The following is a 72,089-nucleotide window of genomic DNA, read 5'->3' on the forward strand; positions in this document are numbered from 1 at the left end:
AGAAGGTGAAGGCTTCGCAGAGTAGAAAGAAGAGTTATTATGATAAGAAAAGGAAGGCACTTGAGTTCCAAGAGAGAGATCATGTGTTCTTGAGATTCACTCTGGTGACTAGTGTTAGTCGTGTGTTGATGTCTCGAAAGCTCATACCTCGTTTTATTGGTCCATATTAGATCCTCCAGAGAGCAGGAGAGGTTGCCTACAAAGTTGCCTTACCACAATCTCTTTCAAATCTTCACGATGTTTTTCATGTGTCGCTACTTCGGAAGTATATACCTAAACCATCTCATGTGTTTCAACTAGATGATGTGCAAGTGAGAGATAACTTGACTGTTGAGGCATCACCCTTGCGGATTGAGGATCGAGAAGTGAAGTACTTAAAAGGTAAAGAAATTTCTTTGGTGAAGATGGTGTAAGGAGGATCTGCAAGAGGAAGCGTTATGTGGGAGCTAGAAAGTCGGATGCGAGAGTCATATTCAGAGCTATTTCATTCAGGTAATTTTTTAGCGTGAAAATTCTTTAAGTGAGGGAGAGTTGTAATGCTCCCTTTTTTAAATTAATTTATTTTATTGAGTTTTACATGCTTAAATAATTTATTGGAATGCTATATGGGGTTGTATAAGGTTGGGGTATAATTTATATCATTTATCATTATTTTTGGATTGATTAAAATATTAGAAAATTGGATAAAATAATGAAATAGTGAGTTATGGGGGAAATATAATAATAAAATAAGTCGTGGGACAAAGAGAGATAGACCAAAAGTGGAGGTGGGGAATTAGAAATAATAAAATATTAAATTAGTTTTTTCATTTAAAAGAAAAAGGCAGAAAAATAGGTTGGTGCAGTACGTGAGAAGTGGGAGAAAATAAGAGTTTGAGAGGCAAGAGAAAATCCTAGGATTCCAAGCAAAAGCTTCAATTTTTTGCAGAATTCAGGTAAGAGGGAATTATTCACTATTAGGTGTATATTTCATAAGGGATAGTGAGGGATTTTCACCCTCTTTCTTGTTGTGTTTGTATTTTTCTCCATTGATGAGTTTACGGATGTGAAGAAGGTTTGTGCACAACCTTTCTCATAATTTTTGTGATTAATGTTAATTTGTGCACTAATTTGTTGTTGAAATTCGTGCAAAATTATATGTGAAAATCTGGATGTTTATGTTCATGTTGCTATGCCTAATATGATAAACATGTGAATTGATTTGGTGAAGATATGTGGAATAAATGATGAATCTGTGTGCAAATGATGTAATAAACTTGTAATAAATATGTATGATGTTTTTCTGTTCGGTTTGAGTGGTTGGGATTGAAATCAAAGTTTTTAAAGTGATTTCATGGCGGAAAATGTAGTTTTGCATTCTGCACAGCGGTGACGAGTGACCTGTCACTGCAAACTGGGAAGCTGGTGGTCGTCAGCGTGACGACGGGGAGACAATCACGGTCTCCAAGACATGCTTCTTGCCCGGGTGTCAGCAGGATGACGGATTGGGTGAGGAAGGGTGATGGGTTGTCATGAAGACCGTCATGACGAGTTGTTGACCGTCAACCCTTCGGTTGACCGCTTTTGGATCGCTGATTCTATTTTTTGAGTTGTTTCTAATTCCAGTGACTATTTGTTTCTATTTTGTTGAGTTTTGTGAGTTGGTGAGTAAAGTTGATAAATTTTAAGAATTGTTTGATTTTGCTCTATTGATATATGAGTAAATTGTTGTTGAAATGCTTGTATAAATATGTATTGGTGATTCATAATTAGGGATGACAAACGGGCATGTCCGCCCCATTTAGACTCGTCCTGCAAAAGTCCGTCAAAAAAGGGGTGGGGCGGGACATACATAGTTGAGGATGCGAGCCTAAAACTGAGGTCCACCCGCAAAAAAAGTGAGGGTGGAGCAGGGAAAGACCACAGACGTTGTACCTTTTAAGTCTAAAAATGAAAAAAAATAATGTAAATGCTCGTGCCCGCAAAAGCCCGCGAAGAAAACGGGGTGAGGCGGGACGGACTCATTAGTGGATGATGGCCTAAATCCTTAGCCCGCCCCGCACTAAAGTACAGGAAAAATGGGCATGCTCAACGAGTTGGGCCCTCTTTTCCACCTCTATTCATAATTACAAAACATATTTATTATGTTGAGGTGGTGGCCTTATTGGCAATGTAGGTGATTCGAAGGGGAATCGGTAATGATTATTACATATGTATGTGTTGTTGCATTTCATGCATCATGGTGTACGGACTTTTGTCCATTATTGTGTCGCTGGTTCAGAAGGGGGGACCAATGACGAATCCTGATTCAAAAGGGGGTAGGTGACGCTTATGGTTTGAAGGGGGGTCATCGATGAGTGAACTAAATCAGTAACATAACTATGATGTCTAAATTAGTACCACATGCATATGAAGTCAAGGAGTTGATGCATTGGATCCGTACATGCTTTGCGATCGAGTTATTATTGTAATTAGTGCATTGTGAATCATATTCATGTGATTAGTGATTGCTTGAATTATACTATCCTTTACTGTTTATGCATCGCTAACTCTATTGAATATATTCTCACCCTCTGATTATTTTGTTTGTGGTGTTCTATACTCTCATGGTATAGATACTCGGGTATAGGAACATTAGTTGTTGTTGAGTTGGAGGATGGTATTGATGTCTCTTTATCTGTTTACAGTTTTTTTGAGTTGTTTAGTTTTGGCGTAGTTCTCATATGTAACAATGGGGAGTTTTGTTACATGTTATGTTTCTTGAGATGTTTGAGTTATTTTAGTTAGTAATTTCTGTTGAGACTAGTAAATATTTTCTTGGAAGATTTGATTTTTATTCCATTGCATGTTTCATGTTATAATTTGCGAGAAATATATTTGTTGTGAGTGTGTTTCATTGATGTTGGAAAAAAAATTTAATGTGCTATTTTTATAAACCAAAGGTGTCAGGTTTTAGAGTGTTACAAGTGTCATTGTACTTGCTAAAAAAAATACAGATGCGTGACACCCCTATGCTAGTAAGAGTGACTAAAGAGTTTAGTATTTTTGGATGTAAATGCAAGCTTACGAGCTCTCTGCATTTAGGAGGTATTTCGTGGCGAATTCAGAACCTCCTCAATCTTAGAGTGTGGGTATTTATAGAGGCTTATGGGCATGTACTAGGGGACCTTGTTGAATATTTACTTTTTAGGGAATCGTGGTCGCAACTTCTTCTACACATGGTTATGAACTATCTACATATTATCATCCACGTTTCCTCTCAGAGCAGAGCAAACCACCTACTGAGCTGAGATCATGCCTAAGCGACATACCCTTAAGCGGGCAGGTCCTTGTATCGTCCATGTAAAATCTTTTACAAATATTACAACTTGCATAACACACTTGATAAATTACTAAAAATAAATTAATTAAATCTCATTCTAAATAATCAAATAACAAAGTTATAATAGCTTTTAAAAAATATACATTTTGATATAAATGTGTGTAAAAAAGAAACCATTTTTATATGGATTGGTTTAGAGTGGAAAACTTGATTACGTATGGAAACTAGAATTTTTTAAGCCAAAAATATCCCACTTTAAAATAGTGGGATAAGTCAAAAGTATGTCATTAGCTCTTATAATGCGTTGCATAATTCATTCAAGTATAATTTTTTCCACTGCTTTGTCACAGTGGGAGAAGCAGTTCATTATAGTTTCCCAAAAAGCTTATTTTGTATTTGGTTATGGCAGCACTAAATTGCAATGTTGGAATTCATGAATGTTTCTTATTTTTTTATTATTGAAATAGCATTCGAAAAAGCGTTGACATTCTCTCAATTCATTTATTGTGGGCCAACTACATGTTCATTACTCAAATGAGATTTTTGTGTTCTAAGAATGCTTGATAACTTGCATTTCTATAGTCACGTACTTATCGTGTTCAATCAAAAATATGAGATGTTGCATATTCGACTTTTTTTTTTCTAATGAAGGAACGATAATCTTCATGTACAGAATCAATTCAAACTCCTTTAAGCACTTTTAACCGTTGCTAATACACTAACTTCGTCAAAATAATATACTATACATGCCTCCATGACCAGATATCATTTCTAATTTTGAGACACAGTGATATTGCATTTGGAAACCTAAATTCATGTAAACTGCATGAAGTGAGTTCACGTAACACACATGCATTTAATTGACTTATCTAAATTAAACTTTTATAATCAAAATTAGATAAAACTTATTTGATTCTAAATAAAAATATCAATTAAGTTCAATTATTTGATTAGGTAAATAAAATTTTCATTTTAATGGATTAGGTACAGAAGGTGAAAATTATAGAGGAATTTACATGTCAGATAAAACTAAAAGGATGTGGATTTGCATATAGTTAATTGTGTATTTGAACCGTATTGACCTTGTATTAAAGGATGTGGACAATGCATTCGGTATTTGTGTCAAAATAACATCTTTGTTAACTAAACTTTATAAAATGTAGATATAAAAAAACATTACTCATCTATGTGGTTAAATTAAATATTTATAATAAGATTTAGATAAAATTCCAATCATGGGGTACAATACTACTACTCCATACTACTTAAGAATTTATCTTTGATCTCATTTCAAACAGTTTATTTCCTGGACATCTCTATTTCTGGTGCTAGGACCTCTTTCATAATAAAATGGCAGCAACTTGCAGGCTCCCTCAAACCAGAAGAAGCTCAACAGAAAGTGAACCAACTATCTACGGTAGCGGTGGCGTTTGAAATTGAAGTACACATGCAAAATTCCACGTTCAAATGTGCACTTAAAACCTTTCTTGTGAGAATATTCCCATTCTTTGTTTACAATGCGGAAAGCCTGTAATGGAAGACAAGGAAATAAGATTTTTTTTATCGGCAAATGTTACAGAAGTTAGTATGATCTCCTTATCACTCCACAAGGAAACTGTTAAATGTCACAAATTGTCTAGTGATCAAAAAGATTAGACTTACTATATCTTCATATGGTGGCCCTGCGTGGAATCGTATAATGCAAGTCTCTCCATTGCTGCCATCCTTCTCAATAGTGTAGTTTGGGGCTTTTATCTTGTCTACAAGATCGGGATAGAAAATATTAAATTTGTACCCTTGAACAATCTTTGGAGGTGGGTTGTCATGATCATAGTGAGTCTGGTTATATTTGTTCCATTCATATCCCGTATGAACACGGTTGAAATACTTTGGCTTCCTTGGTCTGTACTTGTCATGCCACCAATAAACCTGCTCCAACATTAAGCAGTAGTGTCAATAACTTCAAAAGTGAAAAAGATGACAAGAATTTAGATAATTTTTTTTCCTCCTTGGAATACCAAAATACATTATTGAGAGTGCATTTGCTTCCTCTAGTGTCGGCTTTTATGTCGGAAAGAAGCAATTGAAGGATGTGGCAGGATGATTTTTTAACAGTTGGCACAAGACTCCTCTATGATACCCATCCACATTTATAACTTATTATATCCAAACTACTCTATCCTGTATAACGATATATTTCTATCCAAGAAAAATTCCAAATTCTAAGAATCATGGAGTGAAATGATGGTTTGATTCCCCAAAGAGTGAAAATCATATATGTGGTCTAGAAACAATACCTGGGAATCAAGGCTCACTTCAGCACCAGATCCAAACACTGCATCTCCATCCTCCATAGCTCCCATAGCTTTTATGGCTTTCATCTCTAAATTATCTTCCGATGGAGCAGGCCTTGATGCCATTGCTTCCTGAATTCGTCTTTGTTGCTCTTCTATTACAGCCATACGTTTCCGCTCCTATATATACCAACATAATAAAATTATAATTTCTATACTCATAATATAAGTATGGGATCATCATTAAAAATTAATAATAATGTTTAAAAATATTACCAGTATAGCTCTGTCCTCTTCAGGATCAATAGCTTCTTCATTTTCATCATCATGCAACAGTTGTGGTGAAAATGATCCAGCCTCGTCTTCAGCTTCTTGATTCTCTCTAATGGGCTCTGGTGAAAATGACTCATCTGCAGAACGGACTTCCACAATATAGAAATACATATCAACAAGGATGAAGATATAGATGGAGCCAATACAAAAAATCTTGAACAACAAAGAGCATATATACCTTTAGCATCATCCTCAATATATGCCTCATCAGGTATCATGTCATGAGCACTCTCCGGTTCATCTTCATCCTCCAATGGTTGCTCAAGACGTTGCAAATGCTTACGTAACATTTTAGCATGGATTTCCTTTAAACAGGCCTATATTTGAAGCAAATTAATAATGCATTAGATAAAACAAATATTTAAGGCATCTGAGAGAATAATAGGAAAGTAATGTGATGAAGAAAACCTTGGCCTTGTATATGTGGAGGTGTTTTAAAATGGCTTCCCAGTACTCAACCACCTTTGCTGTACCAGTACGCATCTCTGACTCAATGTGAACCTGTAAGGCTTCCAACTCTGTACGTGTCTTTCCATGTAAAAGGTCCTTTACATCTGGCTCAACACTGGAATGCAAACCCCTTTGTTCAGCAAGCAGCTCAGCAGGAGGTTCTTCTCCACGCACCCTAGCTCGATCAATTGCATCCTTTTTCCGAGATTCAGCTAGTTCCCAATCGCATACCACAAGGAGAGCCTACATGAAGTTGTTGAACAATAAGTCTTAAGCTTAGAAGAAGGTGCCAATCATAATGGCCAAATGTGTTGCATAAAACAAGAAAAGGAAGAGATCATGAAAGTAATTTAGTTCTTTTGGTCTCCAGTCTAACTCAAATCTTTACATTGAAATTATCTTCAATGCATTGTGCCAGATATGGTAAAACTTATTAATTACATAACCCGTGCAGAATTCAAACCAGAAATCAAACCATGGAAACAGGGTGATACCTCCCAATATTCCACATGCGTTGGTGTTGCCCTGTCAAGATCCAGATGCATTTTGATGTCATCACGAAGTTCACTCATTTCTTTAACAGTCAAACCCTGTAACATATATCAAATCCTTACTTAACTTGTTCAATAATATTAACATTCGAAGTTGCATAATTAGAACAGTGAATGGAATAAAAGAATTAAATGAAAAGGAATTGAAAGCTAGATACTAACCTTGAAGACCATGTATGGTTCATTTATTTCTATATCCAAATCATCAGAGCCATTGAGGTGCTTGGTTAGGACATCGATTGGCCTGGCACGCCCTTCACGCAATCTAATTTCTGACCTAACTTTGCTTTGATCAAAATGAAACTGCATATTAAATAGTCTAAGTCAATAAAAAGACAATATTATATTAAACAAAAACAAATGTAAACGAACTCAAAGCACAGTACCTCCTCTTCCTTTTTTTCCCAGTCCTGGAACTCAGCTCGAGCACGTTCTCTAGCTAACAATGCCTGGAAGAAATAATTTGTCAAATGACAATAAGATAACATAGTTTGTGACACCATTAATCTAACATTTATGTCAAGCCTTGACCCGACTCTAACATACTGCCACCATTAAACTAACAAGAATGAAAAATTGTGATACTAAACACTGATCTAAGACTCTTGTTTAAACTACTAATATGTCAGGTTAGGTATAGAACATAGTAATACACTACCATAAGTACAGCTAAACAAGCTCAGACTTAGAATAGTTAACACAACATGAATAAATTCCCATAATACCTATTAACTAACAACAAATAATGAGAGGGCTTACCATTTCTTCTTCATGTTGTGCTTTCTCAAGTGCCCTTTCCTCTCTCCTCTTTTTCACCTTTTCGATTTCTGCCTGTATTGTAATTGTGAATATAGCAACTGTAAGCAGCAAGAACATTTAGTTGTTTGGCCAGTAGTAACAGATCACAAGAACCAACCAAATTGGGATAACATAGAAGAAACATGCAAAGCCTTATTTCAAACACACAAGTTATACCTAAATAAGGCTACTGAATAGCTGAATTATTATTAATCTATTCCTAGTTGTGGTTTAACAAAACCAGATCCCCGACCCAACCATCCCCAATAAATATTAATAAATAATTTAGAATAAGATCTCTAAGAAAACACAATTTACTGATTCAGAATAGTATATCATTGTTTTGTGCACGGCAAATTTCATTCAATTTAAAATAATAAGGATGGATATTGAAGAAAATGGAAATTTTCAATAGTAATAAAAATAGAATTTTCAGAAAGTGAAAAGATTGAATGAGTGCCAAAAAATAATCTATTGTGTACACCGGTCAACCCAGAGGCAACAATAATAGGCACCGAGTTTTTGTAAAAATTATTTCCTAACCAGCATCTATTGTCATGTTCTAATGTAAAATCAAAGCAGAGATGTATCTATCAAGCCCTTCCCCATGAAATTTACATGGAACATTAAAGAAGTGAAGCATGTTATAAATGATAGATTATATGATGAGGTTAACATTCCTACTATTGGAAATAGGTAGGGAAAAGGTCAGCCTCTTAAATTTGGTGCAACACTTCATCCACCAGAGTTGTGTAAGTAAGATCCCGCTGAGGACTGCTAACCAGAGTTTACCATTGAATTTTCTAACTCGTGGCATCTTATTATTACCCAAATTTAAACACCTAGATGGTCCAGGTGTTTAAATTGGTACCAAGATGCCTTAGCGCTATTATTATTTTGAAGATTCTATATTGGTCAAAGTTTTATGGGACATGTTGCTGAGGATAAAGAGACGAGTATTGTCTGGCAGGTATATCATTACTATAGTGGTCTGTGGTCTTAGTGCCGCTCTTTCTTTTATAGCAGGCCAAGTGTTATTGTTGCTATCTACTCATATCATGCTTACTTGAAATATCATCTATTAAGCTATAAAGCTTAAGGCAGGAAAAAAAAAAGCAACAAAAAATAGCTGCTTCAATTCAAAACTCTAAAATTCAGAACACTAACCAGATACCAAGACATAAACACATACAAATAAGTAAATTTCTGGGAAGGAAATGCATACCATCCTTTCTACTTGTCTTTTCTTCTCAGCCTTAACTGAAAAGGATTCAATAGATACACCTTGAGTAACATCGCGTTCAATTTTCTTGCGCCAAACAAACCTACAAATAACATTCTTGTAGGTTTATAAATCATATATATCTCCTTATCGGCGACCAGTATTTATCTGCAATATTTAAGTACACTTAAAATAAAGAATCTAACATAAGTTTAACACAATTATCAAACAAACAAACAACGAAAAAGGAAAAGAGAAGAGCATACTTTTCATTGAGATTAGAATCACCAAATGGATTAGAGTCATTGGAATAACCTGATACTGTATTAGTCTTCAATTTTTTAGCAACTTTCGTAGCCTGAATAACAACAACAAAAGAAAGAACTAAGCATAATATTCAACATATGAAATTAAATAATGAAATTAGTAATGAAGAATCTAGTTGAAACCTTTCTGTGTGCCTTTTTAGCCATATACTGTGAAATTTCCTCTTCTGTTATTGTTCTCGAAGACTTTTTCTTTCTTCCACTTCTATCATCATCGTCACTGGACTCATCTGACTCCCGCCGTGACCGCCGACTAGTTCGCCGGCGGTCGTCGGAATCCGACTCTGATGCAGATTCATCGGATCTTCTCCGTCTTCGATTTTTACTACTACTACCTCCCGCCATTTTCTATGAAGAAAAAGTGAATAACTTAATCACTATAGTTAGAAGAATCGCATTCATTGTTGAACCCTAAATAGTAGTTTGCGAGTTATGAAGCTAAAATTGGAAACTAGTTGTGCATAAAATCGATGACGGAGAAAGGGAGGAAGAACCTGTGGCGGTGGTAAATAGACGGTGACGACGGAAGAAGAGAAATATGGTGATGGACTATGGCGGCGCTGTTGATCTGAAACCTCTATAATTGCACCACACAAATTTCTTCGTTCACTCTTCTTTCGTAGTTACTGGAATTTTTCAAATAATTGTGTATTTTTCAAATATTTATAAAAGTTAAATATTTTAAATAAATCAGTGATTATAATTAATAAAATATCTTAACATCGTGTATATTAATTAAATTTTTATAATTAATAATTATTTTTTTACTAATTATAAAAAACTAGTGGAAGACGGTGCATGGGTATTCCATAGTGTTGGATTGTTATGGATGTATAACTGTTATTATAAAATCATAAAATCAGGAACATTTACAAATAAGATATCACCAACATGAAAAATCAAATACAACTAATTACTACAAATATTTACCAATATAACTAATAATTATAAATATTTTTTAAAATATATAATTTATAATATAAAAAAATTCAATATTGATAAAAATTTATTTTTATTCTTTTTTTTTAATCTTGTCACTTTATCATTTTGTATTTAAAATTTAATTTTTGAAACTAAAATATCATATTTTATTAAATAGTTTGCTTTTGTCTTCCACTTTTACTTATGATATCAAAGATTTATATTGATTGATTCAAAATAAACTATACATTTCTAAATTCTATAACTTTTTGTAATGTCAATTTTTTCTAATGTCAGGTCCAATTTAAAATAGATTTTGGTTTCTCCAAAAGATGCAAATTTACTCTTTTGCATTATTTTCTCTCTTCCTTTTACGCTGCAAAATTCCATCTCTCTTCCTCTTCTGCTTTCTTCTCTCTTTTGTTGCCTTTCTTTTCATGTGTTTTTTCTTCTCTCTTCAACCTCTCTTTTCCTCTTCTTCTTTCTCCTCTCTTCCTTTTCTTCAATAAAGACAACCGGGTCGTGGGACGATTTACAGAAATCTACAAATCGAAGTTTTTTAAGGTTTGTGCTTTTTATCTTTCTTTACTTAGATCTACAAAACTCTATTTAGAGATGACACAATGGCTAGAGATTTAAGGGTTTGTTTTTTTCTTATTCTGATTTTAGAATTTCAGTGTGAGAAAAATGAAATAAAAAACAAGTTAGGTTTTCTGTTACATCTTCTTCTTTCTCACTACTGTGACATGTTTGTATCGTGTATTGTGTTTTGTTATATTTGTTACACAGTCATGTTTTCTATTATTGACTGTGAATAAAATGGTTGGTACTTTAATAGTTTTTTATTTCAGTTATTTGTGGTTTACACATTTGTCTTTGAATCTTTTCAATCAGTTGGTTTTGATTATCCACCTGTGGGGTGATTTGTGTGTTTATTATGTCCCTGTGGTAGTTTTATTTTGACCTAAGATTGTTGGTGTTGCAAAAATGGAAAAGAATAATCAATATTGGCATGTCTATTACTGTTACGACAACTATTCATGTTATGGAAAAGATATGGACTTCCTACAGCTCATCATGAAGTATGCATTCATATACTTATTTGGTTGTTGAGTAATTCTTTAACTACCTACCCATTATTATTTAATGCCACCAATCAACCTAAATTATCCCTTAAACATTATTTATTCATGCCTACTAAAAGGACATAACAGTAAAATACATATTACCTAATCTTAGAATTGTTGAGAACAATTCATGGCATTTTTCAATTGGTCCGAATTTTATTATGTCCTTTATATCAATTTTCCCTCTCTTTTCACCCCATTTAATTTTTTTTTCTTTATCAAAAAAGTTTCTCTTTTTCCCTCACTCTCTCTTTTCTCGTCTCCCTGTTTCTCTTTCTTCTTCCTCATTCATTTTCTTCTCCTTTCATCACTTTCCATTTCTCTTTCTCCCCTTTCAACCAAGTTCTTCTTCCTTTTACAAAGCAACCATCTCCTTCTTTTCTTTTGTGTTCATATTTCAACACGAAAAATAAAGTAATGGGCATGGAAACAAGATGAAAAAGGTGTACTTTGATAATAAATTTTTGATTTTTTTTATCCAACAATGCCTTTCTTTTTCCCTTAAATTGATTAGCTGATTTGGTATTGTTTCTGGTTTTGATTCAAAGTATAGAACTTTATGTTATTGTTAAGTGTAAAATCTGATTTTACCTTATATGTATGAAAGTTGAATACTTTGGAACTTTTTTATGGTTGTTGGTTTTTGTAGGTGGTAAAGATGTCTAGAGACCGAAGGCGTCGTGTTTATTGATTTTGTTCTTGATGATGTTTGGAAAGAAGTTGAAAACAGTAATTGCTTGCAGGATATGGTTTTCAAACTTTTGCTAATAATTTTAGAGTTTTGTTGGTTTTTGAAATTGATGGGTATGCTAGTGCCCTTTTGAAATTTTGAAATGTGTTTTAAAAATAAAGTGAAATTATACTTGAAATTGTGTGTAATTTTGAAGTTGGATCTAGCCTTTAATGTCATGTTGTTTATTGGAAATTGATTTATTCGTGTCCTTTTGATGTGTTTTCATCAACAACAATTTGATGTAACCATTTCACTTGCTCTAACTGATCGCGACTTTATGAGTCTATCGGGGTATTAACTGCAAGTGCACAGTCTAATCGCGTAGTTTTAAAAGATATCGATCCCACAGGGACTTAATGAATCGATATACCGTTTTTCTAGGGTTACTGCGTAAAGCTAAGGCGGATGATACTTTGATGATTAGGGGGAATAGTAAAACTAAATTTAGATCTAGATTAAATATCAAATAACACGGATATCGGTATGTAGTTCGTCGTAATTAGGGAATCAAATCTTCGTTGGTCTTTTTCTTAGTTTTCAAATAAGTCTTTTCCTCAAACTCTCGCTCTGTTGAATCAGACTATGACTTTATATTAACGTACGCTCTCACTATTTCGTTAAATCTGAAATCACTTTTTGAAAACAATAGAATCTATAGAAACTCTTTTTGAGAAAATACTAACCGTTTAAACGCCCTCGTCTCAAACTCTCGCTCTGTTGACTTAGATTATATGATTAAACTTAAATGTTTAACTCTCGTCCTCACATTTAACCTTTAAAAATACTTTTTGAAAATGATTAGAATTTAATTAACTTTAAAAATTGCTTTCGCCCTGATTTAAAGTTAATGTTCAATTTACACTGTCCAGTTAAAAGCTCAAACCGTCGTTCTATTGATTTTAACTTCTTTATGTTTTTTACTCTCGTACAAAAACTTTGGTATTAACTCTGTAAATTGAGACCAGAAAAAGAGTGACTATATTTTCAAATAAATTTAAACCAACTCAGTTTTGATTCCTTTATTCCGCTTACTTTACATACCGATATCTAAATAATTAGACGGACATGCTAAACATGCCTAGATAATAATCATGCATAAATACGGCCATATCAAACAAACAATATATATAAACAGCAGCACAGAGCATATGTAAATTAAAACAATAACTCAATTAATTAATGAACCTGGAAAATTACTAGAAATCTTGGTTTTGTTCCTAGCTTCGATGCTCGAACACTCCACCACAAGTCGGTTGGATTTGTTCTTCACAATTTTTGATCAGACAGGAAAGTAAAAATAAGGAAATAAAATACTATGATCTGACGTAAGGCTAGATCCAGTAAAAATTACACAATAGTTTCCGGTGTAGAAACTATCGTGAGAAAATAAATTGAATGCTTAGTAAATTAAGCTAGCAAAGAAAAGAAAATAAAATGCTGGAAAATTATAAAGCAGGAAAAATATTGCACGGCGTAGAGATGTCCAATTGGATCCTTTGAGGTCTATTTATATTCATCCATAAAATAACTGTTTCCTCAAAAGTATCTTCAGTAGGGTTTCTAAAGCGTCAACGAGTCAAGAGGAAAAATAGGAGAGAACGTCCTTCTGTTACGCGCGTCAATGCCAAAAAATAGGAGTGGGGTGTGTGACGTCCGTCACACCATGTGTTACGGTCGTAACACTAGGTAAAGGGGCGTGACGCTCGTCACATGCCTGTGGCGGTCGTCACAGCCATTTTCCTTGTTCCAAGCGTGGGTTGGGCTTTAGTGAGATGCTTTTCCTAGAGAATCCTCTTTTTGCACCCCTTTTCTTTCTTTTTCACACATGCTTCAAATAATGTTACCTGAAATAAATAATAAGAGAATACCAAGTAATATCGAATAATATAAAATAAATTGAATCAAATAACAATATAATTTAATTAAACAAGTCTAAAAATGTGATATAGTTTCATGTTATCAAACTCCCCCACACTTAGACTTTTGCTTGTCCTCAAGCAAGATACAATGTAGAAATCGTTTTAAAATATTAGCCAGATGAAATTTCCAAACACACATCAATTCGTACTAGGTTGCAAGTAAATCTCGTTTAGAAATAACCTGAGCTTAGTCTTAACATCAACAACTACCGTCACAACATCAGATAACCCCGCCTTATGCAAACCAGTTCGAGTCATGCTATTATAGCTCAGCCTAGTTCTTTTACTCTTATTTCACCCGTTTTCATTCTAGCGAAATCACATTAAGCCATTTATCTTTTCGCGCACATAGTGGAGTAACCGGTTAGCGATTCTGATCCCCTTTTAGCTAGAAGTTCTGGTACATAAGTTGGATAACTTCGTTATTTAGTCCATTGCAAATTGCGGGGGATCAGACCGTAGTCCGTCCTACCAAGTTCAGCACCAGAAACCGCTGAACCAACTCACAATGGATCGTTCATACCATGTTTTTGTAGGGTCCGCAACCTTTGGATTAAATGATCGGGTAAGGATCACCTAACTTAATTAGTGCATTTCCTGATTTTTAATATGTTGCTTTGGGAATCATTCACTTATATTCATCGGCTCTCCACGTAGTTTGCTATTAAGATGGTGTCGACTTCTCGTATAAACTACTCGGGGTTACTATAAAACTAAAAGTGCAAGGAATTGGTATAATAGGTACTTAGCCTGATCTAACATGCCGAGGTTTTTAGAGTGTTGGGGCGGTAATAATTTTGTCTTAATTTCACTCAAGTTTTTATAAAATAGGCAACCTTTATACTTATTGAGTGTGTTGAATTTTTGTTATGGCTCAAGAAAATTGAGGGGAATAGATAATAAAAATTTTCACACTAGGGACTTGACTTAAAATAATTTTATATATATATATATATATATATATATATATATATATATATATATATATATATATATATATATATATATATATATATATATATATATATATATATATATATATATATATATATATATTATATATATGAAAGGGAAATATTGAACATAACTGAAACAAAGTTTTCCCCCCTACACTTAAATGAAACATTGTCCCCAATGTTTCAAAAAAAACGAAAGAAAAGGAAAAAAAAAAAAGGAACCCAAACTCAATTCTGCCTGCGTCCTCTTGTTCTCGGACCCGGTGATCGTTGACGTACTTCCAAGTCATCAAACCTGTTAAGCAAGTCAGTGAACCGCCGGTCGGTTATTGCATTCCTCTCTTCTTGTTGCTGTTGCATCTGGCGCATCAGTTGCATTACTTCGTTATTCTGCGCATGCATGGCATCAAGCCGTTGGGCTTGATGTTCAATAGCATCCATGATGTCATCATTTGTTGTGGGCCTTCTTCTTCGACGACGTCGGGAGGATGGACCAGCCACATTATCGGAAGGATTATGTGGGGTCGAATGTTGTTCAGGACCTTGATCACCTTGCTCCATTTCATCAAACTCGTTTGGGGGCGGGTTTGCTTGTGTAGGCTCGGTAGGTTCGGGAGCATTCAGATCGTAGATGAATCGGTTAGGGTTGGTGACATCGGTGAGGGCAATGTTGGGCAAAACAACGCTTGGGACTTCTTGGTTATTCACCATAAGATAATACTTCCCGCCTACCCTATTTTTGATTAAGCGGCTGGAGCGACAATAACTTATATCCATAAACAGGGGTGGCAAAGATTGCAAATTCTGAAGTCGGTCCCCTAGATTTAAGCCGAGTGCGATGGTGGTTATTAATCCTCCAATCACAAAAGGTTGACGGTCTCGAGCATAAAGGGTACGGATATGGTGAAGTAAGAAAGAGGCGGCGTTTACCTTTGTGTCGGCTGAAAAGATGCAGTGGAGGAAGAATAATTCTTTTGCGTTGACTTTGCTGTTGTTGGGTCTTCCAAAAATGGTGTTTTGAAAAATACGGATAAAATACCGGATAGTGGGGTTGTGTATGTGCGAAGCAAGTAGTGCATCCCAATTAGTGGTTTCCACACCAGATATTTTTCCAAAGAGGTCGAATGCGTTCGTGTTCCATTCTGAGTTTGGAGGGATTCTTGGGTGGACTTGGTCTCCTACAGGAAAGTGTAGCATGGAACTCAACTGTTCCTGAGATAGTGAGTACTCAGTGTTGAACATACGGAAATTTGCGGTACCAGTTAAGTATTCGTCCTCACCGGGTGGAGTGGTGTAGGAATAAGAACTTAAAAACTCCAAGGTGAGTGATGGGTATGTTGGGTGATTTTGTGTGCAAAGAAAAGTTAAATCAGAAAGCCTAAGCAGCCATTGCACACCTTGAAGTAATCCTAATTCTTGTAAGCAATTTAAATCTGGGTACCTGGTGGATATGACACCGCGTTGTTGGAACCGAACGAACTGCTCCCGTTGATAGTTGCTATCTTCAGATCGGAAAATAATATTTCCGAATTGCACTTCTTGATGTTGGTTCTCTGCCATATTGATAGGTAGGTAGAAAGAAGGAAAAGAGGATGAAATATATTTGTATAGAATGGTTTGTTGGAATGATGTGGTGTAGGAAGAAATGTATTGTAGGTATTTATAGGAAGATTTTTGAAATTGGGAAGAGGAGTGGGTGAGAGAAAAATAAATGTGGATGAATGTGAGTGGAATGGAGTAAAGAGGTGGGTTGAATGGGGAGATGAAGGGAGCAACGGTCATGACCATAATGGTCAACAACGTTTACGAGGAATCACGCTGTCACGCTCGTGACAGAGGGTGTTACGGGCGTCATGGGCTGCGTGGCGACCGTGACAGTATGTGTGACGCTCGTCACACTTTTGAGCATGCAACGGTCACTACGCTCGTGACAGCATGCGTGGGTGCTTTAATAAATTTTTTTATTATTATTTTTTTTTAGTTTTGTTTATTATATTTGCTATTGCCATGAATGCTACTTTACTACACACCATAGTGTATATATATTTTTCTCTAATAAGCCATGCAAGTAGTAGCATACAGTAAATATCATTATTGGTAATTTTAGATAGTGCATAAATCAAAATAAAATTTAATTTAACCAATAATGTCAGTAACTTCATAAAAATAAACATAATGTAATATTTGAAAATAAAATAAAACATGCGAAAAGTAAATACTAAGATAAAAATAATGTCAAACGAAACTATAAATTTCCTAAAACTAAAACTAGTTAACTGCAATTCTTCTAGCCACTTGTAGAATCTCTCGTCGGAGGAGCAAAGGAATTGACACGGTGTAGCAACTCGTGGAATTGATTTGTCATTCTACTCATGTATTCCAGAAATTCATGTCCCATTTTAGTTAACTCTTCTCTAATGGCATCTTGTTCTGACATCAAAGCTTGAATAGCGGTATTATAATCAGTTCCGGGCATATGATGTCTAAGATCAGGTATCGCCGATTCTGCAGACGGGATAGGATGAGGTGGAGAGGCAGCATCATGGTAACCAGTTGGTGTCTGCGGATCAGACTCAGCATAAGGAATCTAGTTGTCAAGAATCTCATAATCTTGGATGGTTTCAACAGATCTAACAGGAGAAGGTATTCCATCCAGGTTGTAGAGCCAATTATTTCGGTTATGAACATTAGTCATCGGGCTAGGCATGATGAATAGGTAAAAAGCTTGGTTGTTAATTAATAGTTCAAACTCTTCAGGTCCAAGGTTTCCTATAAACATAGTGTTGAAAAGGAAAAGTATATTCATAGGCTGAATACCACAAAAAGGGTTCAAATCAAGCATGGGTTGGCGCAATCCAATAGCATTAGCAATCATAGTTATCAATCCTCCTATTTGGATCGGTGCACGGTCATCTTGAATAAGGAGGTCAAAACTCGCCAACATATAAGTGGCACCATTCACTGGACGGTTCTGGGAAGCACAAAATATTATGAAGAGTTCATCGCGTGATACTGTGGTAATGTTTGATCTCTTCCCAAAAAGAGTGTGTGCTAGGATCTTGTGGAAATAACGAAAAGTTGGGTTATGTATGTTTCCAGAAAGAAACTCATGTTCCTCGGGGTCGTCATTTCCCATCAAACTTCCCCAAAAATGCTCAAGCTTTCGATATTCAAAGAGGTCTTCTTGACTCATGGTGAATGTGTCAAAAGAAGTAGGGAACCCTAAGAGGTTAGTAAATTCTTGAATGTTATACTGATACTCCATATTGAACATCCTGAATTGAATGAAACCTCGGTTTATTCCTTTTCCATGGTTTGGTAAATAAATCAGGGAGCTAAGGAATTCTAGAGTTAGCCTCTAGTAAGTAACAAATTGTCTCCGAATAGGAGTGGTTTCCCACCCTATTTGACTTAGCGGATATAGGACACTATCTCTTAGCTCAAGAACGGTCATTGCACAATCATCAGCATAAAAACTTGGGTGCATCTCTCTCTCAGCTAGTTCTTCAAATTTTTGTCTCTGAGCTCTCCCTCGGAATTTTATACCCATGCGATCAATATGTCCCATCAGGTTAGTGTTAACTAAAGAAAAGAAAAACAAGAATTTAGTCAGGATTTGGCCAGATGCCGAAAGAAGAAAAGAAGAAAAATTTAATTAAAATAAAGAATATGAAGAATGAAAACTGAATAAAATCAAAAAGAATAATCAAAGAAAAAATAAAAATTTGTGGGTTGTCTCCCACGAAGCGCTTTGTTTAATGTCGCAAGCTCGACATAAAACTATTAAATGTTAATCTATTAATTTTGGAGACAATACGTCTAAGTGCAGGACTTGCGAGTCTTCATTGTTTTCATCATAGTGATAATGTTTTAGACGCTGCCCGTTTACGATAAATGATTCAATATATTTTCCTTTAATTTCTACAGCCCCAATAGGAAAGACATTATTGACTTGGAAAGGGCCTGACCACCTAGAGCGTAGTTTTCCTGGGAATAACTTAAGTCTAGAGTTAAACAATAGGACTACATCGCCTTGTTTGAAATTTTTCCTTGATATACATTTATCATGCCATTTTTTCGTTCTTTCCTTGTAGATTCTGGCATTTTCGTATGCGTCTTATCTAAGTTCCTCTAATTCGTTTATATCTAGAATTCGCTTTTCACCGGCGGCCTTATAGTTTAAATTTAAATTTTTACTAGCCCAATAGGCCTTATGTTCTAACTCTACCGGGAGGTGACATGATTTACCATAAATAAGCTTAAATGAGGTTGTTCCTATGGGAGTTTTGTAAGCGGTTCGATATGCCCATAAAGCTTCGGGTAATTTTGATGACCAGTCTTTCCTCGATGTAGCGACTGTTTTTTCCAATATCTGTTTAATTTCTCTGTTAGACACTTCCACTTGTCCACTAGTTTGAGGATGGTAAGGTGTTGCTACTCGATGTTTTACACCATACTTAAACAATAATTTTTCGAGTATCTTAGATATGAAATGCGATCCACCGTCACTGACAACTATTCTTGGGACACCAAATCTTGGAAAGATTATATTCTTAAAGAGTTTAATTACTACTCGTGTGTCGTTTGTTGGGGAGGCTATAGCCTCAATCCATTTTGATACGTAGTCAACCGCTACGAGTATGTACTTGTTATCGAAAGAAGGTGGAAAAGGTCCCATAAAATCTATTCCCCACACATCGAAAATTTCCACTTCCAAAATGCCTTTTTGCGGCATTTCGTCACGTCTAGATATGTTTCCTGTGCGTTGACACCTATCGCATTTCTTGACAACGGCATGCACATCCTTCCATATGTTTGGCCAATAAAGACCGGCTTGTAGGATTTTAGAGCAGGTTTTGAAAGTACTTGCGTTCCACCATAAGGAGCGGAATGACAATGTTGGATTATACTTTCTACCTCTTCTTCAGGTATACAGCGACGGAAAATACCATCGGGGCCTCTTTTGAAAAGTAAAGGGTCGTCCCAGTAGTAATGTTTTATGTCATGGAAGAATCGTTTCTTTTGTTGGTAGGATAAATCAAGTGGAACCACTCCGGCGGCTAAATAATTGACAAAATCAGCGTACCATAGTGTAACGGATACAGCCAAGGTGGTCTCTACCTGTTCATCAGCTCTATTTTCTTCCAAATTAGCTATAAGTTTATCGTACGAGAAATCATCGTTGATCGATGTTCTTTCCGGTTCCAAGTTTTCAAGTCTAGAGAGGTGATCTGCTACTACGTTTTCAGTTTCTTTTTTATCTTTGATTTCCAAATCAAATTCTTGTAGCAACAAGATCCACCTTAGGAGTCTAGGTTTAGCGTCCTTTTTCGTTAAGAGGTACTTAATGGCAGCGTGATCAATGTAAACGATTATTTTAGCTCCGACCAAGTAGGAACGAAATTTATCTAGTGCAAATACTACTGCTAAAAGTTCTTTCTCGGTCGTGGCGTAATTCATTTGCGCTTCATTTAGAGTTCTACTCGCATAATATATGACGTGAAGTTTTTTATCCTTTCGTTGTCCTAAAACAGCGCCTACGGCGTAGTCACTTGCGTCACACATTATTTCGAAAGGTTCATTCCAATCCGGGGTCTGCATTATGGGCGCGGAGATCAATGCTTGTTTAAGTGTTTGAAATGCTTCTAAAAATTTATTGTCGAAGATGAATTCAGCATCTTTCATTAATAATCCGGTTAAAGGTTTAGTTATTTTAGAGAAATCTTTAATGAATCGTCGGTAAAAACCGGCATGTCCTAAGAAGCTTCGTATTTCTCTCACAGTTTTCGGAGGTTGAAGGTTTTCGATTACTTCTATTTTGGCTTTGTCTACTTCAATTCCTCTATTTGATATGATGTGTCCTAAAACAATTCCTTCTTGTGCCATAAAGTGACATTTTTCCCAATTAAGTACTAGGTTTACTTTTACACATCGTTCTAGAACTCTTTCTAGGTTTTCAAGACATTCTTCGAAACTTTGTCCGCATACGGAAAAGTCATCCATAAAGACTTCCATGATGTTTTCGAGAAAATCGGTGAATATTGCCATCATGCACCTTTGGAAGGTTGCAGGAGCATTGCACAAGCCAAACGACATTCGTCGATAAGCGAAGGTACCAAAAGGATATGTGAACGTTGTCTTTTCTTGGTCGTCAGGATGAATTGGTATTTGAAAGAAACCTGAGTAACCGTCCAGATAGCAGAAGTGAGAATGCTTGGCTAGTCTCTCTAACATCTGGTCTATGAATGGTAAAGGAAAATGATCTTTTCGGGTTGCTTTGTTTAGCTTCCTATAGTCAATGCACATTCTCCATCCCGATTCAATTCGTTTGGTTATAGTTTCTCCTTTTTCATTTTCGATCACTGTTATACCTCCTTTCTTTGGTACTACGTGTACAGGACTAACCCATTTGCTATCGGATATAGGATATATGATACCTGCCTCTAATAACTTCGTTACTTCCTTTTTCACTACCTCACTCAGGATCGAGTTTAGTCTCCTCTGATGTTCCCTAGAAGTTTTACAGTCTTCTTCTAGCATGATGCGGTGCATACAAATAGAAGGACTTATCCCTTTAAGATCGGTGATGTTGTATCCTAGTGCGGTTGGATATTTTTTTAAGATATGTAGGAGTTTTTCTGTTTCAAGTTTTCCTAGGTCTGCATTGACTATCACTGGTCGTTCAAGTTCTAAGTCTAGGAATTCATATCTCAGATTTTTGGGAAGTGTTTTCAGGTCGAGGGTTGGTTTCTTAAGGCATTGCGTAGGATCTGATGTTATTGCTAAACATTGGTTCAGTCTGTCTTCTACACGATAGTCGGACAAATCGTCATTTTCTAATTCTGTTTCTTTTATGCATTCATCGATGATATCCATGAAGTAACATGTGTCTTCTATTGCAGGTGCTTTCAAAAATTTTGAAAGAATGAACTCAATTTTCTCTTCTCCTACTTCGAAAGTGAGTCGTCCTCGTTTTACGTCTATGATAGCACCGGCGGTTGCTAAGAAGGGTCTTCCCAATATAATGGGGGTAACTTCATCTTCTCTTACGTCCATAATTATAAAATCGATGGGAATGTAGAATTGACCTATGCGCACGGGAACGTTTTCAAGAATTCCTACGGGATATCTAACGGAACGATCTGCTAATTGCACAGACAATGTAGTTGGTCTTAATTCTCCCATTTCAAGTTTCTTGCATATGGACAAGGGCATAACACTGATACCGGCTCCTAAATCTCATAAAGCTTTATCTATGACAAATTTTCCTATATGACAGGGTATAGAAAAACTACCAGGATCTTTAAGTTTAGGAGGCATATTTTGGATTATTGCGCTACACTCAGCAGTGAGTGTAACGGTTTCGCTATCTTCAAGTTTCCTTTTATTAGATAAAATTTCTTTTAAGAACTTAGCATATGAGGGCATCTGTGTAATAGATTATGTAAAAGGAATTGTGACATTTAATTGTTTTAGTAGGTCAACAAATTTTTTAAATTGGCCTGCGTCTTTGGTTTTAATTAGCCTTTGAGGATAAGGGATAGGTGGTTTGTAAGGCGGTGCAGGTACATAAGGTTCTTTATTTTCTACGGTTTCTTTATTACACTCTTCTTTTTTCTTAGGTTTACCTTCTTCCTCAGTTGACTTTTTAGAGTTTTGGTTCTCAATCCTTGGGTCAGACGGTCCTTCTACCTCTTTTCCACTTCTTAATATAATTGCATGAGCGTGGCCTTTCGGATTAGGTTGGGGCTGTCCAGGAAATGTACCAGTTGGGGCAGCAGTAGGCGCTTGTTGTTGAGCTACTTGCGAGATTTGTGTTTCCAGCATTTTGTTATGGGTAGCCAGGGCATCTACTTTACTTGCTAGTTGTTTAATCTGTTCGCTGGTGTGTACATTCTGGTTTAAGAACTCTTTATTGGTTTGCTGTTGAGAAGCTATGAAGTTCTCCATCATGATTTCCAAATTGGATTTCCTAGGAACGTTATTGTTAGGTGTAGATGGGGTCGGCTTTTGATATCCAGGAGGTATAGCTGGGGCTTGACTGGGAGCTTGACCTGGTGCGTATAAAGCGTTGTTACTTTTATATGAAAAATTAGGATGGTTCTTCCAGTTTGAGTTATAGGTATGCGAGTAAGGATTTCCTTGAGCATAGTTCACCTGCTCTGCTTGAATTCCTGTTAGGAGTTGACAATCTGTAGGAGTGTGACCTTGAATTCCACAGACTTCACAATTTTGAGTTACGGCAACCACGGTGGCTGGAGGTGATACATTTAAACTTTCAATTTTCTGGGCAAGAGCATCCACTTTTGCATTAACATGATCAAGGCTACTTATCTCGTACATGCCCCCTTTTGTTTGAGGTTTCTCTACCATTGTTTGGTCGCTTCCCCACTGATAATGATTTTGGGCCATGCTTTCGATAAGTTGATAAGCGTCAGCATAAGGTTTATCCATAAGCGCACCACCGGCGGCGGCGTCTATTGTTAACCTTGTGTTGTACAAGAGACCATTATAAAAGGTATGAATTACTAACCAGTCCTCTAAACCATGGTGTGGACAAAGTCTCATCATGTCTTTGTATCTTTCCCATGCTTCGAAAAGAGACTCGTTGTCTTTTTGCTTAAATCCATTTATCTGGGCTCTCAACATAGCTGTTTTGCTTGGGGGAAAATATTGTGCAAGAAAGACTTTCTTCAACTCATTCCATGTGGTGACTGAGTTGGAAGGAAGAGACTGAAGCCATCTTCTAGCTTTATCTCTTAACGAGAAAGGAAAGAGACGAAGTCGAATTGCCTCTGAAGTGACACCATTAGCTTTAACAGTGTCAGCGTATTGGACAAATACGGATAAATGAAGGTTTGGATCCTCGATAGGATTTCCAGAAAATTGGTTTTGTTGCACTGCCTGCAACAGCGAAGGTTTAAGTTCGAAGTTATTCGCTTCGATTGCGGGTGGAGCAATACTCGAATGCGGCTCATCTTGCGATGGAGCAGCGTAATCTTGAAGTGCACGAGCTGGTTCTGCCATCTCTGGTATCGTCGAGGGAAGAAGATTTTTGAGATCAGGAATTTCGATTGGAGGGAGATTGTTTGTAGCACGATACTCCCGAATTCGTCGTAATAATCGGAGATATCGTTCAACGTCGTTGATTCGTAAGTAATACGTCTCGCCTTGTGAGCGAGTGTATGTCATACAAATCAACGAAAAAGAAGGGAAATAAAAATAGCCTTAGTCTCTACAACGTAACAGAAGAGTTACGATATCGACTAAATAAAAGTCCCCGACAACGGCGCCAAAAACTTGATCGCGACTTTATGAGTCTATCGGGGTATTAACTGCAAGTGCACAGTCTAATCGTATAGTTTTAAAAGATATCGATCCCACAGGGACTTAATGAATCGATATACCGTTTTTCTAGGGTTACTGCGTAAAGCTAAGGCGGATGATACTTTGATGATTAGGGGGAATAGTAAAACTAAATTTAGATCTAGATTAAATATCAAATAACACGAATATCAGTATGTAGTTCGTCGTAATTAGGGAATCAAATCTTCGTTGGTCTTTTTCTTAGTTTTCAAATAAGTCTTTTCCTCAAACTCTCGCTCTGTTGAATCAGACTATGACTTTATATTAACGTACGCTCTCACTATTTCGTTAAATCTGAAATCACTTTTTGAAAACAATAGAATCTATAGAAACTCTTTTTGAGAAAATACTAACCGTTTAAACGCCCTCGTCTCAAACTCTCGCTCTGTTGACTTAGATTATATGATTAAACTTAAATGCTTAACTCTCGTCCTCACATTTAACCTTTAAAAATACTTTTTGAAAATGATTAGAATTTAATTAACTTTAAAAATTGCTTTCGCCCTGATTTAAAGTTAATGTTCAATTTACACTGTCCAGTTAAAAGCTCAAACCGTCGTTCTATTGATTTTAACTTCTTTATGTTTTTTACTCTCGTACAAAAACTTTGGTATTAACTCTGTAAATTGAGACCAGAAAAAGAGTGACTATATTTTCAAATAAATTTAAACCAACTCAGTTTTGATTCCTTTATTCCGCTTACTTTACATACCGATATCTAAATAATTAGCCGGACATGCTAAACATGCCTAGATAATAATCATGCATAAATACGGCCATATCAAACAAACAATATATATAAACAGCAGCACAGAGCATATGTAAATTAAAACAATAACTCAATTAATTAATGAACCTGGAAAATTACTAGAAATCTTGGTTTTGTTCCTAGCTTCGATGCTCGAACACTCCACCACAAGTCGGTTGGATTTGTTCTTCACAATTCTTGATCAGACAGGAAAGTAAAAACAAGGAAATAAAATACTATGATCTGACGTAAGGTTAGATCCAGTAAAAATTACACAATAGTTTCCGGTGTAGAAACTATCGTGAGAAAATAAATTGAATGCTTAGTAAATTAAGCTAGCAAAGAAAAGAAAATAAAATGCTAAGAAAATAGAATGCTGGAAAATTATAAAGCAGGAAAAATATTGCACGGCGTAGAGATGTCCAATTGGATCCTTTGAGGTCTATTTATATTCATCCATAAAATAACCGTTTCCTCAAAAGTATCTTCAGTAGGGTTTTTAAAGCGTCAACGAGTCAAGAGGAAAAATAGGAGAGAACGTCCTTCTGTTACGCGCGTCAATGCCAAAAAATAGGAGTGGGGTGTGTGACGTCCGTCACACCATGTGTTACAGTTGTAACACTAGGTAAAGGGGCGTGACGCTCGTCACATGCCTGTGGCGGTCGTCACAACCATTTTCCTTGTTCCAAGCGTGGGCTGGGCTTTAGTGAGATGCTTTTCCTAGAGAATCCTCTTTTTGCACCCCTTTTCTTTCTTTTTCACACATGCTTCAAATAATGTTACTTGAAATAAATAATAAGAGAATACCATGTAATATCGAATAATATAAAATAAATTAAATCAAATAACAATATAATTTAATTAAATCAAGTCTAAAAATGTGATATAGTTTCATGTTATCACTAACCATTTTTCTACCACATAGTTTTTTGAAAAAAGTTCATGTTTGTAGTAATTTCTCACCTGCATAAAATATATGTGTTACAGTTTACAAAATATTTCTGTCATAATAAGTTCAATTTGTAATAATATATTTATGTCACATAATTTTTCTTTGTCAAACTTTCTCATCACCAAAAGCATTTTACAATAGCTTTAATAAGCTTCATGTTTGAAAAGGGTTTGCAAAACTCACACAAAATCCAATTTCACAACAAACTGGTTTTTTAACACCTAACCACATTACATATCATGTATGACTTTATAATTCATTAAAGTGATTTGTTTGCATTATCAAAATATTACCCAATTGGTTTTTCCTCACACTGTTATGGCCACTGCACAGAAAGGAACATTGTCTATTAAATAAATACTATTATCCATTTCTATGAAAGAAAACTTCTCTGGGAACTGCAACATATTAGTATCGTTTAAGTATCGGTTTCAAGATCCATTACAACCTGATATTATTTAACTTACTATCTGTTTCATTTATGTTATACTCCACTTTTGTAATTTACATGTCTACATCATATAAAAGTACTTTGTTATACTCCACTTTTGCAATTAACATGTTTATATCACTATCTTGACCTATTTTGCTTAGTCTATATCTTGCTTCCTTGCACCAGCTGGCATAGAGATGCTGCCATATTGTTGCTTCTCAATTATGTCAAACTAATTACCAATTCAAATTCAACTATTATGTTTTGTGTTTAGTTCCAATTTTTTTTTGGGGGAAATAAAATTCAAAATTAGTGCCAAATTTTAATTGACTTTTTTTATTCTTCACACAAAAGTCAACTTCTGTGTGCATAGTCTCACACCATTTGAATGCAATTGACATCTCTCACACTATTCCCGCATTTGGGTATTTGTTCACTTTCATCCAGAGTTGTCAAAAGCGGCCGCTCCCGGCGCGTTCCCGGACGGTCTGGTCGGAGCGCCCCCCTCCCCCCGCGCGAGAACTGGAGAGCGTTTCGGGCACTAGAATCGCGGTCGATCCCGGCGAAATCCCGGGCCGCGGATCACGTTGCACACCCGGGGCGGAGCAGGTCATCCGTTGTTTTTTTTAAAACTGTAAAATTACTATTTTGCCCTTACTTTTTAAAAGGTTTAAAGACTTTTTGTTTTCTATTTTTCTCTTTCATGTTCTTCACACATTATCTTCTTCTTCACTTTGCCCTAGTCTCCTCCTTTCTTCACACTTTTCTATCTCTTAACCCCCTCACCTCCGGTCGTCTCTCCCCGGCGCACCTATCTCCGGTCGTCTCTCTTCGATCCTCCTCCCCTATTTTTCAAAAATATTTTAACTTTGTAAGTCTGTTTTATGTTGATCTTTTGTATTCTTCTTCTTCTTCTATTTTTATTGTTTAAGTTTATATTTATGCTTATATTTCTGTTTCTGTTTCTGATTACATTTATCTTTCTATTACTGTTTACATTTATATTTATGTTTTTGTTTTTGTTTACATTTATGTTTATATTTATATTTCTTATGTTTCTTATATTTATGTTTTTGTTTATGTTCATATATCAAGTTTATATTTCTTATGTTTCTTATATTTATGTTTTTGTTTATGTTCATAACTTCATATATTATCATGTTTATATTTATATTTATATTTATATGTTCATATATCAAGTTTCTGTTTTGAAGTCAGACCATGACAACATCTTCCTCTACACCGAATTCTACTTCGGTTGCTTCATGTGATCAAACCTTAAAACCAAGCGGTGTTAATATTAACATAGCATGACAATATAATCATGGGAAGAATATAAATAACAAAAAGAACGTGACATGTGATTTTTCTAATCTGATTAGTAGTGGGGGAATTAGTAGAGCAAAAAAGTATCAATTAGGAATAAAAGATGATGCAGTTGCTTGCTTGAAAATACCGACGAAAGTTAAAGCAATATTACATGTCGATATGGTTGAGAAAGAGAGAATTAAAAGAGGAATAAAAGAGGTGTTGGTTTAGTTAGATACAAATGATACAAATGAAATTGAGGAAATAAGTCGAATTTGAAGCGGAAAGAGGATTGCTGAGACATCTTCGATGGTTGTCAAGAGGGCTAAAGGACCATTGGATTTAGTATTTAAGAAGACTAAGGACACAAGCCTCAATGATGCTTGTGATAAATAAGCGAGGGCAAGAACCGTAAAATATATTGATCGCTTTGTTTATACATGTGGAGTTGTTTTTAACGTAGCAAATGAAAAAGCCTTTAAGTTGATGTTGGAAGCTATGGTCCTCATTTGAAACCGCCAAGTTTTCATGAACTTAGAGTTCCACTCCTTCAAAAGGAGTTGGAATATACAAAAGGTTTGTTGAAGAATCACAAGGTTCAAAAGAATAAATATGGATGTTCAATCATGTCAGATGGTTGGACGAATAGAAAAGGTAGAAAATTGATTAATTTCTTGGCAAATTGTCTGGCAGGAACCGAGTTTGTGAAAAGTGTCGATGCTTCTGACTATGCCAAGATGTGGGATATGCTAGCTGAGTTGTTGGATACTTCTGTTGAGGAAATGGGTGAACAAAATGTTGTTCAATTGATTATCGACAATGAAAGTAATTATGTAGCGGCAGGTAAAATATTAACTTCCAAAAGGCTAAACATGTTTGGACTCCATGTGCAGCCCACTGTATAGACTTTATGTTAGAAGACATAGGAAAAATTCCAAAGGTTGATAAGGTTATAAAAATGGAGTTAAGGTTGTGGGCTACATTTATAACCACACATTTGATTTGAATCTAATGAGAAAGATGATCGACAATGTTGAATTGGTTAAAAATGGAGTGACAAGGTTTGCTACATCTTTCCTTACTCTACAAAGGTTGCTTAGAGAGATGTTAACTTGTGATGAATGAGTAAGTTCCAAGTGTGCTAAGGATACTAAGGGAAAAAGGGCAACTAGTATTATACTTATGGCATCATTTTGGAAAGAAAACCCACAATGGGTTACATATATGGCGCAATGGGGGTAGCCAAAGAATCAATTGAAAAAGATTTTAATTCAAATTCAAGCAAGTACAAAGCCATATTTTACATCATTGATAAAAGATGGGAGTGTCAACTTCATCATCTGTTACATTTTGTAGGTTACTATCTCAATCCTAAATATTATTATGAGAAATCGAAAATTGAGAATGATCCTAAATCAGTGAGAGGCCTCCGTAAATGCATTGAGACACTTAGTGAAAGCGATGAAGTGGAAGACAAGATTTTAGTACAATTGGCACAATACAAGGGTGCTACAGGTCTCTTTGGTATAAGAACAACAATTAGACAAAGGTTGACATCAACTCCAGGTAAGATGAAAGTTAATTTTTTTTACAATTATTGGAATTTGGCAATTAGCTCTAGATAGACAATTATTGATTTTTTACTTGCAGCTGAATGGTGGAAGTCTTACGGAGCTGAAACTCCTGATTTGCAATTGTTGGCTGTAAAGTTTTGAGTTTTGGTTGTAGTGCTTCCGGATGTGAGCGTAACTAGAGCATCTTTGAGCATGTAAGTATTAATTTTTTACTAGGATATTAAATTATCTTACATTCAAGTATTATTAAATTAATACTTTAAATTATTGTATTTTAGATTCATTCTAAGAAGCGAAATAAGTTGGAGCATCAAAGGTTGCAAGACTTGGTTTTCATTAAGTATAACCAAGCATTGATTGAAAGATCTAAAATTCGGGACAAGATTGATCCTATGGAATTTGGTGAAATTAATTATCACACTCAATGGTTGGTGGAAGAGATGGGAGAGATGTGAGAAGATGATGAACCTTTACAAGAAGACTTGGTTCATGAAGATGATGATTTAACTTGGGCTCAAGCTACCGAAGCAAGTGGGATTAATGAGCCTGTAATTTACATTAGGAGGTCAAGGCTACTTGAAGTTGCAAGTACATCTAGAGCACAACAAGTGGTGGTAGAAGATGTTGAAGAAGATGATGAAGATGAAGTATTGGAGGAATATTTTGATGATATATGAAGAATACATTTTGATGATGATCTTTTGAAAATTTTCATATAATAGTTCTAAGTTTGAATTTTAAGATGTGATGTTGTGAATCTTCTACTATATATTTGAATTTTAAGATTTTAAGTTTGAATTTTCATTAAGTATATGACATATGTTTTATAAACTATTATATAGTTATATGTACAAAAACTTATCCCGCTATGCCATTTTTTGGGTCGGCCGCTCCGCTCCGCTATCCGCTATTAATAACTTTGCTTTCATCTAAATGAATCCAAATTATACATACTCACTTCCATGGTTTTTGCTCAAAATCTATTTGTTTTCCTCACAACATTGCATTACTGTTGAACATAAATCAAACAATACCATCTTCATATGTGTTGATAATTGTCATGATTGTTATGTTGCAGTATAACTGTTATAGTTCTCACATTGATAATACTGTTCTAAAAGTATAACTTTCTCATTTGCAGAAAATATATATGTTACAATTTATAATATATTTCTGTCACAATAAATTCAAATTGTAATAATATATTTTTGTCGCATAATTTTTCTTTGTCAAACTTTCTCATCACCAAAAGCATTTTACAATAATTTTAATAAGCTTCATGTCTCAAAAGTGTTTGCAGAACTCACACAAAATCCAATTTCACAACAAACTGGTTTTTTTTAACACCTAACCACATTACATATGTGACTTTATATTTCATTAGATGTGGAGTCATAAATTACCCTTCAAGAGGAGAAATGTGCTTTATATGTGTGGTGTTTGTTGTGTTTATTGGTAATCAAGTTGTGTTACTTTTTAATGAGTTGAGTTGAGTATATGTTTACAAGTATTGCTCATGTATCACAGTTTATGCATTTGCATCCTATGTCAGGATAATGATTATAATAGGAACAGATTTTGTGAGTAAAAAAATTGAACATTTTTCAGTGGTCCTCACTGTTGGTAGTGAGCGATTGTTGGGAGTACACTTCCTTCAAAGATTTCCATGAGATGAGCAAGTCTTTCGCAGTTGCTGACAATTTGAATAAGGTTGTGCACATAACATCATCTCCTATGTTTCCTATTTGTATTAATCTTATAAAGATTGTTATTGAGATATATTGTAGAGTTCACCATATGGGATGTCAATATGTCATATAATTCAAGTATCAAGGAATTGGCCGAACAAATAGCAAAAGATCCATCGTTCGATCATATGTAGTTTGATTGAGTGATGTAGTTTTAAATACTGATTGAAAAACACATTCCGAGTTCATTGTCAAAGAGGTAACAATTTATATTTCTTAAATATTTGATCATTATCTACTAAACAACCATAGTATTAGAAATTGTAGCATGCATAATCGATATCCATTCTGCATAAATTGTTTCCATATCCTTTATATGTAATGGTCCATAAATTATAGGCTTTCCTCTATTGTGAGTGTTCTATCTCAGCAGAAGAAGATTTTTTGTCAAGATGGTTGGAACATTTTACATCCTATCATAATATACAGACCAAGAACTAAAGCTACCATTTCAGATGAGCATATGAAAGTTATCGTCATGGAGTCCTCAAGTGCATGCACTAATTATCAGCAGTTGGACAAGCGTCATATGTGGTATGAATAATATGTTAAACTTAGCATGGAGATAATCCCTAATTCTGAAAAGGTACTTCATCAAATCAAGGAATAATTGCATCACAAATCCTAGACACTTATGATCTAATCATTATATTTTCCTTCAACTCTATCAGTAGATGGATATTGAAATATAAAGCAACAATCTTTAGTTCACTTTATTTTGTCACAGAACTATATTTTGATTTCATATTTTAAATTGTCAGAAAGAACAAATTTTGAAAAACTTGAAAGCCATGCGATGAAATAGTTATTTCTTTTGTAAGATTATCCATGGAATGAAACAATTACCTATTTTCATTCTTATTTATTTCTTATTTTAAATTGTTAGAGTAAACGGAAAATACTAGAGTAAATGATAATGAAAGATTGAGAATATTCGTACAATTAATATCACTTGAGAATTATCATGTGCTTTACAACACAACCATTCTGCAAGGCAATGCTCCAATTTCTCATGTGTAGACATCTACATCCTTGAAGTAATGAAATGATTGTTAGGATGATGACTATTTAGATGTATTAGATTTGTTTGAATATTTTCTAAGGGATTTTATATGTAGTAGTGAATAATATGTTGATGATGGGTTGATGATTATGATGGAGTATGTGATGATGAAAGTAAGATATGAGATCAGTTTCAATTTTACACATCCCTTGTGCTATCATTGCCTATTAAAAAAAATATCATTTTGATAGTAATATATTAGATGTCTACTATGTCATATACTTTTTTTTTAGGAGTTCCAATCGAGAATTACAAGATATACTGATCGCCAGATATGAAAGATTGTATGTGTTATAGTTGATTTTTTTGTCTAGGTCTTACTTTAGATATATCAATAAGTATGAATTATCGGTATGCACCTAGCACGTAAAGTTTTTTTTCAAATCAATCTGACAATGAATCTATCATTATTGACTTCAATTATTAAGAATAGGAACGAGAGAACTACAAATGCTAAACATAGGTGATTTTTTTTTGGATAAGCCATATTTCAATGTGAAGAAGTTTTGGTTAATTACACCGTGCTTTATATATAGGCTAATGTGTGTTACCAAAATCATGTTTTAAATGAATAAATATTTTCAACTATTATAAATTTAGTTAATTTTTATTTAACTTTATATTATTTAGTGTATAAAGTCTAAAACAACGTATGCATGTTCTCTTTAAGTTATTTTTACTTTTTAAAAATTCTTAATAATGTTAATTAGGGAGTATTAATCCTTTAGTATTTGTATAATATTTACTTACAATTTAAATATAGCAAATATCAACCACCATATCAATTTATATTATGATTCTCTCATAAAAAATAATCACTGTTATTATATATCAATCTTAACTATCACAATAAAGAGATTATACTTTTTGAATATTAAGATTGAGAATCTTTGTAAACATTAATATTTAGTAATGAGGCAATACAAATAATGATATAACCATAGATAGAGAATGGAACACAAGAGGAATTTTTAGAAACAAAAATAATATAATATTTTCGTTCATTTATGACATGACGTACTATGATGAGCTAAAATATTGAATGATTAAAACATCAATGATATTTTCTCGCACGTGTGTTTAACTAGTTTTCTCGCACGTGTGTCTTGATATAAATGTCACTGTATAACTTAAGGATAGAGAAGGAAACGTGTAAGTTGATGGGAAACAAATGCAAGGGAGACATGTATAGAAGTAAATTTCATATTTTGTTTTTCTTTAATTTTTTGTTATTGATTTTAATCCATAGTTATATCAGAATTTTTTTGCTTTTTAGTATATGTTTATTGAGATTAATTTTGCATTCATATTTTACCGTTAAAATTATAAATTTTAATATATATTTGTCAAAAGTAATTGTAATGTTATTGTTATTGATTTAAATACATATTTATTTTCATACTTATATAAATATTTTTAAATAAAAGTTCTTATATTTTATGTGATGTTCATTATACTTTTAGAAAATGATAATTTTTATGGATTATTTTTATGTTCCGAAGATTAATCTGAATTTTTTTATATTGTTGATGCTATATTGACCAATGATATATTTGGGTATTATCATGGCTTCTATTGCACAATTCTATGTAAAAGCTGATTTTTCTCATACATGCTCTTCATGTTCTTATTTTGTGACTAACATGTATATTTTTATGGGTCAGGTTAATCATTGCCCCAGACACCGGTTAAGAATTATAAATAAAGAAAATATATTATGTTCAGTTTATTGAATCACTACAACAAACAAGACCTTAAACAGCGCTTTTTTTAGCCTTAGACAGCGCTTTAAAGCGCTGTCTAAACCTCCGCTGCTAAAGGTTTAGATAGCGCTTTTTTAAATCTTAAAAGCGCTGTCTAAGCCCCCCCCCCCCCCCCCTTAGACAGCGCTTTGGCCAAAAGCGCTTTATAAGACCCTCTTATTTTAAATTTTTTAGGTATACCTTAGACAGCGCTCTTGAAAAGCGCTGTCTAAGCCCCACCCCTTAGACAGCGCTTTGGCCAAAAGCGCTTTCTAAGACCCTCCTATTTTAATTTTTTTAGGTATACCTTAGACAGCGCTTTTCAAAAAGCGCTGTCTAAGCCCCCCCTTAGACAGCGCTTTTTACAAAAGCGCTGTCTAAGGTATACGAAAATTTTTGAAGCTTTTTTTAGCCTTAGACAGCGCTTTAGACCAATTGTCATAACAACATACCATTATACAAGTCCACGATAACATTATATTCATAATTCACAAAACTAACCAATATAACAAAACAAAGCCAAATTAAGTTACACATCCACTCAAGTCCAAATTGAAACTAACATTTTGATTTGTAACTAACCATTGCATTTCATATAAGTTTAGCATTAATTTCATGATCATTGTAACAGATTTTGAAGGATATATAAACGAAATTCCAGTTTCACAAAAGCAATTTTCTTCATCCATTCCAATTTTTAAAGATTCACTCATTCACAAAATTCCAGTTTCACAGAAGAAATTCTTCATTCATTCATGAAGCAGAATTGTCATATATTCATCCATGAATTTTCCACAAGTCAGAAACGGCACAAATCAAAAGTTTTAGAACATACATAACAACGCCACAGTTAGCATTCCACAGGAAAATAAGTATACCCTTAATTAAATCCTAATAATTACACATAGACATCATTGAAACTCGCTAATAAAAAATTACCAAAAGTGCAAGAATTAACCGTGGCAGCCCACCCCAATTCGGTACAGATGCAAATTCTGAAATCAGTTCGAAACCAAGGTAGTACATCCTGCATAATTATCACAACAGAACGAATGTTGTAAGTTAACATTAACCAATATAACTGAATCTAACATAATCATGTAATACCGTCACTAACCCTACTTCAAGTTATTAACATGGTTTTCTAAACAACTCACAATTCAAACCATTCAAACAGCTTTTTAACAACATAGCAGTATGTTATAACCATCGTAAACGACATTTTAATCGAGTTTTACTAAGTATCGGTGGCAAAATTCTCAATTAACTTCAAATCCATTACAATTATTAAGTTGTTGGCAAGTGAGCAACTCAAAACACACTAGCTAGTGCTGTCTAAAACGAGTCGTTAGCAGATTCCCAAAATTAGTCATAACAACTTAACTGATACAACTTGCTGCGGTAACAGCTCCCGGCGCTCATGCCCAATGACAAGTCATGCACCAAGACAATCATTAGCATAGCGGAAAGTTTCAGCAAGTAAGTTCTACATCAAATAATCAGGCAAGTGTTTGGTCATGGTCTTGGCCTTCACTAATAATGTTTCTGATACTAATAGGCCATGACAGATCTCACCATCAACTTGCTAACAGATTTACTAACATCAATCTAACCTTTTGTAGTAACATAATTTCAAAGCAATCGATTATAAATAAAACTAACAGAGTCAAAAAATGGGAAATAACTAACAGCAGGACTTTGACTAACAGTTAAGTTTTTTTTTTCTAATTTCATAATAACCATGACTAACTAGTTCTCTAACTTAACCTAACTAATTTTAAATTGATTTGACAGACTTGTAACTAACAAAACAAACTAACATTTTAACAGCAGAACTTCCAACCACAACAAACCTTCATAGAAGTAACGTGCAAATCCAGCTGAACTGCAAGCTAAGGTCCAATTTTGACTTATCCCTGCAAGCAATACAACTATTTTAACTGATGGAAATAATTAATAGAAAATCAATTCACATATAAAATTAACTTGCAACTAACAGAGTTTTAACAAAAATCCTAACAACCTGCCCTAACATAACTAACCTGCCCGATCCGTTGCCCGATTTGGTTGAGAATACCATGTATATAACAGTGCAATCAGAAGCTTTTCTAGTTTTTTCATTCCTCACCTTCAATCTTCACTCTTCACTCTCAAGCTCTCTACCCTCATATTCAGAATCGGTTGCTTTTTGCTCAAAGATTAGAGCTCATTCTTCACAGTTCATCTCTGAGAAGCTCACTTCACTTCCCTCTCGCGTGACCACTTCGCCACGTAACCACTGCAGTGATGACTCTGCAATTCCATAACACAGTTCAGAAGAGTTGAAGAAGAAGAAGAATCGCAATCACAGTTGAGAAGAATAAGATACATAACGAGTGACACAACAAGAGGAAGAGAAGCTAATACCTGCGATTCTCTGAAAATCCACCGCACCGGAATTCTGAGCCGGATTGGAGTTGGATCCAAATTCGATCTTCCATTCGCAATTGGTGTTTAACATTAAAAGTAATCTGTTCAATTATAAGGCATTAGTTGTCAAAAGTTACTAACAATGGAAAATCCAAGTCTTGAGACATGAGAGTTTGGGCAGTCAGCTGTTAACCTTAACACCATCCAACTTCAAACATAATTATGATTTTGAAAATATATAACAAAAGAAGCAGAGAAAACAAAGAACAAGAGATAACCTGAATCCGTGCTCCAGTAGAAGCTTGCATACTCTTAATTGTTTCTCCTCCTTTACCAATTATAACGCCGACCTAAGAAACCAAATCAACTATAAACAAAACACTGTAGAAAGTACATGGGTGTACATATTTTGGGCAACTTTGCACACCTTATTGTTTGGGATTTGCATCGAAAATTCATCACCCCCAGATTGTGCAGCCATCCGTCTAGTACCACCACCGGCAGAAGCCCCGGCTTCAGCCTAGTAAAGAAGCAACTCTTATCAGTGATGTTAATGGTTACATTTCCCCCAGATTATTACAGTTAAAAATCAGTAGAAAACAACCATCGTCAATGACGCTTCACTAACAGGTTACAGTTAAGGCCATTCGACTTTGAAGATCATTTTAACAAATTCAGCACAAAACAATCATACTAAAGTTACAAAATCAGTTCAAAACAAATACTGTCAGCAATATTTCACTAGCAGGTTACAGTTGCAGTCATTCAAACCTCACTAGAGCAAATTAACCAGAAAACACACCATATTACAAATAGAAAGTCAATTCAAAACCACTCTTATCAGTGAATTTTCCCTGGCAGGATACAGAGCGCACTAATTCCAATATAATTTAAGCAAATTTATCATTAAACATTTCACATTGCATTTACAAAATCAGTTGAAAACAACTCTAACCAGTGATATTTCACTAACAGGCCAAAGTTACAGTGATTCCACAACATAATTAGAGAAAATTTAAAACAAACCTCAGCAAGGACTTCATTGATAAGTTTCTCAGCAGAAGCAACAGCATCAGAAGTACCCATAAGCTCAACCATCCTCGTAGTAGAATTAGGATCCGCATCCATATCACGAGTAACCTGAATCTTAGCCCCAGACTGCAACTGAAGATACTTAATAGTCTCACCTCCTTTCCCAATAAGAACCCCAACCCTACCATTAGGTATCTCAATCTTCTTACTAGAACCACCATAAGAACCAGCTGAATATTGCGGCTTCAAATCGTAAGAATCGAAGCCAGATTGAAGAGCACCATTATCGGACTTGGAACGTTTAGGATCGAAGGAAAGTGGAGGAGCGCCGCCGGTGACACTGAGGAGCCGAGCGGCGGCTTCTTGAGCTTTCTGTTTAGCGTTTGCGACTTCGAGTTGAATGTCAGTGGCGGTGGGTTGGTCTTCGTATTTGCGTTTTAGGGCGTATTGTGGTTCTTCCGCCATCGTGACAAACCCTACCAATTCCATGCCTTAGACTGAGAACGAAAATAGAAGTCTGAAATTTAATTTTAATTAGACCTTAGACAGCGCTTTTGTGGAAAGCGCTTTCTAAGATATGCCTTAGACAGCGCTTTCCAAAAGCGCTTTCTAAACCCCCCCTTAGACAGCGCTTTTGGTTTTAATTTTTTTTTAATTTAAATACTTTAGACAGCGCTTTATCAAAAGCGCTGACTAAGGTCTATATTTAAAAGCGCTTTCTAAAAGCGCTGTCTAAGGGGGGGTCTTAGACAGCGCTTTTAGAAAGCGCTGTCTAAGACCCCCCCTTAGACAGCGCTTTCATTATTTTTTTGGAACATTTTCCGTGTTTTATTTTAATTTTAACCTTAGACAGCGCTTTCTTTTAAAAGCGCTGTCTAAGATGCGCTGTTAAAAGTCATTTTTGGCGTAGTGAATATACCTAATATTTTTTTTAAAAAGTTAATTATTTATATTTTCAGTGTATTGAATATACATATATTTAAAAAAATATCATTTTAATCTCTTAAATAATGTTTAATTTACCATGTTAATCTCTTAGCCAATACCCAGAGCACTCGTTAACATTTCCCTATATTTATTTATCAAATTAATTATATATCTTCATTGGATTGAGTCCTTTGTTTGACCGTTTCTTTCTAGTTATCACCTAGATAGATCTTTTGGTCCCCCGGGAGTTTATTACCCAATAACTGGTAATATTCTTCTTGATGTTGAGTACTTTACCTTTACCCAGTAACCGGTAAAAGGTAATTTACTTCCTTTGCTTTCCCTAGGGGATTCGTTACCACGTTTCCCCAGGTGGTTTATCCTTGATATGTTCATCCTAACCGATGACAGATATTCTTTCTTTTTTGTTTTCTACCCAATAAAAGGTAGTTGTAATCCCTATTTCATTCCCCAGAGAGTACGTCCTTGATATGTTCACTTTAACCGGTGACGAATTTTCTCTCCCCTTGTTGGTATTCTACCTAGTAACCGGTAGTTGTAATTTCTATTTTATTTTTCCCCCCGCTGAGTTTGTCCTTGTTATGTTCACTTTAACTGGTGACAAATATTCTCTCTTTGGTATTCTATCCAGTAACTGATAGATATAATTCTTATTTCTCCCAAGCAGTTTATCTTTGATATGTTTATCCTAATCGGTAACGTATATTCTCTCTTTGGTCTCCTGCCCAGTAACCGGTAGTTGTAAATCCTATTTGAGTTCTCTCCCTAGTAGGTTATTCTTACCCAATAACCGGTAATGAATACACCTTTTTCTCCTCAGTGAGTCATGCTTGATATGTTTACCCTAACCAGTAACGGATGTCCCTCTGACAAAGTATATTATCTTTTTACCCAGTAACCGATAATAGATAATATATCTATGGTACTCCTATGTTGAAGTTCATTCTTCCGCAGTTGAGTTTGAGTGCGTATTTCCTCAGTGGAATCACCTTTTCCTGTTTGATTTGGGTATTTCAGCTTTGTTCTAATCTACCTGTTTCCCCTGCAGATTTTCCTGGTTCCTCGGACCGAGTCCTTCCATTGATTTATTTTCATGGATATCCCCTTGTGTCTCCAGCAGTTTTCAAGTCGTAGCCTGACATACGCATAACTTTTATTCCCCCCAGAGTCTCTGTCTCCCTAGTGAGTTTTTCTTATGGAATGCATTATGCTCTTGTGGACTTTTAGTCTCTTCCAGATTCTTTTTCTTTGTGGCAGTATATTTCCCACAAAGATTATTTTAACATTCATATGCATCACGAGGTCTCTTAGGGACCAAAATTTGTTTCTAGATGTTGTTATTTAATTCCATTCTACTGAGTTGATATGAAGATTTTAAACTCCACATCCTCAATTAGAATATCCTTAAATAGGGGCAACTGTAAGACCCCAATTTTGACCCTAAGATCCCTCATGTTATCTCATCATATGTATTGGCTTTGGGATCACACATTGGCGTCCTCCTTGTAAGACCCCAATTTTGTCCCTAAGATCCCTCATGGCATCATAACATTGCATTTGGCATTGCCTCAAGGATCATTAGCATCTTGGTTCCCTTTGCCTTTGGGTGGGACCTTCTGTGAGTTGGTTTGAGATCACCAAGCATGCTTGAATTGTATATCATTGCTTTTCTTATTTTATTTACTAACTGTTCCGGACTGGGCCATGACCCTAGGCACGGCACGGCCCAATGCTCGCCAAGCCCACGTCCAAACGGCCATGTCCACACGACCACGAGGACACGTCAGGTGGACGACAGTCCGCCCGACGAACGTCTCCCCGGCCCCTTAAACACGTGTCGGACAGCGAGCGGGTCCTCCTCATACGATCTCCATCCACTCACCGTCAACCCACGTCGCGGGCACCTCAGTTGTGTCGGGCAGAGCCCTAACGGCATCCCACTCACCACGTCACCCAACTCCCCTATATTGTCGCCTTAGGGATAGGGGCAGTTGGACCAGGGGGCAGACTTTGGTCTAGGTCTTAACGCTTCTTACGCGTCCCCTGGCAGCTCCTCCTTGGGCCTAGCTAATCCAGCCCATTAGGAGCCTTGGCCCAGCGCTGGGGGCTCACTATAAATACCCCTTTCATGGCAAAGGGGCAGGTATTCTAACTCACACTCTGATAACCTCATTCTGTACCTTTTCTGACTTAAGCATTGGAGCACCTTGCAGGTACACCCCCCTCTCATTTCATTATCCGGCCCATTCACCAAGACCTTGGAAGGCCCTCCTGATCAGGTGAGATCAGTGGCGCCGTCTGTGGGAACTAGCTATCCCCATCTTCGTCAAACGAGGATCAAAAGCATTTATTTCTGTCCTTCCAACATGGCCGGAGAACAACATAGCGATCACAGCCGTCCCCTCGTCAACTACAACATGGACGACGGCCCGCCATCCCATGAAGCGGACGTTCGGGACGGTCATCCATCCACCCCGTCTCCAGAGCCCCAAAACAACGGAGATGCCTCTCACGCCCACAATTTAGGGGCAGAGACATTTCATCCCATTCCCGTTCCCGTTGAAGGAGACGCCGTAATGATTGCCATGGTGAATGCCCTCAATCAGGCCGGTTCTATGCTCCACCAGCAGCACGAACGAATCGTGGCCCTCGAAGCCGAACGACAAGAGGCCCGGCCCCAGCCGGTGAGTAGGATACAACAACGTTCGGAGCCAACGAAGAAGCGAGGACGTCGCTCTCCCGAACCCCACGCCAGCAGGGCACGCGCCCGTCGTGACGGTGGTCGAGCGAGAACATCACCAAGGCGCGGGCACAGCCCCGACAACAACGAACTGTCTCCCTTAAGGAGCGACGAGGAAGATTTGCATTGCCCCCTATCTCGGGCAATAATGGAAGCCCCGCTCCCCAAAGGCATGGAGAAACCGCCAAACCTAGCTGTGTACGACGGGACGACAGATCCCGACGATCACGTCGACAACGTCAACGCGATGCTCGACTACCGCAATGATATAACCGGGCACCTCAAATGCCGACTGTTCTCAACGACCCTCAGGAAAGGGGCCATGGCCTGGTACAAAAGCTTGGCCCCTGAGTCCATTACGTCATGGAGAGTCATGAGGTCCATGTTCACCCGGCACTTTACAGCTTCCCGTCGTCACCCCAAGACTGAGGCGACCCTTGAAGCCATAGTGCAGAAGAAGAATGAAACACTGCGCTCATACATCGAGCGATTCAACCAGGAAGCTGTCGAGGTAGATACCACCGAGCACATGAAGAAGTATCTCCTCGAGAGAGGTCTCTTGCCCGGCAGTGAACTTAGCAGGGCCGTAGGGATCGAGCCTCCCCGCACCTTAAACGAGCTCCTGCATAAAGCCCAAGCCTACATCAGATACGAGGAAAAGCAGGTGGCACACAATGCCCGCAGCGGACGTAACGCTGGGGAGACCGAGCACTCAAAACGCGAGGACACGAGCATTTCCCGTCGCAACGGGGACAAACGAAGAGAAGAAAGACCTCGCGAGCTCCGGGAAGGAAGAGGCCCCGCGGGCAGATATAGCGAGTACACCTTACTGACGGCTCCTCGAGAGCGCATCCTCGCAGAATGTATCAACTCTGAATTTAAGCAGGGCAGGGTCAGGTTCCCAAAACCGTCTGCACCAAAACCCCACACCGACAAATCAAAGTACTGCCGGTTCCACAGAAGTCACGGGCACGTGACCGAAGACTGCGTCCACCTGAAGGATGCGATAGAAATTTTAATCCAAGAGGGGCACCTGAAGCAGTATACGAGGAAGAACGAAGCTCCCAGACACGACGAGCCAGAGAAGAAGAGACCCCGGGAAAACACACCACCCGACAACTCTCCCTATCAAGTGGCCCTCTGCGTGTCACGACCGGAAGATTTCTTCCTCCCCGAACCATTGCCCGAGGGCAAGATCACTGCACTCAGCCCCTGGGAAGACTTCCCTACCACACTGGTGATATCAGGAGGAGGAACTAACGGGGAATCCGCGGCCCTCTCCGTCAAACGTAAGTTCGACGAACTCCTACTGACTGCCCCCGAGCAGAAAGCGACATTGACAAAATACCGGGGAAAATCCAACCCAATATCCTTCTTCCTGGAGGAACTCCCGGGCGGATCCCCGAACTCGGCCATCCCACTATTGATAAGAGCAAAGATGGCCCGATTCGACGTACGACGCATCCTGGTCGACGAAGGCAGCTCAGTGGATATCATGTACGTCCACCTCTTCAAGACTCTGAAGCTAGACAAGACCAACTTAGCCCCCTACGTCGGATCAGATCTCCAAGGATTCAACGGAGCAACAACCAGACCGTGGGGATATGTTGAGCTCCTCGTCACCTTCGGCGAACAAGAAACGGCCAGGGAAGTCAAAATCCAATTCCTGGTCGTAGACTGTCCGTCTCTCTACAATTGCATCTTTGGACGCCCGACACTGGCCGAACTCACTGCGGTCCCATCCACCGTCCACCTGAAGATGAAATACTACACCAAATTGGGACGTGTGGTCACCATCCATGGTGACATCGAAGCAGCCCGGCGATGCTACGACGCCGCAGTAAAAGGACAGGCCGTAGTCAGCACGAAGAGCAACTGCAATAACAAAAAACTCAAGACCGAGGATCCCGCCCGAGGAGTCAACGCCATCGACCTCGACTGTCGCATCGGGCTGGACGAGACCGAAGAGGGGAGGTTCCCCAAGGAACGCTCTCTCGAACACCCGGTCCGACCAATCCCCGACGGGGAGTTCGAACTCATTCCTCTTGGGGACGATCCGGAAAGGACGGTGAAGATAGGTAAGGGACTACCCGAGGAGACAAGAGAAGAGCTAGTAGCATGCCTCAAAGAGAACTCCGACCTCTTCGCATGGAATGCCGCAGAAATGCCCGGGCTGGACCCCGAGATCGCGTGTCATAAGCTAGCTGTAGACCGGGCAGCCAAGCCCATAGCACAGCGTAGACGCAAGCAATCGCCCGAAAAGGCAGAGGCTGCCGAGCGAGCTGTAAAAGACCTCTTAGAGGCAAATTTTATTTCTGAAGCCCAGTACACAACCTGGCTCTCTAATGTAGTCCTCGTTAAGAAAAATAATGGAAAATGGCGTATGTGTGTTGATTATACTGATCTTAATAGGGCTTGCCCGAAAGATGCTTTCCCCCTCCCTAATATAGACTCGCTCGTTGACAACTCTGCAGGTTTTAAACTCTTGTCCTTCATGGACGCATATAGTGGATACAACCAGATCCCTATGTCGCCCGCAGACAAGAAACACACAGCGTTCATGACCCCAACGGGCAATTACTATTACAACGTGATGCCGTTCGGGCTCAAGAACGCTGGCGCTACATACCAACGCATGATGAACAAAGTCTTCAAGGACGAAATAGGGGACATGCTCGAAGTATACATGGACGACATGATCGTCAAATCACACGAAGAGATAACCCATGCTCGACACCTTACGAAGGTATTCGAGCAGGCGAGACAGTGTAAAATGAGGTTCAACCCCGAGAAATGCACGTTCGGAGTCCGGGCAGGCAAGTTCCTCGGTTTCTATCTCACCGAAAGAGGGATCGAGGCCAACCCCGACAAATGCCGGGCATTCTCGGAGTTTCCGACCCCGAAAACCAAAAAATCGATCCAGTCGCTCAATGGAGTGCTCGCCTCACTCTCCCGTTTCATCGCCAAGTCCGCCCAGCACGCATTGCCATTCTTCAGACTCCTTCGCAAAGAGGCTACCTTCGACTGGACCGATGAATGCGAGCAAGCGCTACTCCATCTAAAGAAAGTTCTATCCCAACCCCCGGTCTTATCACGGCCATCAGAAAAGGAAACCCTATACTTATACCTATCCGTGGCGACCGAGGCCGTCAGCGCCGTTCTAATAAGAGAAACCGACGAAGGACAAAAGCCCATCTATTTTACGAGTAAAGCACTCCAAGGTCCCGAGCTCCGATATCAGCAAATCGAAAAGGTCGCCCTGGCCCTCATCAACACAGCGAGGAGACTACGATATTATTTCCTCGCACACACGATAAAGGTGAGGACCGACCAGCCAATCAAACAGCTGCTCGGGCGCCCGGATATGGCCGGGAGGATGCTCAAGTGGTCACTAGAACTCTCCGAATTCGACATACAATACGAAAGTAGGAAAGCCTTGAAAGCTCAGGCGCTGGCCGACTTCGTCGCGGAGATGACCCACTGCCCGACTCCAGCAGAAAGCGCCCACAAATGGACGATCTTCGTCGATGGCGCCTCTAGCACATCAGGCAGCGGGGCCGGGATCATCCTCGAAAATGAAGAAGGGATCCTGATAGAGGTATCGTTAGCGCTAGCGTTCCCAACATCAAACAACCAAGCCGAATACGAAGCCTTCCTCGCAGGCCTGAGGTTAGCCGAGGACCTGGGAGCAAAAGAGGTAAAAATATCCACCGACTCCCAGCTCGTGGCCTCACAAGTGCGAGGAGAATACCAAACCAAGAACGACAACCTCCTCGGGTACTTGTCCCTCGTCAAAGAAAAACTTGATAGATTTGAAAAATGGGAAGTTCAACACATACCCCGCGAACACAACACACGGGCAGACGTTCTCTCGAAACTAGCCAGCACGAGGAAAAAGGGTGGGAATAAATCAGTAATCCAAGAAATTCTCCCGCGGCCCAGCATCGACAAACTACCGCCTCCACTCGAGGTCAACGCTATTGGAGATGCCCACTGTTGGATGACACCCATCTACAATTACCTCACACGAGACGAACTCCCGGCTGACCCGAAAGAGGCGACCACTGTCAAACGACGCGCATGCTCGTACGTACTCCTCGAAGGCAAACTCTACCGGAGAGGATTCTCCATCCCACTACTCAAATGCGTCGAGGAAGAGAAAGTCCCCGACATACTTGGAGAAATACACCGGGGAATTAACGCTCAACACCTCGGCGGGCGATCGCTCGCACGAAAAGCCCTTCGAGCAGGCTACTACTGGCCGACCATGCAAAACGATTCGAAAGAGCACGTCAAAAGATGTGACAAATGCCAACGACATGCCGACATGCATCTCGCGCCCCCGAACGACCTCAAATCATTGTCTTCCCCATGGCCCTTCGCGTGGTGGGGCATGGACATCCTCGGACCCTTCGTCACCGGATCATATCAGAATAAATACCTCATCGTCGGGGTGGATTACTTCACCAAATGGATCGAGGCGGAGGCACTGGCTAAAATAACCGCGCAGAACATTCTCCGGTTCTTCAAACGCAACATCCTCGCTCGGTTCGGTATACCCCTGGCACTTGTCACAGACAACGGGACACAATTCACGGACGGAGGATTCCAGGACTTCGTCGCCAGCCTGGGCACCACACAGCATTTCACGTCTGTCGAGCATCCGCAGACGAACGGGCAAGCAGAGGCGGCCAACAGGGTAATCTTACGTGGCCTAAAACGCAGACTCGGTGAGGCAAAGAGGGCATGGGTCGAGGAGCTACATAGCGTGCTATGGGCCTACCGCACGACACCACATTCTACCACCGGGGAAACCCCGTTCCGACTAACTTACGGCACCGAAGCAGTCATCCCGGTGGAGATACGGGCGCCAACGAGGAGGACGGAGGAGCCCCTAGACGAGGAAATGAACGACGAAACCCTTAGAGCCGAGCTCGACCTAGTCGAGGAGATACGCTCCGAAGCAGCTCTCAGGGAAACGACCCTCAAACAAAAAATAGCACTACGCCATGACGCGAAAGTCATAAAAAGAGAGTTCCAGGTCGGCACCCTGGTCCTCAGAAGAAACCAGAAAAACCCGAGAGAGGGCAAACTGGCGGCCAACTGGGAAGGTCCTTACCGCGTCCGCGACAAAACGAGCAACGGGGCCTATTACCTAGAAAACCTACAAGGAGAACAACTCGCTCGACCATGGAACGCAGAAAAACTTAGACAGTATTACAGCTAAATACACCACGGGGAGACGTGGAAGGTACGACCACGCTCTTCGTCCCCAAAACCCCAGGGAGGAACCACGAGACCCGGGAACGATCCGGGGTCACATAACACACACAACCCTCCCCGACGGTTGAGATCTTGACCAAGACTCAACGTCGAAGTACCAGGACTGGCAGGGCACCCAGCTCGCGATGGGAGGGCCCAAGCCTCGGGACCAGGGTTCGAACAACGGACCCGGGTTTCGATACCCACGGGCACAAAGCCCGACACTTCGTCGGTTCCCTAAACCGAGGAGATTAACAAAGTCGAGCAGAGCACGCATTCATACAAACAACTATCAAACACAAACGAGCACAATGAATATTCATATATTAGAGCGGCCGAAGCCAAGTACACCCGAAGGCCATATTACAAACGCCCGAAGGCCAAAATACATAAGGCACGCAGGCCATGATAACTGAAATAAAAAAAAAAAACAGATAAACTAAGACTCCGCTCGGAGCACCTCTTCATCCTCTTCTTCTTCTTCTTCTTCTCCCCCCAGCTCCTCCTCCACTTCAAACGGGCAGACAATCTCACCATCCCGGACGCAGTAGTTATAGGCCGACCCTGCTGTCACCAACCCAGGGTTCAGAAGCCCGAGCTGCTCGACAGCATTGTCGAAACCCTCTTTGAAGCAGGCCACGAGATCTTGGTTGAGAGTCCGAATATGCCCTAGCAGCTCACCGCGCGAACCAAGGGCGCGTTCCTCCTCGGTCTCATCTGCCAGAGGACGGACCTTTCCCTCGAGGGACTCAACCTGAGCCCGTAGGCCAGCGTTGTCCTCGGTCAGCTTCTGATGGTCGACCACCTGCTCTTCCAAGCTCGCCACAGCAGCCTTCAACTGGTCCCTCTCCTTTTCCACCTCCTCCAGCTTCTGGCTCAGCCCTTCCTGCAGCTGATGCTCTTCTTTGTAGTCCGACAGATCTTTGGATAGTCTTTCCTTCTCTGTCCGAACCTGCAAAAGGGCATCCTCCAGCGAGGCGGTGGAGACCGAAGCGTCGGTCATAACCATGGCCGTCTCCATCACCCGGATGACAGCAGCAATATCCCTGGCCAGATCTTTTCTCCGGGCAGCAGCGTCCTGGTCCAGAATCGCCTTGGCCTCAGGCGCAGGCACAACAATCGACTCCTCGGCCTTGAAGAACGACCGCTCCACATAGCAGGGAGGTAGAAGATAGCTGCCCGGTCCATGCGGACTTCCTGGAGACGACCTGGTGAGAGGCCCAGCCGGACGCTTCCGTTTATGGAGGGGAGAAGCCGCTGGCGACGGGCTGCTGTCAGGAATGTTGATCGGGTTAGATCGAGGAGGAGAGGAAGGAATCACGCTCGCCGCCTGCGAAGGACCGACCCCGGCATCGCCAGCAGTCCCCGAGACACGGGCCACAGGTTTCTTCTTCTTCTTGGGCACCCGATCAGGAGCGCCGACCTGATTCGCTAGCTTCAGCACCCGATCACGAGCATTGGGCATGGCACCTGCAAATAAATTACACACAAACATTAGCGACCGAAACGGGCAAAAACAGAAATAAAAGGCTAAACAAAGTCTGCCTACTCAATAACGCCAGAGCTTCCTCCTCGGTATCACACTCGAGCAGAGCCTTCGTATTGACATAACGCGTCTCGGTGATTAGCTCCCCGGCCTCATCCAGGTAGGGCACGCCCTGTCGATTCGCCCAGAACCCCAAGCTGAAGCTCTGCACGTAATCGACCAGCTTCTTGTACGCGAGCCTATCCTCCTCGCCGAGCATCGCGTACTTGACCCGGTAATGCGCCGTGGAGAGATCGAAATGATCACGCTGCCACCTCAGCGGTATCTTCGACATCAGCGTCTCCTCCCCGTTGGGTTCCCGTTGATAGTAGTATAGAGAGTGAAGGGCAGCCCGGGTAATCGGCATCACCACGTACCACCGGCTTTTGAAATGGCGAACAGAATCCTCGTACGTCTTGAACAGACGCACGGGCTGCTTGAAAGAAACCCAACTGTGGCGACCACGGGAACCGGACCTCTGGAGATGGAAAACGTGGAAGAAGAGAGCCCGGGTGCAACCAATGCCGAGGAACTGGCAAACTAACTCGAATGCCCGCATAAATGCGAGAGCATTAGGATGTAGTTGGGACGACGCCAGCCGGAGCCACTTGAAGACCGACATCTGGAAGGAGTTGAAGGGCAGTCTAATCCCCGCCTCGCGAAAAGCAAATTCATACATGGTGAACTGCTTCCCCGGGAAATGGTGACAAATGCGGTCTTCTTCCTTGGGGGCGCAGCAATACCAGTTTGGTGGATCCTCCAGGCTTATGGTCTCGACCATAGCGTGAGCAGTGATGGCCTCGTCACAGAAGTCTGATTCCTCCTCCAAGGGCTCGTCCGCAACCCAGGAGAAGTCGACCTGCCCGGAAGAGGAGGCGTGTTCGGTACCATCTCGGACACTCCCATCCCCGACAGGGAGATGAGCGATTGTCGCGTCGTCGGTGGAGGACCCAGAATCTTCCTTCCTCGGTCGTAAGCGCCCGGTAGCACCTGAAACGCAGACAGAAAGAGTGAATTCGACGTCGTATCAAATCCACCCTTCCACCGCAGGTCAAGTGAAAGGGCGTAGCGGCGACGGACACTAACCGTGCTCAACTCGGTGGCGCGCGCATTCTATGGAGACCGGGCATAAACTTCATACAACCTATGCAAGTGTTGCCCGGCATATGAAGTTTATGCCCGGTACAGTAGGATCCCAACCCTATTTTCTACCATCTAATATACACCTACAGTCCACTACACTGTCCCTAAGTTAAACCTAACCACATTTCTACGAAAATAGCATGCGTTTGACAGAAAACAACAAGGAAAAAGAATGGGTCACAGTGGAAAATCATACCTGACATAGTTAAGTTGAAAAGGTACGGTGGTGTCCGAGCAGAAGACGGTGGTTCAGATAGGAGGACGGGCGGAGACGGCGGTCCAGACGGTTGAGAGAGCAAACGAGAGAGAATGTGGAGAACTCCGATGAACGCGTGAGCAAAAAGAAAAAGTGGAAATGAAGTTACTCAACCCCTTTTTATAGGGCTTGGCACGTGGACCAACACGCTAGGTCATCATTGCCTAGCCTGCCTACGCCGTCTTTGCACGCGAAACGAAGCGACCCCACTAATTCTGAGACACGTCTGTCAAAGATGAGAAGCTGAAACGACCCGAGCACCTATCCGTCTCCTCGACTCACCAAGACGCCACCTCCCCGCGTCATACCCACGTTTACTACAAGGAAGGCGCAGATCAACCGATCACCTCCATCCCCGACATTCCCGAAGAAAGGGTCGGTCATGAATAGGTCTGGTACGACCTCGCCTGTCTAACGATCAAGCTTCCCCATCGTCTCGGGGAACCCTTAGTTGAAACATAAGTCATCCCTCTGGCTCAGAGACTCGACTTGGGGGGCTCCTGTTCCGGACTGGGCCATGACCCTAGGCACGGCACGGCCCAATGCTCGCCAAGCCCACGTCCAAACGGCCATGTCCACACGACCACGAGGACACGTCAGGTGGACGACAGTCCGCCCGACGAACGTCTCCCCGGCCCCTTAAACACGTGTCGGACAGCGAGCGGGTCCTCCTCATACGATCTCCATCCACTCACCGTCAACCCACGTCGCGGGCACCTCAGTTGTGTCGGGCAGAGCCCTAACGGCATCCCACTCACCACGTCACCCAACTCCCCTATATTGTCGCCTTAGGGATAGGGGCAGTTGGACCAGGGGGCAGACTTTGGTCTAGGTCTTAACGCTTCTTACGCGTCCCCTGGCAGCTCCTCCTTGGGCCTAGCTAATCCAGCCCATTAGGAGCCTTGGCCCAGCGCTGGGGGCTCACTATAAATACCCCTTTCATGGCAAAGGGGCAGGTATTCTAACTCACACTCTGATAACCTCATTCTGTACCTTTTCTGACTTAAGCATTGGAGCACCTTGCAGGTACACCCCCCTCTCATTTCATTATCCGGCCCATTCACCAAGACCTTGGAAGGCCCTCCTGATCAGGTGAGATCACTAACCAAAAGCACAAAAATATGTCACTAACATCTTTTGTTTGTAGCTTGAGCAATCACAAGGTCAAAAGCTTCAAGGAGACCATTGGTACAAAGACATGGTCAAGAGGAAATGATAGCAAGCATGGTAATGGTTCCCAAAGCTCTCATCCATCAAATATGCCCCCCAGCATCTCAATTCATCATTTTGATCAAAGCAAGTCAAAGGGTTTGAGGTTTGTCTCCCAAAGAAACCCTAACTCATCTGTGCACCACAATGCCTTGCTCTTGAAGCAACCTCAACCCATGATCAAATATAATCAAGAGAAGTTCTTTAATTCATCATTTCATGCATATTTGAACTTATTTGAGTGTCCTCAATCATCAATTCATCAAGATATGAGGCATGGACTTGAGAAGTTGATCAATCAATTCATCTGACTATTTTGAAATGCACTGAGACCTAACTTTTTGTGTGTTGGTCAAATGGAGATGGTTCCAAAAGCAAACATGTTCTTAAGGACAATGTGAACAACTTTCATGTCCATCAAAAATTTATTTGAAGCTTGGAAGATCATCTCCCATTCCAATACATTATAGGTCATTTTAACTGAAACCCTAATTTTAGGTCAGCTTCCCAAGGACATAACTCATTCATTTTTTATGGTTATGAGGTGGGATCAAATGCATTGGAAATCTTAAGATGTCTACTTCAAATGTTATGTTGAACAAAATTTCAAAATCTCAAAGGAAATACATGTGATAATGTAAGACATTATAGGTCCTTTTGGGCCAAATGCATTGAAAGGCAAAAAAGTCCAACTTCAAATGCCCATAACTCTTTCATAGAAAATCCAAATGATGCAAAATTTAAGTCCATTTTTATTGTCTTGAAAAAGATCTACAACTTTGATGTTGGAGGTTTTTCCATTTGAGGCTTGCATCATCAAAATAGAAGGGCTTGAAGATTGGCCAAATTTAGAAACTTTGCATTGACATGTTTTGCACATCACACTTTAAACTCAAATTTCATAAATTTCCACACTCCAAATGGATTTTTGCCCAACATAACAATTGTTCCTTACATCAAGACCTTTCCAACCATTACTCACATGATCATGTTTGGATTTTCTAAATAGTATTTTCGAAGAGGTGAAGGTTTAGGTTCAATTGTGGAATTCATGTTGAAATCTTGATGCACAAGCAAATTCAAAGCAAACTACACGTCCAAACCTTTGGCATCTGAGTTCAGCTTGCAATTGGCATTGTTTTTGGGCCTTGTGCATGATCATGCAAGCCCATGCAAGGATTATCCAATCTCATGCACACGGCTTTGTTCATCAATTCCTTGCCACTCTCTCTATAAATAGAGACCCTATGCCATTCAAAATACACACCTGGTTCAACCTGAAATGCTGCAGAATTCTCTCCATAGCCATTACCAAAGAAGCTAGTTCATTTTCTCAAAAAATTTCAGATCCAAAATTCAACTACATCTGGTTGAATCCTTGGATCTAGAGCTTCTAAACCTTCATCATTCATCTCACTGATCTTCTGTTTTGGTAAAGAAAGCAAGGATTCGAGCTCAAGTTTCCAGAAATCAAGCTTACTCTCCAACTGGTATTTCCTTCGAATCTCATCATCCATTGACCTATTTGCTTAGATCTTGTGTTGGTTGAAGTCCTCTCAATAGAGGCATCATGATTATGCATTTAATTTTTGAAATCCATTGAGTTCATGATGAACACCATCATACTTCCAGCTCTGATTTCTCCATTTATAGGGATCTAGAGTGAAAGTGCATGGTATAGGAGTGATGTACATCACTTCCTCTTTCGATTGGTATATAGATCGCTCCATTTGGTTGAGATTGACATGTCTGCAATTCTCACCGGAACTGGAGGTCTCACCGGAGAAGACGGTGGCTCTGGTGGCCGTCCCAACTCCAGATCAAATCTGGACCGTGTGATTTCTTTTCCAGATCTAATCTGGACCTTCAGTTGTTATAACTTTTTTTAATGCACCCTGCGCTTCAGTTGACTAGTGTGTTTGGTACGCGCGCGCCTGTGAGCCATCTGATGTGCCATATCATTTAATGAATCTCATCCAACGCGCCAGGCTTTTTCTGATTTTATTAATTTCCATTTTATTTTCTTTAATTCCATTTTATTTCAAAAATCAATATCTCTTTCATTTTTTATCCAAAAATTATGGGACCAATTGCATTAGTCTCCAAATAAATTCTAGTTTCTATTTCTGATTTTTAATATTTTTTATTTTGTCATTTGATATTTTTTGTGAATTTTCTCTTTTCTGATTATTTTTAATTCATTTTAAATAGTTTTTGATATTCAAAAAATACAAAAATATTTTCCTAACCTATTTGAATGATGATGGATCTATGAAAAATATTCTCATCAATTTTTAAATTGATTTGAGATTTTAGTTCAATTAGGTTATTTTTATTCATTTTTAATTGATTAAAAATAGTTTCTGACTTTTAAAAATGCTGAAATTTTTTGTCAAACTTTGTTTGACCTTGTTGAACTTGGGATAAATCACTTGGACCTTTCAAGGTTGATTTGAAGTGATTTTGAAGTTTGACCTTTCTTTTATTTTTAATTCAAGTTTATTTTTATTATTAAAAATGCCAAAAAATATTTTATTCATTTCTTGACTTCCAATCTTCATCTCACTTCTGTTTTTTTGATTGTTTGACTTTGACTTTCAATGTTATTGGTCAACATATGATGATTGGTACATGGTATTTCATTTAATGCATTTGTATCATTTTGCCTTCTTTTGTCTCCATTTATTCATCTCCTTCTTCTTCTTCTTCTTTTTTCTTTTTGATCAATGAGTTGAAGGTTGATAAGTTAGCATTGATTAGGGAGACTTAATCTTCCTTGATTCAAATCTAATTCATCTTGATCAATTGATCAAGTGAATGGCTTTGCATTAAGGATAGGTTGTTTTCTAAATCATGCAAAAGGCTTAAACCAATACAAGATCAATTCTCATTTTCTTTTTGGCATGGCAAGTTGTTGGAACTTGGTTCAATAATCAAGACTTCTAACTTGTGTTGTTGCCTACATTATTATTGACCGACCTCAGATAGTTGTGACTTCTACATAAGTACAATTACGATTGCTTAACATAGCGCTAAATTTGCCTTATGGCACACTAACTACTAACATTAACTATTGACAATTAACATTTACCTTTTGCTCTTTAATTTTATGCAATTTACTATTCTTGCACATATTATCCATTTGCTTTTCCCTTTGCTCACTTGAGCACATGTTTATGATAATGCCATTTGTCTTTTGCTCACTTGAGCACATAATTGTGTATATATTATCATGCTTGTGTTTTGTTTTGATTGTTGTGAACCAAATGCAAAGAAATGGACTTAGTTTCTAGGACTTTCTCTATGCAAAGAATGGAGAATTTGACTTAGATTATAGGACCTTCCTTATGCAAAATTGGAGTAAATGGACCTTAATGAAGAAGATGGATTAGAAGGACCAAATCTCTAAACTCACTCTTGTCTATTCTTGATTTACTTCATGGAACTTTTGATGTGTGTGTTTTTGTGCTAGGGAATTCTACTAAAGCTTAATTGGAGGACCATTGTCATGATCATTCAAAGTGAAAGATACAAGACACATTGAGGATCTCTTGTGAGACTTGTTTGATTGCTTATGCTTTGTGATTGCTTATTCCAAAGGATGGGAGCTACTTGGATCATCAATATGATCTCAAGAGAGGAACTCCTTGTGTGGTTTTGTTCTCTTTCCCCTCACCTCTTGTATGTTTAGGATTTAGCCCTTCTTCTTCTTCTCTCCACTCTAACCCAAGCCAAAACTCTTTGTGCAAACATTTAACCATTGTTTTAAACATTAGAAACCTAAGCCTTATGCTTTTGATTTTTAAACTTTCTTTTCATAACACTTATTTTGAATTGAACTTTTAAGTCAACTTTGACCACTTTTGTATATACTTCTAATTGGTAAATATCACCCATTCAAATGTCCTTTTGTGGTTCCAATGGCCACTTCCTTAATCAATTTTTTTATAACCTTTAGCTATTAGGTTTGAGTTACCCTTGTGGTAGATGTAATACTCACCTATATCCTTAGTGATGGACAATAAGTCTTCCATGCTTATTATAGGGTTAACCCCTCACTAGCATGTTGAAGCTATCCTCACATGGTGGATTTGTGGTTTGGTTGAGTTTTCTCCCTTTGATAACAAACGATCTTAAGGCTTTTGGACCAATCAATTCACCCACTTGTTTTGAGATTTTTACCCCGAACTACGAGGTTTTGATCCTAATCTTTTTATAAGATGGTACGTAGGCAATGGGTTTATCCATCCAAACACAAAATGTAAATAAACTTGTATATTCTCTTCTCATCTCTTCAATCATGTTTGCACAAACAAAATTTTCCACAAAACAAACAACCTTCACAACAAGTATGAAAAGGGCTCCCAAGGAGTACCTAGGATGTTTTAGGTGCCTAACACCTTCCCAATGCATAATCAACCCCCTTACCCAGATCTCTGTTTCTTTTACTAGTTTTTGTTAAAACTATTAGGTTTTTGTTCGCTTTCTAACCATTCCTTTGGATAAATAGAAGTGCGGTGGAGACTCGACTTGTATGATTTACCTTGGATTTAGTCAATATCTCTAATGGTATCGAATACCCCGCTACAGAAAAGTGGCGACTCTGCTGGGGACATCATTTGCCTAGTGGGTTTTGCCTACTTTTCATGCTTGTTGTATTGTATTGTCTTGTGACATATTTTTGTGCAATTTGGGATTACTGTATTGTATGTAATGATTGAATTACTTGACATTAATTCCTTGTATGCTTGGTGATCTTTGTGAGATGAGTTCTATACCCGGACTCGAGTGCACTTAGGATAGGAGAATGGCGTAGTCTTGTTGACTTGTGTGGAGTTATTCCTTAGCAAGTTGACTTGCAAGTCCATTCACTTGGTGGAGGTCATGTTGGGATCAATAATGTCACACAAGTAAGTTGTGGTGAGACATTACTCTTTCCAATATAGACCTTAAAAGCCAAGGACCTTAGTTTACCAAGCCCATCTTGGCCTATTCTTAGGATGTAGTGTGAAAGTCGTTCAAGTGTAAGATTTGATACGATTGTTACGCGATACTACGCTCATAAGAGTCTCTCTTGAGAATATTTTTGGAATACGAGTAGTCGTTTATCCGATAATATCCGAAAGATGGGATGATGACTATGGGAACCTTTTGTAAAACATGTTTGGCAGGTTTAAACCCTAGTGCACTCCCTTTGGGTGGTTCTTAACCGAAACTCCATGCTCGTGACTTGCAACAAACCCTTGATTCATGGTTGATCCGTTCATGTATCCTTAATATCAATGGAACTTGGGTGTTGATAAGGTGTAAACCATAATCCACCAAAATGGATGATTGATATTAAGGATGATATGATCCATCCCATGACCTTTGTTTGGTGTGCTTTGCTTGATCCTTGAGTGTGATTGTTGCATTCATGCATTCATGCATTCATTTGCATCCATACCATCAATAATGAAGAAAATTGTCAAGGAACTTAAGGGGTTTATTTGCAAAATTTTCAGACATGGAAAGACAAAGAAGGAATACAAAGAAGTACAACTTCAGGCAACCAGATTTGAAAGAGTTAAGGAATCTGACATCTTATGTATTATATCCTTTGGGTTTCAAAGCTCGCTTTGGGAAGCTTCTTCCTCTTCTGACTACTCAGGTGGATGAAGGGTTGATGAGTGTATTGGTGCAGTTTTATGATCCTTTGTACCGTTGGTTCACGTTTCCGGACTTCCAGCTTTTGCCTACCCTTGAGGAGTATGCCTACCTTGTGGGCATACCTATCCTAGACCAGTTGTCGTTCAGTGGCTTAGAGAGTATTCCTACTTCTCAAGAGATAGCAGACATGTTGCACATAGATGAATCTCTGGTTGGTGCTAGTATGACTACCAAAGGTGGAATTCAAGGTCTCCCTTCTGAGTTCCTCATTGCTCAAGCTACTGTATATGGGAAGGCCATGAGTGAGGATGCCTTTGAAGCCATATTTGTACTTCTCATTTATGGATTGGTATTTTTCCCCAACATCGACAAGTTTGTGGATGTGAATGCTATTAGGATTTTCTCTACTCTTAATCTCGTTCCGACTCTGTTGGGTGATACCTATTTTTCTTTGCATATGAGAAATGTGAAGGGTGGTGGCGCCATTGTGTGCTGTTTGCCTCTGTTGTATAAGTGGTTTATTTCTCACTTACCGCAGACGGTCGCCTTCAAGGAGAACAAGGGATGTCTACGGTGGTCCACGAGACTCATGTCTCTCTCCAATGTACCTCTTCTTGGTACATGTGGTGGGATTAACTACAACCCTGTTTTGGCACGTCGTCAGCTTGGGTTCCCCCAAAAGGATAAACCTAATAACATTCTGTTAGAGGGTGTGTTCTTTCAGGAGGGTAAAGATCCCCAAAACTTGAAGGGCAGAATGGTCCACGCCTGGGGCAAGATTCATAGGAAAGGAAGGAATGAGTTGGGTCCTAAGAATTGTGTTGCTATGGAGCCATACATTGCTTGGGTTAGGAAGCGAGCGTCTGAGTATCTCATGCCTTACGAGTATCCAAGACCTACACCTTTGGTTATGGTTAGGCCTTCATGTAAGACCCTAATTTTGTCCCTAAGATCCCTCATGGCATCATAACATTGTATTTGCATAGCCTCAAGGATCATAAGCATCTTGGTACCCCTTACCTTTGGGTAGGACTCTTTGTGAGTGGTTTGTGATCACCAAGCATGCTTGAATTGTATATCATTGCTTTTATCATTTTTATTCACTAACCAAAATCACAAAAATATGTTACTAATATCTTTTATTTGTAGCTTGAGCAATCACAAGGTCAAAAGCTTCAAGGAGGTCATTGGTACAAATGCATGGCCAAGAGGAGGTGGAAGCAAGAATGGTAATGGCTCCCAAATCTCTCATCCATCAAATATGTCCCCCTAATATCCCAATTCATCATGTTTGATCAAAGCAAGTCAAAGGGTTTGAGGTTTGTTCCCCAGAGAAACCCTAATTCATCTGTGCACCACAATGCCTTGCTCATGAAGCAACCTCAGCCCATGGTCAAATATAATCAAGGTAAGTTCTTTAATTCATCATTTCATGCATATTTGGACTTATTTGAGTGTCCTCAATCATAAATTCATCAAGATATGAGTTGTGGACTTGAAAAGTTGATAAGTCAAATCATCTGACTATTTTGGAATACACTGAGACCTAACTTTTTATGTGTTGGTCAAATGGAGATGGTTCCAAAATCAAAAATGTTCTTAAGGACAATACGAACAACTTTCATGTTCATCAAAAATTTATTTGAAGCTTGGAAGACCATCTGCCACTCCAATACATTATAGGTCATTTTGACTAAAACCCTAATTTTGGGTCAACTTCCCAAGGACATAACTCATTCATTTTTTATTATTTTGAGGTGGGATCAAATGAATTGGAAAGCTTGAGATGTCTACTTCAAATGTTATGTTGAACAAAATTTCAAAATCTCAAAGAAAACACATGTGATAATGCAAGACATTATAGGTCCTTTTTGACCAAATGCATTAAAAGTCAAAAAAGTCCAACTTCAGGTGCCCATAACTTCTTCATCAAAAATCCAAATGATGCAAAATTTAAGTCCATTTTGATTGTCTTGAAAAGATATACAACTTTTATGTTGGAGGTTTTTTCATTTGAATCTTGAATCATCAAAACAGAAGGGCTTGAAAGTTGGCCAATTTTAGAAACCTTGCCTTGGCATGTTTTGCACATCACACTTTAAATTCAAATTTCACTAATGTCCAAGGCCCAAATGAAGTTTTGATCAACATGACATTTGTTCCTTATGCAATAAGCTTTCCAACCATTACTCATAAGCTTGAATTTTGATTTTGGACATGGCATTTTCGAAGGCTTCAATGAAATAGTGCATTTTATGAAAATCATTCCAATTGCCATGCATGATCCATTAATATCCAATTTGCACGTCCAATTCATATTTGGTGATGTACATCTTGCAATTCCAATCAGAATTGGACCCTCCATGCGCCTGTACAGGCCCATGCATGGAGGCCCTCTTCTCCCATGCACACGAGTTTGATGATGCTTGCAGCTCCCTCCATCTATAAATACAATGCCTTGCCCTCTCAATTCTTGAACCTAAAGGCGCCTGAACCTCTGCTGAATTGAATCTCCACCCTCACACCAAAGGAACTCTTTTTTTTCTCTAAAAATTTCATATCTAGAATTCAGTTTCCTCGACTGTTTTCTTTGATCTAAAAGTTACTAGACCTCTTCACCTTGATCCATAGAACTTCTGTTTTAGCAAGGCAAGCGAGGCATCATGCTCAAATCACCAGAACTCAAGCTTGCACTCCAACTGGTAATTTCCTCGATTCTCTTCATCCATGGACCTTTTTCCTTGGATCTAATGTTGGCTGAAGTCCTCTCAATAGAGGCATTTGATTTGTGCTTTCAATTTTGCAAAAACATGAAGTTCATGATGAACACTATCATACTTCCAGCTCTGATTTCTCCATTTATAGGGATCTAGAGTGGAAGTGCATGGTATAGGAGTGATGTACATCACTTCCTCTTTCGATTGATATATAGATCGCCTCATTTGGTGGCCATTTGCGTTTTTGCAATTTTTTGAAGTGGCCGGAGGTTGGCCGGAGAAGACGGTGGCGCTGGCCACCGTCTGGTCTCCAGTTTGAATCTGGACCGTGTGATTCATTTTCCAGATTGAATCCTGACCTTTCTTTGTTATGACTTTTCTTTTATTTCCATGTGCACGCATTGACTTGGATACACCATAAGCGCGCGCTGAGGATCCTTAGATGTGCCACCTCATTTAATGAGGTTGATCCAACGTGCCAGGATTTTTCTCATTTTCTGAATTTCCTTTTAGTTTCTTTAATTCCAATTATTTTCAAAAATTAATATCTCTTTCATTTTTTATCCAAAAATTATGGGACCAATTGCATTATTTCCCAAATAAATTCTAGTTTCTATTTCTGATTTTTATTATTTTTTATTTTGTCATTTGATATTTTTTGTGAATTTTCTCTTTTCTGGTTATTTTTAATTCATTTTAAATAGTTTTTGATATTCAAAAAATACAAAAATATTTTCCTAACCTATTTGAATGATGATGGATCTATGAAAAATATTCTCATCAATTTTTGAATTGATTTGAGATTTATTTGAGATTTTAGTTCAATTAGGTTATTTTTATTCATTTTAATTGATTAAAAATAGTTTCTGACTTTTAAAAATGCTGAAATTTTTTGTTAAACTTTGTTTGACCTTGTTGAACTTAGGATAAATCACTTGGACCTTTCAAGGTTGATTTGAAGTGATTTTGAAGTTTGACCTTTCTTTAATATTTTAATTCAAGTTTATTTTTAATATTAAAAATGCCAAAAAATATTTTATTCTTTTCTTGACTTCCAATCTTCATCTCACTTCTGTTTTTGATTGTTTGACCTTGACTTTCAATGTTATTGGTCAACATATGAGGATTGATACATTTTATTCCATTTAATGCATTTTATGTTGTCATTTCCATTTCTCTTATTCATCATCTTCTTCTTCTTCTTCTTCTTTTTCTTTTTTGATCAATGAGTTGAAGGTTGATAAGTTAGCATTGATTAGAGGGATTTAACCTTCCTTGATTCAAATCTAATTCATCTTGATCAATTGATCAAGTGAATGGCTTTGCATTAAGGATAGGTTGTCTTTTAAATCATGCATAAGGCTTAAACCAATACAAGATCAATTTTCCTCTCCTTTTTGGCATGGCAAGTTGTTGGGACTTGGTTCACTAATCAAGACTCCTAAGTTATGTTTGGTTGCCTACATTATTATTGACCGGCCTCAGATAGTTGTGACTTCTATATAAGTCCAATTACGATTGCTTAACATAGCGCTAAATTTGCCTTATGGCACACTAACTACTAATACTAACTATTGACAATTAACATTTACTTCATGCAATTTACCTTAATGCAATTTACTATTCTTGCACATATTATTCATTTGCTTTTCTCTTTTCTCACTTGAGCACATATTTATGTTAATGTCATTTGCCTTTTGCTCACTTGAGCACATAATTGTGTATATATTATTGTGCTTGTGTTTTTGTTGTGATTGTTGTGGACCAAATGCAAAGAAATGGACTTAGTTTCTAGGACCTTCGGAAGGACCAAATCTCTAAACTCACTCTTGTCCATTCTTGTTTTACTTCATGGAACTTTTGATGTGTGTGCTTTTGTGCTAGGAGTCCCCATTTGAGCTTAATTGGAGGACCATTGCCATGTTCATCTAAAGAAAGAGATGCCAAAGCCATTGAAGGATTCTTAGGAGCATGACCTTGTGATTGATTGCTTGAAATATTTGCTTTGTGGTTGCTTTGTTCCAAAGGATGGGAGCTACTTGGATCATCAATATGATCTCAAGAAAGGAACTCCTAATGGGGTTCATTTCCTTATCCCTTCTTTTTGTTTTACTTAGGACTTAGCCCTTCTTCTTCTTCTCTCCACTCTAACCCAAGCCAAAACCTTTTGTGCAAACATTTAACTTTTGTTTTCAAACATTAGAAACCTAAGCCTTATGCTTTTGATTTTAAAACTTTCTTTTCATAACACTTATTTTGAATTGAACTTTTAAGTCAACTTTGACCGTTTTGTATATACTTCTAATTGGTCAATATAACCCATTCAAATGTCTTTTGTGGTTCCAATGGCCACTCTCTTAATCAAATTTTTCATAACCTTTAGCTATTAGATTTGAGTTATCCTTGTGGTAGATATAATACTCACCTATATCCTTAGTGATGGACAATGAGTCTTCCATGCTTATTATAGGTTGAACCCCTCATTAGCATGTTGAAGCTATCCTCACATGGTGGATTTATGGTTTGGTTGAGTTTTCTCCCTTTGATAACAAAAGACCTTAAGGCTTTTGGACCAATCAATTCACCAACTTCTTTGAGATTTTTACCCCGAACTACGAGGTTTTGATCCTAATCTTTTCATAAGATGGTACGTAGGCAATGGGTTTATCCATCCAAACACAAAATGTAAATAAACTTGTATATTCTCCTCTCATCTCTTCAATCATGTTTGCACAAACAAAAATTTCACAAGACAACAACCTTCACAAGTGTGAAAAGGGCTCCCTAGGAGTACCTAGGATGTTTTGGGTGCCTAACACCTTCCCATTGCATAATCAACCCCCTTACCCAGATCTCTGTTTCTCTTACTAGTTTTTGTTAAAACTTTTAGGTTTTTGTTCGCTTTCTAACCATTCTTTTGGATAAATAGAAGTGCGGTGGCGACTCGACTTGTATGATTTACCTTGGATTTAGTCAATATCTCTAATGGTAACGAATACCCCGCTACAGAAAAGTGGCGACTATGCTGGGGAGATTATATTTGCCTAGTGGGTTTTGCCTACTTTCCATTTTTTGTTGTATTGTGTTGTATATTTGTTTTGTGACATATTTTGTGCAATTTGGGATTACTGTATTGTATGTAATGATTGATTTGCTTGATATTAATTCCTTGTATGCTTGGTGATCTTTGTGAGATGAGTTCTATACCCGGACTCAAGTGTACTTAGGATAGGAGAATGACATAGTCTTGTTGACTTGTGTGGAGTTATTCCTTAGCAAGTTGACTTGCAAGTCCATTCACTTGGTGGAGGTCATGTTGGGATCAATAATATCACACAAGTAAGTTGTGGTTAGACATTACTCTTTCCAATATAGACCTTAGAAGCCAAGGACCTTAGTTTACCAAGCCCATCTTGGCCTATTTTTAGGATGTAGTGCGAAAATCGTTCAAGTGTAAGATTTGATACGATTGTTACACAATACTACACTCATAAGAGTCTCTCTTGAGAATATTTTTGGAATACGAGTAGTCGTTTATCCGATAATATCCGATAGATGGGATGATGACTATGGGAACCTCTTGTAGAACATGTTTGGCAGGTTGAAACCTTACATGTTTGGCAGGTTTAAACCTTAGTACACTCCCTTTGGGTGGTTCTTAACCGAGACTCCATGCTCGTGACTCGCAACAAACCCTTGATTCATGGTTGATCCGTTCATATATCCTTAATATCAATGGAACTTGGGTGTTAATAAGGTGTAAACCATAATCCACCAAAATGGATAATTGATATTAAGGATAATATGATCCACCCTGTGACCTTTGTTTGGTGTGCTTTGCTTGATCCTTGAGTGTGATTGTTGCATTCATGTATTCATGCACCCATTTGCATCCATATCATCTATAATGAAGAAAATTTTCAAGGAACTTAAGGGGTTTATTTGCAAAATTTTCAGACATGGAAAGACAAAGAAGGAATACAAAGAAGTACAGCTTCAGACAACCAGATCTGAAAGAGTTAAGGAATTTGACATCCTATGTATTAGATCCCTTGGGTTTTAAAGGTCGTTTTGGAAAGCTTCTTCCTCTTCTGACTACTCAGGTGGACGAAGGGTTGATGAGTGTATTGGTGCAATTTTATGATCCCCTGTACCGTTGCTTCACGTTTCCGGACTTTCAGCTTTTTCCTACCCTTGAGGAGTATGCTTATCTTGTGGGGATACCTATCCTGGATCAGTTGCCGTTCAGTGGCTTGGAGAGTATTCCTACTTCTCAAGAGATAGCAGACATGTTGCACATAGATGAATCCCTGGTTGGTGCTCATATGACTACCAAAGGTGGAATTCAAGGTCTCCCTTCTGAGTTCCTCATTGCTCAAGCTACTACATATGGGAAGACCATGAGTGAGGATGCCTTTGAAGCCATATTTGTACTTCTCATCTATGGGTTGGTTTTATTCCCCAACATCGACAAGTTTGTGGATGTGAACGCTATTAGGATCTTTTCTACTCTTAATCCCGTTCTGACTCTGTTGGGTGATGCTTATTTCTCTTTGCATATGAGGAATGCAAAGGGTGGTGGCGCTATTGTGTGTTGTTTGCCTCTGTTGTATAAGTGGTTTATTTCTCACTTACCTCAGACGGTCGCTTTCAAGGAGAACAAGGGATGTCTACGGTGGTCCACGAGACTTATGTCTCTCACTCATGATGATATCTCTTGGTACAACCGTGTGTATGATGGTGTGCAGATTATCGACTCTTGTGGTGAATTCTCCAATGTGCCTCTTCTTGGTACATGTGGTGGGATTAACTACAACCCTGTTTTGACACGTCGTCAGCTTGGGTTCCCCCTAAAGGATAAACCTAATAACATTCTGTTAGAGGGTGTGTTCTTTCAGGAGGGTAAAGATCCCCAAGGCTTGAAAGCTAGGATGATCCGCGCTTGGCGCAAGATTCACAAGAAAGGAAGGAAGGAGTTGGGTCCTAAGAATTGCATTGCTTTGGAGCCTTACACTGCTTGGGTAAGGAAGAGAGCATCTGAGTATCTCATGCCTTACGAGTATCCGAGACCTACACCTATGATTAGGGCTGGGCCTTCAACCCTCCATAATCAAGGAGTAGAGGAGTTGAGAGACGAAGACCGTTCACGTGCCTGGATCCGTGAAGCGAAGAGTTACTTCAGCAGATTAAGGAGAAGGATGCTTTGATAGAGTTCCTTGAACATCAAGTTATTGATGATCCTAATGATGCATGGACTTCTCTACTTCCTCAGTCTTCTAGGTTTTGGAAGAGGAAGTACGATCGACTCGCCAGAGAGAAGGCAAATATGGAGGCAGCTTATGAAGAGGAAGTAAAGAGGCTTCGCACATCTTATCTTCCTGTGTCCCGAGCCTTAGATGATTGTTTCTAGGGATCCATAGGATGATTATTTTCCTTTTCTCTTGTATATGATTGACAATGTTGTACTTCTTTCCCTTGATGTTATTTTATGAGATATTTCTATATGCAATAAACGTTAAATGATTCCAAAAATTTGCAAATAAAACCCTAAAGTTCCTTTGAAATATAAAAATAAATCATGTGCACAAGCATTGCATGCATCATGTGCATAAGCAGGTTTTGTTTCCGATCTCTTGTCCTGTGGTCTAACTCAGTGCTCTTCATTTATTTTGAAGACAAGCTGACTCACCGGTACTACACTAGAGCCAACTCTGCAAGACTGATGGATCAACTAGAGCAAGAGAACCGTGAACTCAAAGAGGAGGTCGCCAGACTGAGTGCTTTGATGGAATCGTTCCTAGGTGCCCAGAGCCAGTCTTCTCCGACGCCTTCAACTCCTCCCCAGAGGACAGTTATCTCAGAGATTGTCTCCTCAACTGTGCCTGCTGCTAGTGCACACTTCGCTCCGTCAGCCATGCCAACCGGGTTTCCGTGGGGGATGCCTCCTAACTTTATGCCCGAGGGTCCTGCTCCAACTTTTGCTTCTATGCCGACATCTAGCTCGGTCCATGCTGTTCCTCCTCCTGTCGTGCATACCATGCCTAGGATAGACGACACCATCTATCATTCTTAGCCGTCTGAGGGCCCAGATGTCTATGAAAAGATGGACGCCATGAATGATCAATTTCTTGAGCTTCGCAAGGAATTGAAAACTCTTAGAGGAAAGGATCTTTTTGGCAAGTCTGCTGCCGATCTCTGTTTAGTTCCAAACGTGAAAATTCCAGTGAAATTCAAGGTCCCTGACTTTGAAAAGTACAAGGGAAATACTTGTCCTCTCAGCCACCTGGTCATGTATGCCAGGAAGATGTCTACTCAGACTGATAACGACCAGTTACTCATCCACTACTTTCAGGACAGTTTGTCCGGTGCCGCCCTGAGATGGTACATGGGGTTAGACAGTGCGAGCATCCGATCCTTCAACGACCTTGGCGAGGCCTTCGTCAAGCAATACAAGTATAATGTGGATATGGCTCCCGATAGGGATCAATTGAGGGCCATGTCCCAGAAGGACAAGGAAACGTTTAAAGAGTATGCCCAGAGGTGGCGAGAGGTGGCAGCACAGATCGTGCCTCCGCTAGAAGAGAAGGAAATGACCAAGATCTTTCTGAAGACCTTGAGTTCATTCTATTATGAGCGGATGATTGCTAGCGCTCCTTCTGACTTCACCGAGATGGTGAATATGGGGATGCGTTTAGAAGAAGGAGTCAGAGAAGGGCGTCTGACCAAGGAAGAAGGCTCTTCTGCCAAACGTTATGGGGCGTTTGCAAAGAAGAAAGATGGAGAGGCACATGCTGTGACCTCCCATGTGAAACCTAGAAGACCCTCTGTGAGGAGGAAGACTGTGCGTCCCGCCAGTAACCAGCACCAGGTGGCTTATATAGCACCTGTCTTTAGAGACAATCAACAGTATCAACAACATAGCAACAATCAGCAACCACCACAGCAATATCAGCAACAACAGCAGGCCTACCAGCCTCGAAACAGTAATCAAACCAGCACTAGTTACGAGAGGAAAAGGGTCACCTTCGATCCTATTCCGATGACGTACGCAGAATTCTATCCCTCTTTGATAGAGAGGAAGTTGATTACTCCGAGAGACCCACCGGCTATACCTGCTAACCCCCAGTGGTGGTATAAGCCCGAATTGCATTGTGTATACCATTCTAGTGCTCCCGGCCACGACGTGGAGAATTGCTATCCTTTGAAGACCAAGGTTCAAGACCTTGTGAGGTGTGGCATTTTGTGTTTTGAGGACGTAGGTCCTAACGTGAAGAAGAACCCATTGCCCGAGCATGGGAAATTTGTCAACATGGTCCAGGGTTGCCCTGGCAAGTACAAGGTCAAATATGTCAGTCATATTCGACAGTCTCTGGTCGAGTTGCACCATTTGTTGTGTGAGTACAGTCACTATGAGCACGATCATGATAGATGCCGAATATGCCCTGTTAACCGATTGGGTTGTCGCCAGGTGCGCAAGGATCTTCAGGAAATGCTGGACGAAGGGGTCATTGAAATCCTTCAGAATAGGAATGTTGACGAAGATGAGCCTGAGGTCAATGTAATTTCCCCAGTGTTTCGGATGCCCGAACCTGTTATCATCAAGTATGATGGTAGCAAGCAGAAGGTTTCTCCTTCTCTATTTATTAAGCCTGTCGGTCCTGTGCCGTACTCATCTGAAAAAGCAATTCCCTTCCGTTACAATGTTGTTGCTGTAGAAGATGGGAAAGAGGTGTCTTTACCATCCTCCTCCGTTGTAAACATCGCTGATGTAAGTGGTTTGACCCGCAGCGGTCGTGTGTTTTCAGCACCACCAAAGCCTCAAACTAATGCTGATTTTGTTGAACGCCCGATTGGGAATGCGGTGAATTCTCCGAATCCGGCACTTGCTGTTAAACCCTCATCTACATTGATAACTCCTGCTTCTGTTGGCCCGAGTGGCAATGTGAAAGAAGGCTGTGATGAGATGCTGAGGCTCATCAAGAAGAGTGAGTATAATGTTGTAGACCAGCTTCTACAAACGCCATCCAAAATATCCGTGTTATCATTACTTCTGAATTCAGAACCACATAGAGAGGCTCTGCAGAAAGTTTTAGATGTGGCATATGTAGATCATGATGTCACAATAGAACAGTTCGATAGCATTGTTGCAAACATTACCGCTTGTAACAATTTGAGTTTCTGTGACTCTGATCTCCCTGAGGAGGGAAGAGACCACAACTTGGCATTACACATCTCCATGAACTGTAAAGACGATGCCATGTCCAATGTGCTGGTGGACACTGGGTCATCCCTGAACGTATTGCCAAAGTCCACTCTTTCAAAATTGTCATATCAAGGGCCTCCCATGAGGCAGAGTGGAGTTGTTCTGAAAGCTTTCGATGGGTCTCGAAAGACTGTGATTGGGGAAGTTGATCTCCCAATCAAGATTGGACCAAGTGATTTCCAGATTACCTTCCAGGTTATGGACATCCACCCATCGTACAACTGTCTCTTAGGCAGACCATGGATTCACGAGTCTGGCGCCGTGACATCCACCCTACACCAGAAGCTGAAATTTGTGAAGAACAAGAAACTGGTAGTGGTAGGGGGAGAAAAGGCTCTCCTGGTTAGCCACTTATCTTCCTTCTCATACATAGATGCTGAGGAAGAAGTTGGAACTCCTTTCCAAGCTTTATCTATAGCTGAGCCTGTTGAGAAGAGAACTCTTTCATTTACTTCTTATAGAGATGCGAAGTTGGCCATTGAGTGTGGTGCAACTGCTGGATTGGGGAAAATGATTGAGTTGGAAGACAACAAGTCCCGGGCTGGCATTGGCTTTTCTTCTGGGGTCTTCAACGCACAAGGGTTATTCAAGAGTGGAGGTTTTATCCACACCAGTCAGGATGAGGAAGCTGCTGCTATCTTGGAAGAGGATGCAAAGGATTCGGACAATTTCATCATCCCTGGAGGGATCTGCAATAATTGGGTCGCTGTGGATATTCCAACAGTTATCCATAAGTCAAAGTAATGTTCATGGTGTTTAAAAACCCTTCTCCCATGCCAAAGGGAGGAGTGACGACATTGTTGACACATAAATACAATGATATTTTCATCCAATAGATTCATGTTAAATGTTTGGTTTTCCAATTGTTTTCCCTTTTCACTTTTGCATGAAATTGGTGATCACATAAAACCTCAAAAATAGAATAAAATCAATTTTTTCATCTGCATAATGATTTGCCTTGTTTGAATTCTAAATCTCTTTATATCCAAAAACATTATGCAGGTTAATCAAACCCATTGAACATAATGATCCAACACCATCTCCCAACTTTGAATTCCTTGTATTTGAGGCGGAAGAAGATGATGATGAAGAGATTCCTGACGAGATTACCCGTCTACTTGAGCATGAAGAGAAAATCATTCAGCCGCATCTTGAGAATCTAGAAACAGTCAACTTGGGGTCTGAGGATTGTGTGCGAGAAGTGAAGATTGGGGCACTCCTGGAAGAGTCTGTTAAGAAGGGGTTGATTGAGTTGCTACGAGAATACGTCGATGTCTTTGCCTGGTCATATGAAGACATGCCTGGTCTAGATACTGATATTGTGCAACATTTCCTACCTTTAAAGCCTGAGTGCGTGCCTGTGAAGCAGAAGCTCAGAAGAACTCATCCTGATATGGCAGTGAAGATCAAAGAGGAGGTTCAGAAGCAAATTGATGCGGGGTTTCTGGTGACTTCTACATATTCTCAATGGGTGGCCAATATTGTGCCCGTGCCTAAGAAAGATGGAAAAGTCCGGATGTGTGTGGATTATAGAGATTTGAATAAAGCTAGTCCGAAAGATGATTTTCCCTTACCACATATTGATATGTTGGTAGATAATACAGCTAAATTCAATGTCTTCTCATTTATGGACGGATTTTCCGGATATAATCAGATTAAAATGGCACCCGAGGATATGGAGAAGACAACATTCATCACACCTTGGGGAACATTCTGTTATCGAGTGATGCCCTTCGGTTTGAAGAACGCCAGAGCCACATATCAACGAGATATGACTACCTTGTTTCATGACATGATGCACAAGGAGATTGAGGTATATGTTGATGATATGATTGCTAAGTCAAGAACGGAAGTTGAACATGTAGAGCACTTGTTGAAGCTTTTTCAGCGTCTGAGGAAGTATAAGCTTCGTCTGAATCCCAACAAGTGTACATTTGGAGTCCGTTCTGGCAAGCTATTGGGCTTTATCGTCAGTGAGAAAGGTATTGAAGTTGATCCTGCAAAGGTCAAAGCAATACAAGAGATGCCTGCGCCCAAAACTGAGAAGCAAGTCCGAGGTTTTCTTGGCCGCTTGAATTACATTTCCAGATTCATATCCCACATGACTGCCACATGTGCGCCGATATTCAAGCTCCTTCGGAAAGATCAGTCTCATGATTGGACCGAGGATTGCCAGAAAGCCTTTGACAGTATTAAAGAGTATATGTCCGAGCCTCCGATTTTGTCTCCGCCGGTGGAAGGGAGACCTTTGATTATGTATCTGACTGTTCTTGAAGATTCAATGGGTTGTGTCCTTGGTCAGCAAGATGAATCAGGAAAGAAAGAGTATGCTATCTACTACCTAAGTAAGAAGTTCACTGATTGTGAGTCTCGATACTCAATGCTTGAGAAAACATGTTGTGCTTTGGCTTGGGCTGCTAAGCGCTTACGCCAGTATATGATAAATCATACGACTTGGTTGATATCCAGAATGGATCCAATCAAATGCATATTTGAGAAGCCTACTTTAACTGGGAGGATTGCCCGTTGGCAGATGTTGTTGTCTGAGTATGATATTCAGTATCGAGCCCAAAAAGCTATCAAAGGTAGTATCTTGGCTGACCATTTGGCACACCAGCCGATCGAAGATTATCAGTCAGTTCAGTATGACTTCCCAGATGAGGAGATTCTGTATTTGAAGATGAAAGATTGCGATGAGCCTACACTCGATGAAGGGCCAGAGCCTGGTTCCAGATGGAGCATGGTGTTTGATGGCGCTGTAAATCAGTATGGAAATGGTATTGGGGCAGTAATCATCACCCCTCAGGGCACACATATTCCTTTTACAGCAAGGCTAACTTTCAAATGCACAAATAATATGGCTGAGTATGAGGCCTGTATTATGGGATTGGAGGAATGCATTGATCTTAGAGTCAAGCATCTTGATGTTTACGGTGATTCGGCCCTCGTTGTTAATCAGATTAAGGGTGAATGGGAAACGAATCAACCTGGTCTCATTCCTTATAGGGATTATGCGAGGAGGATTTCAACATTCTTTACTGAGGTTGACTTCCATCATATTCCTCGAGACGAGAATCAGATGGCGGATGCTCTTGCTACACTTGCTTCCATGATTGTGGTCAAACTGTGGAATGAAGTTCCCAATATCACTGTGATGCGCTTGGACAGACCAGCTCATGTATTTGCAATAGAAGAAGCGAAAGATGATAAGCCATGGTATTACGACATTAAGTGTTTCCTTCAGAACCAAGTTTACCCACCTGGGGCATCTGTGAAAGATAGGAAGACTTTGAGGAGATTGTCAGGCAGTTTCTACCTCAATGGCGAAGTGCTTTATAAGAGAAATTTTGACATGGTTATGCTCAGATGCGTGGACAGACACGATGCCGACCTGTTGATGATTGAAGTTCATGAAGGTTCATTTGGTACTCATTCCAATGGACATGCCATGGCTAGAAAGATGTTGAGAGCAGGCTACTATTGGCTGACAATGGAGTCTGACTGCTGCAAGCATGTGAAGAAATGCCACAAGTGTCAGATTTACGCGGATAAGATTCATATTCCTCCGACACTTCTAAACGTGATTTCATCACCATGGCCTTTCTCCATGTGGGGAATTAACATGATTGGCATGATAGAGCCGAAAGCGTCTAATGGACACAGATTCATTCTCGTAGCAATTGATTATTTCACCAAGTGGGTTGAAGCGTCGTCATATGCAAATGTGACCAGACAGGTGGTCGTGAAGTTTATCAAGAATCAACTCATATGCCGCTATGGTGTGCCAGATAAGATCATTACTGATAATGGATCTAACTTGAATAATAAGATGATGAAAGAGCTGTGTAGTGAGTTCAAGATTGCACATCATAATTCTTCTCCTTACAGACCTAAGATGAATGGGGTTGTTGAAGCTGCTAACAAGAATATCAAGAATATTATCCAGAAGATGGTTGTCACGTACAAAGATTGGCATGAGATGCTGCCATTTGCTTTACATGGATATCGTACGTCTGTCCGCACTTCAACCGGGGCAACCCCTTTCTCTCTTGTTTATGGCATGGAAGCTGTACTCCCAGTAAAGGTGGAGATCCCGTCAATGAGAGTCTTGATGGAGGCCAAGTTGACTGATGCTGAATGGGTTCAGAGTCGTTATGACCAGCTGAATTTGATAGAAGAGAAGAGATTGACTGCCATGTGCCATGGTCAGTTATATCAGCAGAGAATGAAGAAAGCTTTTGATAAGAAGGTCAAGCCTCGTGTGTTCCGAGAAGGTGACCTTGTGCTCAAGAAAGTCTTATCTTTCGCGCCCGATTCCAGGGGCAAGTGGACTCCAAACTATGAAGGTCCATATGTTGTTAAGAGAGCCTTTTCAGGCGGTGCTTTAATACTCACAACTATGGATGGGGAGGATTTCACTCGTCCTGTGAATTCAGATGCAGTCAAGAAATACTTCGCCTAGAAAATAAAAACAGAATGGCTCGCTAAGTTGAAAACCCGAAAGGGAGGCTTAGGCAAAAATGAGCGTCTCGGTGGATTGAAAACCCGAAAGGGCGGTCCAGGCAAAAGTTAGAGACATGAAAAAAATAAATATTTGTATCCCGCTAGATTGAGTACCTCATCCTGGGGCAATCTAGGCAAAAATTAGGGATTTGGCAAGTAACTGCATCCTGACAAGACTTTGTTCTACATCTGTCATCCGTCAGAAATTCTCGTTCATTCGTCCTCAACCGAAGCTTCAAATACATCGAATTCAGAATCGATGGAGAAATGGTCATTATGTTCAATGTATCCCTTTTCCAATATATATCACCAATTTCAAATTTTGTAAAGATCTATGGAGTCTTGCCATTTGCAGACTATCATTCCATCAAATAAATTTGAGCCTTTATCCAATTATTTGCACTCTTATTTGTTTCTATTCAACAAACGTTTTGCATGTTTTAATTGAGAAAATATCATTGTTTTAAATAAATAAATTTTCTTCATAAATTGTTTTTAAACAAAGTGAACATTCACAAAGACGAAAGGATACTTAAGAGATCCCCAGTGCTCTCCCAAGAGTGGTATG

The 72,089-nt window shown here is 39.2% G+C and overlaps 4 protein-coding genes, 1 long non-coding RNA gene and 1 other non-coding gene across 8 annotated transcripts; 4 read left to right on the top strand and 2 right to left on the bottom strand.

Annotated features, from left to right (window-relative positions):
- Nucleotides 1–4,490: 4,490 nt before the first annotated feature.
- On the bottom strand, nt 4,491–9,945 carry LOC127125725 (cactin). Of its 2 annotated transcripts, none has more exons than XM_051054530.1 (14): nt 9,770–9,945; nt 9,399–9,623; nt 9,216–9,307; nt 8,953–9,052; nt 7,689–7,760; nt 7,316–7,378; nt 7,092–7,232; nt 6,873–6,968; nt 6,337–6,621; nt 6,107–6,245; nt 5,872–6,005; nt 5,599–5,775; nt 4,964–5,230; nt 4,491–4,829 (listed from the first exon to the last, which is right to left on the bottom strand). In XM_051054530.1, the coding sequence occupies exons 2-14, from the start codon at nt 9,618–9,620 to the stop codon at nt 4,710–4,712; spliced, it is 1,908 nt and encodes a 635-aa protein (XP_050910487.1). In that variant the 5' UTR covers nt 9,621–9,623; nt 9,770–9,945; the 3' UTR covers nt 4,491–4,709. The 2 variants fall into 2 exon arrangements, with proteins under 2 accessions (XP_050910487.1, XP_050910486.1); XM_051054529.1 differs by having other exon boundaries at nt 5,872–6,017.
- A 468-nt stretch (nt 9,946–10,413) lies between these two features.
- On the top strand, nt 10,414–12,232 carry LOC127125726 (uncharacterized). 2 transcript variants are annotated; one of them, XR_007804792.1, is made up of 2 exons: nt 10,414–11,766; nt 11,973–12,232. It is a non-coding gene; the product is annotated as an uncharacterized LOC127125726 (long non-coding RNA). The 2 variants fall into 2 exon arrangements; XR_007804791.1 differs by having other exon boundaries at nt 10,414–11,278.
- Nucleotides 12,233–23,473: 11,241 nt separating this feature from the next.
- LOC127134010 (small nucleolar RNA R71) lies at nt 23,474–23,580 on the top strand. The gene has a single exon (XR_007807793.1). It is a non-coding gene; the product is annotated as a small nucleolar RNA R71 (small nucleolar RNA).
- Nucleotides 23,581–27,635: 4,055 nt separating this feature from the next.
- LOC127125727 (uncharacterized) lies at nt 27,636–30,009 on the top strand. Its single transcript, XM_051054532.1, has 3 exons — nt 27,636–29,304; nt 29,389–29,506; nt 29,591–30,009. Exons 1-2 carry the CDS (start codon nt 28,950–28,952, stop codon nt 29,451–29,453), a joined length of 420 nt encoding a protein of 139 aa, XP_050910489.1. The 5' UTR covers nt 27,636–28,949; the 3' UTR covers nt 29,454–29,506; nt 29,591–30,009.
- A 6,255-nt stretch (nt 30,010–36,264) lies between these two features.
- On the bottom strand, nt 36,265–37,804 carry LOC127129995 (uncharacterized). Its single transcript, XM_051059080.1, has 4 exons — nt 37,301–37,804; nt 36,702–36,794; nt 36,553–36,624; nt 36,265–36,375 (listed from the first exon to the last, which is right to left on the bottom strand). Exons 1-4 carry the CDS (start codon nt 37,793–37,795, stop codon nt 36,265–36,267), a joined length of 771 nt encoding a protein of 256 aa, XP_050915037.1. The 5' UTR covers nt 37,796–37,804.
- Nucleotides 37,805–40,620: 2,816 nt separating this feature from the next.
- On the top strand, nt 40,621–46,221 carry LOC127129996 (uncharacterized). The gene is made up of 2 exons (XM_051059082.1): nt 40,621–45,080; nt 45,720–46,221. The coding sequence occupies exons 1-2, from the start codon at nt 40,621–40,623 to the stop codon at nt 46,219–46,221; spliced, it is 4,962 nt and encodes a 1,653-aa protein (XP_050915039.1).
- Nucleotides 46,222–72,089: the final 25,868 nt, after the last annotated feature.

The sequence above is a fragment of the Lathyrus oleraceus genome, chromosome 3 (assembly GCF_024323335.1).
Source record: "Lathyrus oleraceus cultivar Zhongwan6 chromosome 3, CAAS_Psat_ZW6_1.0, whole genome shotgun sequence".
Classification (NCBI taxonomy): Eukaryota; Viridiplantae; Streptophyta; class Magnoliopsida; order Fabales; family Fabaceae; genus Lathyrus; species Lathyrus oleraceus.

Bases quoted from the DNA above. Each gene is read 5' to 3' on its own strand.
- LOC127129995 (XM_051059080.1), bottom strand. From the start codon at position 37,795: ATGGAATTGGTAGGGTTTGTCACGATGGCGGAAGAACCACAATACGCC. The intron at 36,795-37,300 runs GTTTGTTTTAAA...CTTCTTTACTAG, and splicing joins TCAATGAAGTCCTTGCTGAG to GCTGAAGCCGGGGCTTCTGC. The intron at 36,625-36,701 runs GTGTGCAAAGTT...TTGGTTTCTTAG, and splicing joins TGCAAATCCCAAACAATAAG to GTCGGCGTTATAATTGGTAA.
- LOC127125725 (XM_051054529.1), bottom strand. From the start codon at position 9,620: ATGGCGGGAGGTAGTAGTAGTAAAAATCGAAGACGGAGAAGATCCGAT. The intron at 9,308-9,398 runs GTTTCAACTAGA...GTTGTTATTCAG, and splicing joins CTAAAAAGGCACACAGAAAG to GCTACGAAAGTTGCTAAAAA. The intron at 7,379-7,688 runs GTAAGCCCTCTC...TATTTCTTCCAG, and splicing joins CACAACATGAAGAAGAAATG to GCATTGTTAGCTAGAGAACG.
- LOC127129996 (XM_051059082.1), top strand. From the start codon at position 40,621: ATGGCCGGAGAACAACATAGCGATCACAGCCGTCCCCTCGTCAACTAC. The intron at 45,081-45,719 runs GTACGTACTCCT...CCTAAAACGCAG, and splicing joins GTCAAACGACGCGCATGCTC to ACTCGGTGAGGCAAAGAGGG.
- LOC127125727 (XM_051054532.1), top strand. From the start codon at position 28,950: ATGGGTTACATATATGGCGCAATGGGGGTAGCCAAAGAATCAATTGAA. The intron at 29,305-29,388 runs GTAAGATGAAAG...TTTTACTTGCAG, and splicing joins AAGGTTGACATCAACTCCAG to CTGAATGGTGGAAGTCTTAC.